General features: G+C 38.1%; 1 protein-coding gene across 4 annotated transcripts; it reads left to right on the forward strand.

Annotated features, from left to right (window-relative positions):
• The first annotated feature begins 6,794 nt into the window (after positions 1–6,794).
• IBTK (inhibitor of Bruton tyrosine kinase) lies at positions 6,795–59,779 on the forward strand. Of its 4 annotated transcripts, XM_038176660.2 has the most exons (29): positions 6,795–6,933; positions 14,635–15,289; positions 17,090–17,186; positions 18,562–18,686; positions 20,338–20,448; positions 21,649–21,819; positions 23,015–23,132; positions 24,875–25,055; positions 26,278–26,401; positions 29,180–29,357; positions 30,509–30,683; positions 31,497–32,093; positions 33,298–33,384; positions 34,313–34,395; positions 34,487–34,524; positions 36,210–36,306; positions 36,685–36,786; positions 37,845–37,962; positions 38,780–38,840; positions 39,514–39,641; positions 40,425–40,537; positions 40,913–41,061; positions 41,443–41,606; positions 43,374–43,466; positions 44,757–44,912; positions 49,982–50,134; positions 56,694–56,762; positions 56,856–56,988; positions 58,381–59,779. In XM_038176660.2, exons 2-29 carry the CDS (start codon positions 14,966–14,968, stop codon positions 58,504–58,506), a joined length of 4,071 nt encoding a protein of 1,356 aa, XP_038032588.2. In that variant the 5' UTR covers positions 6,795–6,933; positions 14,635–14,965; the 3' UTR covers positions 58,507–59,779. The 4 variants fall into 4 exon arrangements, with proteins under 4 accessions (XP_038032588.2, XP_071892348.1, XP_038032586.2 ...); XM_072036247.1 differs by lacking the exon at positions 6,795–6,933 and having other exon boundaries at positions 14,801–15,289; positions 43,374–43,465; positions 44,753–44,912; XM_038176658.2 differs by lacking the exon at positions 6,795–6,933 and having other exon boundaries at positions 14,826–15,289; positions 30,506–30,683.
• Positions 59,780–72,089: the final 12,310 nt, after the last annotated feature.

Raw genomic sequence — 72,089 nt, forward strand, 5'->3', positions numbered from 1 at the left:
TTCCTACTGCTTCCTACTGTCCCTTCCTTGAGATAAAGCAAGTGTCAGGACCCAGCGGGGCCAGGCAGTGGGAGCCGCAGGCACTCCCTAGGAGCAGGGCAGGTCCCTGAGGTTTTCTTCTGCCTCTACACCCTGTCCTCTGCCCGAGATGCTCACTCCCGTGTCCGTGCTGCAGTTTGCTCTGCTGTGCTAAATTAGGTTTGTGAGGCTCTGGTGAAAACAAGATTTGGTCTACTTTGGGTTGAAAAGGAGAGTGCTTTTGAAATCCACATCACTTCAGGATGCAGTGTAGGTCTTGCGATGTGGGTCTACAACATCTCCACTGACCTGAGCAAGTGCTTACTGGTTTGGTAAAAACTTAATTTGATCGTGCATGTAATCTGCCCTCCCAGGTTTATTCTGTTTAAAAAAGGTTTTAAAAAGCAACAAGCTGATTAGACTGTTTTCAAGAAGTAGCAGCCTCATGTTCTGGAAGCAATTTGCTCCTGACCAATCTCGTGAGCAGCAACAGGGAGGATATATGCACAGATATATTTAAAAGTCTTTAAAAAAAATAAAGGAAAAAAGAAAAAAAAAAGAAAGAAAAAATAGAGAGAAAGACTTTTAAAATGAAGAATGAATGAATGCCTCTGCATTTTTAGCATCTTTTAAAATTTGAATTACTACAGCTTTTATTTCACTCTTTGAAGTAACTTTCATTAAACTGCTACTTAGAGATTTTGAGCACAAGTCCTTTTATTTGCCTCATTAAAACAGCACTGTGCTTGCTCAGAATGGGATCAGAATTACAGCACGGGGTTGCTGTTTCCCTGTCTGCACTTCAGGTCAGCCTCCTGCTCTGCCAGACCTCCTGAGGCTAGAAATGATCCTGCTTCCTGCAGTGCACCTCGTCAAGAGCTGAATAATATTTAGCACGAGGCTAGTGTTCAGATAACCACTAGACCAAACAAATGTGGGAATGTGTTGACACATCTTCATTCAGAACTGCACATGACTAAGGGGCATTTGCAGTTTCCAAGGTCTAGAAATAGGATTGCAGGTTTGCGTTAGATAATCTAGACGCATTTAGATGCATCAGATAGCTGATGGAGTCCTTCTACTCCATGCAAAACCTGCAGGATAATGGGAAATTTCTTATTTTCTTCCCTGTTGGGAAAAGCAGGGGGAAGAATGGTCCAGTTTATGGGCTCCTTTCCTTTTCCCCTGGCTGCTGGTTATGAGCTCTCTGTCTTATGAGAAGGAATGGGGGTTTCTCACCCAAGCAAGGAAGGCATATATTCCCAGACGAGTGGACCTTGGCAAAAACTAGGGAAGAACTAACATTAAACAGAAATCTCACTTTCTCTTTCCAATTTTGTATCTGTAATATTTGGATAGGTAGTGAGTGATTAGGTGAAATGAATTCACTGGCTCTAAATAGTATCACAACTATTTAAAATGGCTAAATACAAAATGAAATCATTTACTTGCAGTAGTCTGAAAAGAATATTCCTTTGTTTTTGTTCTTGTTCAGTACACTATACCATATTCACTAGAAAAAATATTTTATTTTGGTTTTCTTGACTAACTTTGGAGAAGCAGGATGAAAAGAAAGCAAATGTGTCTCGACAGTGGCATCTAGTGGCTAACCCCTGTACCAAACACAATGAACATTCAGTAGTATATGAAAATGAATTTTTCATGATGAATACTCATAAATTTTCAGTAACCTTGAAGACTGTAGCCACGGTTCTGTGGTGATAAAAAATATACAGTGTATATTTATGCACTGTGAAGCAGTGGTTCATAAATACGCTGCTGCTTGGTTTTGTAGTTAGAACCTGCAGCAGAAAAATCAGACAGATGCATCAAAATTGCTACAATCAAACTTGAAATCCATAACAAAAAAATCAATAATGCATTTGTTTTTAAAATGTATATGTATATATTCTATATATTTCCTGATATATTGTCTGGAATATAAATGTGCATATGCATGACCTTTTTAAAGTGGTCCTAGATGATAGCTGGGTAAGTTGGAATTACTTGAGAGTGGAATTACTTTTTAACACCCCCCTTTCCTCTGCTCTCCTCCATTTTGGCACAGCTTTGTTTTAAAAACTGTATAAAAAGAAACTTATCTCCTGCCTTTTATATTTTTGCCTGCATCTTCATTTGTACTTTCATCACACACTAGAGCAAAAGTGAATCTCAAATTTTAAGTAATGAAACGTTTATTATTTCATATACAGCCTTTTGTTCACAGATTTCAGCACAATTTTGGACAAACAAAGTCATATTCCACCCTGTTTTGCACTGAGTCAGTGGTCAGAAACTGGCTCATACGAGGGACGATTTAAAGCAGGTAAGTTAAATTCCTGTTTTGAGCAGTCCTGGCTGAGGAGCCTACTCTCTCTCTGATTTTGTATGGAGACAGATCATGCTGGGAATGAGGAAATATGAACATGCCCCCAGTATCTGACACAATACTCAGTGTGCCACTGGCACAGCTGAGATTAGCTCAAGAAAAGTGCCTTAAGTCCTCGGACACTCAATGAGCTCCAAGTATGAAAACAGCAGGGCTCTAAAGTTTTGTTGCAGAATAACTGCTAACTCTGAGCTGCTAACCAAATAGTACTGTGGTGTCATCTGTGTGTCACACGAGTTTTTAGACTGTAGATGGCACTGCAAGGTAAGTGCAAGGTGTGTCTACTGGCTGTGGAGATTTCATTCTCTGTACATTCTCTGCAATTCTGTACAAAGGCAGGACTGCTTTCTTATTGCACATAGTTTGCATTGCTTGTGACTGTTTCTATGTGTCTGGACTAGCATAGTAACATAAGATATACCTTGGATACCAGAAATGCTGTCAAGGTCTAATTTGACACTCTGGAGATCTCACACATTAAAGAAGAGATGTTAAGATGTTAGAGTATCTGACATGCCTTGGCTACATTGGAGTTCCCAGTCTTGCACAGTGAAGAATCTGCTTTGCTGAAACTCGCCCAGTGAAAGCTCCTTGGTACTCACTGCATCTTCATTTCCTACTTTACCTTCACAGGGAAGCTCTGAAGCAGACTGAATAGACTTCAGGGAGTCTCCACACGTCACCATCCTCCTTTCCATGCTATTTTATCCTCAGACTTCTCCACATTTTCTCAGACACTATTGGTATATAGAATTCAGTAAACCTGTCTCTCTGATTTAATAAGGTTTCTTAAAGCAAGATGCACATTTGTTTATGGATTTGGACATCCTTTAGTGGTAATAAAAATAGCTTTTTTTGAATGTGTGGCTATCTGATAAATATTTATTTATTTATTTATTTTTCATTGCAAAGCACAAGCTTTACCTACTAAAGGGTGCTATAGTGAATCTTCCTCTGTTAGCTTTGTAATACAAATTTCCAAATATTTTATATTCTGCTCTTTTCAAGTTCATAAAGCAAAAAGATCGCTGGAAACTTATTTAGTATCAGCCGTAGATAAGCCTGGAGTTGATTATTTTTTTTTTCAGTGGACAGTATTACTGCTGCCAATAAGAATTATTACTCAAGGCTCCAGAGGACACTGGTAATAATTAGGCCATCTGAGGCACATAAATAGAAATTTGAAGGCAGAAATCCATCACCAGATTCTTAGCGTAGCTGAAAAGGAAAAAGATTAATTATGTTCCTTTTTGATATATAGTCTGAACTTTTGGATTACTGGCTGATAAAAGTAATTACTATCTTTTTTCAACATTCAGAATCAATTTCAATAATCTGTTATGAGATTGTTACAGTGATAGCACAAAGTGCAGAGTACATTTTTTTTTTACTATGACTTACACCTTCTCCCCTAATTCCTCCATTGACCTAAGCCTGGTGCAGCAGAAAAGGCACAGAACATTACCTCAGTATTTCTGCAGACTACACTGGATGGATGGAAAGGATTCATGGATTGCCGGAAAGCTGCCTAATGGGATAATGTCTGCCCTATAGCCTAGGTTAATCTCCCCTTACCTTAAATGAGTATACACATTTGGAGCACAGTCAATCTACAGCTCTCTCAACAGTCAATGAACTGAGATGCATACTAACACAAAAAATACACTCTGGAGGCTAATTAAGACTCTAAACTGTTGTTCCTCAGCAAATTATGGGGATGGGTAAGTATTCTGGTTTTCCTTTTTAAGTATTAATTTTTCCATTTCTGAGGGATTTTTGGCTACAAGTCTATTCCTACTATAAAAGGTAACAGCAATGGTCAGAGACACATTTTTTCCTATACGACAATTACATGTTTATTTGTGATAATTCAGACCTTGCCACCATAGACTGAAACAAAAACAAAAACAAAAACAGTTCCAAACTCTCAGATGTGTACTACACACTTCAAGAATCCCAAAATCTTGATATATTGGATCATCCACTTAGAAAATACTCTTCAGTGTTTTCCTACAGTCTTTTAATATCCACTGTTTGGAGATGAAGCCTTCTGAAAGGCTTAAAATAGTATATTTTCCACAACGATGTTGTAATTTTCCATTGCTGAAAAACAAAAACAAAATGAACAAAAACAGTAATTTAAACAGAGGTTTGAGTTAGCCTTTTTTGTCTAATTACAAGTTATTTTATCGCCTCAAATCAAACTACATCATCCTGATACTGTGAATTGCATTCATTAGTTGTCTGCTCTTGCAGAGGCAATGCAAGATAGAAGGAATTTCTACTGCTGGCCTTTGAGCTGAAAGCAAGTAGAAAAGCCTCAGCAATAAACAATAGGTAAAGTAGTTAATATTCTGCCTTTTTACCAAAATATAAAACTCCTGCAGAGGAGATCAAACTTTTGCTTTGAAACCCGTTGCTAAAAGACTGTTGGTTATTCTGCCAAGGTTTAGCCTGACCCAATGGACTACATCAGGTCCTATTCACTACGCATAATTATTTTCAAAGTTTTCTGTATCCCCCGTAGTCTTCCATTTGTTACAGTTGTATTTTGAGCTGTGTGAAAGAGTACGTACCTAAAAAGCACTCCAGCATGTTAGAAATTATTTTTTTTTCATATAGGATTTACCACTGTTGTCTTGGACCTTGCTCTCTTTTAAGCCCCCTGATCTTTCCACTGTGCTGTTTACCTCTCCAAAGGATGCCTGCCCAAGCTATTCACTTGAATTTATTATTGTACAACAAAGCATTGTTTATGGCTGACTTCAGCTGTATTTGGACCTCTTTATCTCCCCAGATGGTCATTACTGTTTGTAGGCCAGCTGGCAGAATACTTGTAGCAAGGCCACCTCTGAGACATGTTCATGACTGAAGCAGAAAGAAGCTATCACTAGGAAAGTAATGCATAAATAAACCTCACACAGCATGCAGGGATAGTTACGAAGAGGAATGACTGCTGGCAAACTGAACCTTTGTACAGTGAAATTCAAAAGGCAGACTGCAAAGTTCACATTAACTGGGGCAGATGGCCTGAGTAAAAAAATGCCTGTGATTCACCTACACACAATTTATACTCCATTTTCCCCAAATTAAACTGCTGCTGAAGAATACACATAGAAGTTTTTTTTCAACTTCAAATGTTTTGTGGTTAAAAAACAGCTAGGTTGTTTTAAACTCCTTAATGCTTTCACTACTCTGGTGATAAAATTGTGGCTTTAAATAAACATGGAAAAATTCTGGCCATTGGCATAAACATTAATATAGCCTGTCTTTCCTTTCTATTTTGGAAAAAGTGATGTGCATTTTTTTTTTCTATTTTACATTGGGTACTACTTGTCTGGTTCCTTGCTTCCCACCCAAAAAGGTAAAACACAAATCCTATTCCAGATTAAACTGTAATCTGCACCTCCTATTACATCATCCTCCCCCCCAATTAAAAAAAAAAAAAAAGTAGAACAGGAGTTTACTTCAGATACTTTCTAAGTAGGTGATTTAGAGAATTACCTTGCAAGATTGATTTCTGAAATCCTTGTGTACTTAACAGGTTTGCTTATGAGACTGCCCTGTGGGTTGGTGTCAAAAGCCTTACAAAGATCAAGTTGTATCATATAAATTGGACCACTCGCAGTGTCAGAGTGAGAAATTACACAGGTTTGGGAATACCTGTCTCGATAAAACCTTCCGGATGCTTTCTCTTACTTCTTTATTTCCTAGAGATCTGCAGATGGGTTATTTAATGATTTGTATTTGAGACCTCCCAGAGAGGTACTGCCCTGTCAGCAACCTTGCTCACACCCAGGCAAGCTGCATCTCTTCACCTTCCTTTGGGACAGCCTCAGATGTTGGTAATAATTCTCCCAAAATGGTTTTAACATTTTTCTTAGGCAGGGGCCTGCATCCTTTGCCTATTTCATTCCACCAATCGATAGTGCTTCACGACATTGCAGCCAGCACTTCTAGCTGCGTGGCCACAAATTTTCCTTCTCCCATGAAAACTGACAGGAAAAAACCCTAAACCACCTCAAACATCTTTCCTCCAACCTCTCCTTCCCGACGACCCTTCCCCACACTCAGCTCCCGCGGCCGCCATTTTGTTTAACCCTTGCGCGCCCCACCGTGGCAGCACGGCGGCCATCTTGTTTAACCCTTTCCCACCCCCCCCCGCAGCACGGCGGCCATTTTGTTTTAACCCTTTCCCGCCCCACGGCCGCGACGCGCAGGCCCCGCCCCCTTCCCCCTCCCTCCCTGTCACTCAATCCGGGCTCCGCCGCGGGCGGGCCAATCAGCGCGCGAGCCGCGGCGGCGCCTCGGCCAATCGCCTGCTGGCTTCTTCAGGGGTGCGGCGGCTGCCGTCGCTTCGCCGCCCGTTGCTCCGCTGGCACCGGCCGCCGGCGCCGCCTCCTCCCGCTGAGGTGCCGCGGTCCCCGCAGCGGCCTGGCCCTACCCCGCTGTCACTGAGGATGAGCCCCCGCGCTGCCCAGCGCGCCTCCCGCCCCGCCCGGCCGAGCCCATTCATCTAGCGACTGGTAAGGGGCGGGGGCCGCTGTGTCCGGGGGGACCGGGACGGGGACAGCCGGGAGGGGGGGGGGGCTCCGCTGAGGCAGCTGCGTGGCTGGTGAGGCGGCCGCCGGCCCCCCTGCGGGCCCACACAGCCTTAGGTGGAGGTTCCCGGGAAGCCTTTGCTGTGTCTGGCCCTGCCGGGGGTGTTTGTCCGCTGCTTGTGGTAGCAACTCACGGTGTTGCTGCCGAGCCGCAGCGGTGAGCGCCGGGGAGTTGAAATGGCCTGGTTGGGCCACAAAAATGTCAGTGCGTGGCTCTGTTGGGGCCGGCCACCAGATCTCCGGCGTCCGGCCCTTTCCTTGCTGACGTGGTCAATGTGGTTGTCTGTCCGCGGGGACCGCAGCTTGGGGCTTGCAAAAAATAAATATAAAAGTACACAGGAACATCTGGTGGGGGTGCTTTGTAACAACACTTTACTAGAAGTTCTGAGTTCATACAGAAAAGTCTGCTAAGTCTAAGACTTTATTTATTTATTTCATGGGTCTTTAAGTACAGTGGAATTCTAGAAGGCACTTCTGGTTCATTACTCTTCACTTTTACTGAAAGACAGATAAACTTAAGATCTGGAGCAGGATCCCAGTGTATTGTGGAAATGGCTTTAACTGTGCTTCTGTGTTACCACTGTCTCTACGTTTTAGTTTTTTGATAATGTTATTGAGCTATGTAGTTTTCATTGCTTCCAGAAAAGCGAAGCACAGTATTTCACAGTTTCCTGTTTGTGAACTGTTAATGGAGATACCTCATAATTTCTGACAAACTGAACTTCTCTGAGGTGTTGCAGCTGAATTTAGCACTCAGTGTTACTTTGGTGTTTGTTTGACAGTGTCTGCCTCCAATTCAGAGTGTTTGTTAGCAGTCTTAGCAGCAAATGGGCTGGAGTTGTTGGTACTCTTTTAAAGAAGGAAGTTATGTTGAAAGGCTGCATCACTGATTGTCTCATCCATGTAAGGATTGTGCTGTCCGCACTGTGAAGGCAGAAGTTGCAGAAAGCCTGGAGAACATCTAAAAGCCACTAGCTGCAGGGTTTCTAAGTGGTAGCAGAGAGGCCCCAGCCTAGTAAATGCAGCAACTTGGATCTGCCATGGCTGAGGGAACATAGGGAACCTGTTATTTTATAAATGCAATTGGATTTCATCCGTATCTGTACTTCTAGGCAGGTGATATCTATTTAAAACTTGACAGCTTGCTTGTCTAGTCCGTTTTGAGAATACCTGTGGGTAGCCTCATTTGTGCTCGGTGTATCTTTTGAAAGTGATTCCTGACTTAATCTTTTATCAAGTTTGAATGAATGAGTACTTACCCATTGTCAGGGGTAACAGATTGATTTTTGTTCTTTTTGTAAATAACTTTCCTTTTTGAAGACTGTGGTCTGTATGAAACACAGCTGAGGGATAAAACAGATCCTGTTTGTTCAGGCTGTACTCACAGGTTGTTTTGTAAACCTTTTGAATGCTAATTGCTCTTTCACAGTCTTGTGGAAAGTCAAAGAGCTTGCCATGCCCCATTAAAATTATTGAGAAAGATCTATGTTTTTAGGATTATATTTGGGACCATCATATTTCCAAATCACCTGGAGATGGCATATAGCTTAAATTTCTTAATTTCCCCTTTTTTGATACTAAAATGCTTTTCCCCTCTCTGCCCCCTCCCCTCCCCCCCAACATATTCAAATAATATTGTTCAAGGGGTTGAATAATCTTGATTGATGTTCAGACTTCCAGCAAATGTGCAGAGGATTTCCACATGGGTTAAATGCTTTGTGGAGATACAATCTCCTGATAGGAATTAGTAATCTCACTCTTCTTTAAAGCCTTGGTTGATGTGCTGCTTATAGCTGAAGGGTGCGTTTGCTGTTATTTATCTAGGAATTCATCTGTCTTCAGTGGGTTCTTGCTGTGTATCCTGTCTTCAGTGGGTTCTTGCTGTGTGTATCCTGTCTTCAGTGGGTTCTTGCTGTGTGTATCCTGTCTTCAGTGGGTTCTTGCTGTGTATCCTTGGGGATACATTGCTTAATGTCAGTGCTACATTATCACCTAGCTTCAACTTGCTAGTCCCTTTTATCAGATTCTAAACCGCTGCTCTAACATGTATTGGTGTCTTTAAGTAAGACTTCAGTCATCAGAAGACCCTGGAAAATCAGTAACATACTAGCAAACATCCAGTCTTCAATTCTATAAGCTGTAATCTCTTTTTTTTTTTTTTTGATTACTTGATTAGGAAAGTTTTTAGATTTCCCATGCTGTTATGTCTACAGGTCTTCAGTGATGTTATGAAACCACTGTGAATGGACTAACTTGGAGAATATTATTAAATGTCAGCATACAGGTTCAAAAATCAAAACAAAAGCAAAACACCACCCTGGAAATCTTTAAGAACTCACAGTACACGTAGAAGGTTGGATTTACCTTACTGAAGTTTGGTGGTGCCAGTCATAACTCTTCGTTTAAGCTTCTAGCAATTTATCAAAAGTTCAAACTTACCAAATGATCAAAAGGAGTGAATGAATTTTGCATCTTCTTAAAAGCAATGTTATTTACACTAATAAAAGGAGGGATATTAGTCTTAACAAAGGAAACTCTAGTCTTCTTTCTTTTATGAAAAATAGAAACCATTACATGCTTTGGTTGTAGGAGAGCCCAAACTCCGGTAGTTTTTTCACCAAGTGCATCCTGGATGCAGTTGGTAGTTAGAAAAAAATAAATACCGCTTAAAAATAAATTAATAAGAAAAAGAAACAGTGAATGATGAGTGGATGAGGGTAGGTTATGCTAACTTAATGATTAAATAAGGTCTGAAGAAATATGTTCTTTCTAAAGCATCCAGAAGCTGGGTTTCAAAGCCATATCGCTCTTTTAACAGTCGAGTTACTGTAATGCAGTGCACATGGGAGATGCAAGCCCAGCGATCTGTCTTTGTGGAGCATTGAATTCTCCCTGCTGGAATCTCTTCTTGTTTTCTCTTCTGTGCCAGGGCCATTGTCTTTTGTGCTATTGGGAACAAAACAAAAAAATCACCCAACAGTTGGCACTGCCTTGGTATGGTGTCTGCGTCCATGTTAGCCAGATTTTGCTAGATACAACGCTTCTTCTTGTAGACATAATTTCTGATTGTTTGATACAATAGGCTGTCCTCAGGAAGAATCTGAAATGCCATAGACGTGAATTCCAGTATCAAATGTATCCTAGGCTGGCACTTTCAGTGTCTGTTTCTGGCAAATGCTAGGTAGGTGTTGGTTGCTCTTCTGAGAGCACCCCTGTACTTAAAAGCCAGGTGTGTGTGTGGAAACACTTTCTAGAGAAAAAGGAAGTGTTAATGGAGAATAAGATTGACAGACTGCTCATAGCCACTTCTGTACATTCTCCTTCATCCATTAGCTCATGATCTCTCTGTGCTGACTGTCAGTGTTCCAGACATCACAAAAATGTTGTTGGAGATGCTCTGCCATGGCTGGGTTTGGCTTCTGAAGACTGTGACCAGGAAACAGGGAGTTCCGAAGGCTGCTTCTATGCTGGAACCTCTCTTCTGGCTTTATTGTTCTGAGATTTATGTTACCAGAATGTAATTGATTATATATTTTCCTCTCTTCTGGGAAGTTTAGATAATGAAATAGCTCAACAGAACCCTTGGACCAGGAGACCCCTAACCCACCAGCACTCCCTTTTGATACACAGATTTGATACGCTGTGAGATTTCTAGAGCTCCCTAGTGGGAAGCTGCTTCTGCCTGCTTTGTTTATTGTTCCAAAGATTGACCAGAATCTCGATATTTCATCTCTGCACTCTGATGTTTGCGGGAATAGAAATGTACCATTGTCATCGTTAGTTGTTACAGGATTTCTTAGCTTATTCTGACAGATGGGTAGAATCTTACTTTCGTACTTGGAGAGAGAAGTGACAGTCTTGATCTCAGACTTCTTAAGAGAGATACATTTCTGCCTATTTGTAGCAACTCCTTGAAAGAAACAGAAATTTGGGACAGCATGTAAGGTAGAAACTTTTCCAGCTGGAGGAGTTCTGACTCCATAAAGTCAGAGGGCTCCTCTCTGTCTATAGCCCTTACACTGGGAAGTGTGTAAAGAGAAATAATTCCTTTAAAGCTGCTCTGCTTGGAGGGAGGCTGGCAGCTGAAGGTGTGGTGGTGCTTGGCCCTCTGTAGGGGAGGAGCCGAGTGGGAAGGCTCTTCCAGGAGGCCAGATACTGCCAAGGCTTTGTTCCTGCTTTCCAACTGCCTACAGCTTGACTGTAATCTTTTTAAGTTTTCTTGGGCTGTGAATACATGTATTATACTAAGTAGCTCATGTCTCTTGGGGGAAAATGCAGAAAACCACTTGATGCTGAAATAAAGACGTCTTCGAGATAGTCTGTGTGTTTTTCTAATTCCTCCATTTTGTGTCAACTTTTTTTCTCTAATGAAAATGATAATTAAGAAGAATTTGAATTCCAACCCATTGTATCATACATAAAAACGTTTAAAAGGTGTTAATCTTACTTACATGTTTGCCTTTCGATAACTGCAGTGTTAGGAAGATACTAGTGTTATTACACGGATTTAGATAATGGTGAAAAGTCTATAGAAGCATCTGCAAATATCTGCTGGTACTGTACCCGTTTTGAGCTTGTTTTAGGTACTGGTTGTTCAGCTGAGACATCATATAGCAGAACTAAGCATTTTGACAGCAATAACAAGATTTTCACGCAGACATGAGCGTCACTTCACAATTTTAAAGTTGAAAGGTTTCATTTAAAGACCTACTTCATATTTCAAGATAGCTGGATCCGACTGTTAACTCCTTTCAGGTATTGCAATAACGTGACTGTTATTGGTGTGTCATTGTTGTGGAGGGTTGAAGCCGTGATTGACAGCCATCTGTCTTGAAACGCAAGGTGCATGTATCAATGTACTAATATAGTATCTAGTGTTGTAATGTTTATAGAAAAGGAGGGCTGGGTTATGATGACTTACAAAGAAGTAATTCAGTAGTCACATTTCACATAGCTGCAGTAAGTATCACCCTAGTGGCATTCATGTCAGGGTTGTGTCTGTTTGCAGACTTTTTATTCTTTTGATAATTGGTTTGTTGTCCACAGTGTTTTGGTGTTTGGTCTCTTAGGCTAGAGCTCAGATGCTTTAAAGGAGCAATTTTTCTCTTGCCCCTCTGTTCCTTTCTTGTAGTGGCACATGTGTTTTTGGAGCCAGGATGTATGTTCTCTTGAACCATTTACCTGTGCAGTTCAGTGCTGTAAATAGATGAGTACTGAAAGGGTTGTTAGACATTGGAATGGGCTGCCCAGGGAAGTGGTGGAGTCACCATCCCTGGGAGTCTTTAAAAGACGTTTAGATGTAGAGCTTAGGGATATGGTTTAGTGGGGACTGTTAGTGTTAGGTCAGAGGTTGGACTCGATGATCTTGAGGTCTCTTCCAACCTAGAAATTCTGTGATTCTGTGAGTATTTGCTGAGGGAAGGCACGCCATGGGGCACGGCGGGGCTGCTGCCTTGGGTGGCGTTGCTGTTTCATTCCACTGGGCCTAACAGATTAGTCAGCTTTATTTATGACTTCCCTGAGGATTTTTTCTTTGTGCTTTTTATGTTTATTTTTCTTCGTAGCACTACTAGCAATGTCTTAAAAAATATGTAAAATGTACTTCACAAGGCATGAAGTAAAATTCCTACTTCTTCCACAGCATGATCTTATTGCCTAGTAGAGTATTGATGAAATGTGACAAATTGGTTTGAAGGTAATAATAGCACTTGTTTTTCCTACAGATGTCAAACTAAGTTTTAGAATGATTGCTGTTTAGAAGAGTGTGTGATGCACTGGCAATCTAAGTCTGAAACATTTCTAAATGTTGCTCCCAGACAGAGATGAGGGACTGAACTATAGGGAATAAAGACTATTTTTTTCCACTGCTCTGAGAAATTGTTTTGAAAGTACCTAGTGAACAACTGTGATCTGTAGATATCCTATCCAAGTATTTAATCCCTTCCAAATGAAGAGGAAAAATAATCGTTGGAGGCTTTGTCATGAGATGTTTAAATACCCTTGGATTAGAACTGTGGGTTATTTTTGTTTTTGTTCTCTCGAAAGTTTAGATTCCATCACTAGCATTTGTTTTAAACTGTGATGCAATCCATGATCATTCTTAAAACAGGAGGAGGACTGAGATTTCTGATTTTTCCTCCTAAGTCATTTTTCCTTGACATATCTTTTCAGATAGAGGCAGTAGCAAAATGCTGTTATATGTTCAGTGCCTGAGAAAAATGGAAGCTGAGATCGACAGGCTTTTGGGGAGAGGGCAAGGAGTGGGGTATGCATGGCTATACCTATGCAGGTCTACATTGACTGCTGAGCTGGAATGATGGCAGATTTTTTTTGGGGGGAGGGAGGGGGGGGAAGGGAGGTTGTTAACACTTTCATTTATCCATCTTTCATGGTAGCATTCTCTGGCTTCTTTTGGAATATTTTACTCATTGGTAGAATGATTTTAAACTGCGGTTTGAATAGCGAGCAAAACCATCAAGGAGTTTGGTGTGATTTAACACTCCTTGACTCATTTTGATGCTTATGCTTGAAATGCTAGTGTGAAGTCTTTTGGGACTGAATAGCAGTTTGCTTTATGCAGTGCGCTGGTGATGCATGTACTTCACTTTTTCTATTGTAGATGGTTTTATGTGTAACTTTTATTCTCTCAAGTTTGTGTGCTGTGACACTTAAATTTAACTGCATGTTTTTAATAGGCTAGATGAGTACTTCTGTCAGGCTTTGCTTACCGTTCTTAAAGTATATGCCAAAGAAGGATGGTAAAAAAACATGTAATACATATGTAATAATGAACATGTAATACATACAATATGCTAAAATAAAGCAAGCATATCCGTAATATCTGCATATGAAAGTATACATAAATAAGTGTGCAGATGTGCTCCATTCCTATCCAACCTAGACCAGGATTTCTTCCTGCCAGTTCCAGGAGCTTTCAACCTTTGCTTTGCATGACTGCAGCAGTCTGAATTCACGTCTCTTGTACTAGTTGCTTTTCTTCGCTTTGTTGCTATCCTCCCTCTCACCTTTGTTAGTAGCTCTGGGAGTGGTGGAGAGAAGCCTGCTTTGTGGGGAGATGGGTGGATGTTCAAGCCAGGGAAGACAACCTGAGGATAATACTTCATTGAAGTTGCCAAAGGAAACTGTGGTGGTCCCTCCCTTTGGCTGGGTGGGACTGAAAGCTTGTGTCAGCCAAGATGTACTCAACACCTGTGTGGGTTTTTTGTTTCATTGTTTTCCCCATCTGTCTTTGCTTTCTGATCACAAAGTAATAATATAATTAGTAAACTGTTAGGGTCCTAAGGAGGCTGGGAAGGAAAGGGTTATTTTTTTTGTTGTTGTTCTTTAGGTTACTTTTTGCAGCAGTTCACTGAGTAGCCTCAGACTTCTGTCAAAGGAAGGGAGGAGGTATTTTCTGAGGAGGTATTTTCTGGGGTGGGGAAAGGAGTCATGCATGGCTTTTCAGACTGGCTGAATGCCTTATTTAAGCTTAGATGGCATGAGGAGTCAGTTAACCCTTGCCACATTGCTCTTGTATTTGTAAGCTCTAGTTATGCATTTAAGTTGGTATAGTTGATGAGGAAAAAATTTCTGTTTACTGATCTTTTCTGTTTTGTTCTCTTTCAGGTCTCCCTTGCAATTATGGAGTTTTAGAAGAATAAGGGTGTGTGGAGGGGGAATCCCCCTCCCCACATGTGAGGCAGTTCTCTTTGGAATTTTTTATGGACAATATTTGTTATATATGATGGTGAAATAAGACTTCTTAAAATATATATTTATAAATATTTATTTGGATCAAGTGCCAAACATAAGTTTTCTAATGGCAGCTCAATAAAACTGGATTTATGTCCTTGGAGTTACAACTTTTTGAAGGCACTGTGTTGTATACTGAATTGGAGTGCCTTGATATACTTGATGGTTGTTCCCCTTAAGGAGAGGAGCAGCCTCCGAAGTGAAGATGAATTCTCTCATGCCAGACTGCACGTCAAAGTGTCGATCTCTACAGCATGCTCTGGATGTTATTTCTGTAGTAACCAGAGGAAGTGAAGGCCAGATCAAGGCCTTTCTCTCTTCTTACTGCTACAATGCTGCAACTATAAAGGATGCCTTTGGTAGAAACGTTCTACATCTTGCTTCGTCTTGTGGCAAAAAAGGTGTGCTAGACTGGTTGGCTGAGACCAAAGGAGTAGATCTCTCGGCGAAAGACAAGGAGTCTGGATGGACAGCTTTGCACAGAAGTATATTCTATGGGTACATCGACTGTGTTTTGTCATTACTGAAGGTGCGTAATTTGCAGCTGCTGTTTTCCTTGGTAGCTATAATTTTTAGATTTGTATCACTTCTAGAAATGTAGATCTTTAAACTTGATGGAAAGCCTCTTGAGACTTAGTCTTAGTGCACTGTGATCTCAACATAAACTGATTTACTTGAAACTTGTCTTTGTATTTACCAAAGGCGTCTGTCTTTGCCCATACAGAAATTAGCACTGAGTCAGGCTCCTTGATCAATCGTAGACTTCCTTAAAGACTGGTTTGTATGAACAGTATCGGCACTAGCATCTGAAAAGTGCAGAATGAACGTGACGTCAGACTACAGATGTTGCAAAAATAGACCCGTCAGTAATTATACCAATTAGTATTTTTAGAGAGCGTGAAATAATGAGCTTGAAAGGGGTAGTAATTAGCAGTGGATCTCATGTTTGGGAGAGAAGCAGTTCAAGACGCACAGCATTTTATTAAGTGAATCCCCATTTCATTTATATGTTAACCAGGGCTTTCGCTCAGTCCCCTTCCTTCCTTTCTTGCATTGCTGTTTTTTCCCTGCTTCTTAACAAGAATAAATACATATTTCACATGCTGTATTCCTACATAGAGAAGATGTTTTCTTTTCAAAATAAGTGTTCTTAGGAGAATTGTGATTCTGTTCTTTAGAAAACTCAAAGCTGTATGTGAAGTTTGGAAATGTATTGTATCCTCTAACACGTGTCTTTGTCTGTATCTTTGATACTTGCTTATATGTGATCTATGCTGTTTTCCCCAAACGTATTCTTCTTTTCTGTCAGTTGCATAAGGGAGTGAGGTTTTCATGATAGGTGGCTCTGTTGATATTCCTCTAAGAAGCAGAACAATTCATGGAGAGCGCTCTACCTTCCAGTTCCTTAGCCAAAGTCTCTCTGCTGTACTGTGTTAAGAGCGAGTGTTCTTAAGGTATTATAGCAATGACAGGAAGGGATTATAGAATATAATTATAAAATAGCTGAGCTAGAAAGGGTGATAGTCTTGTCCAAACATCTGCATTCTGGTGTTCTAACACCAGGCCAATAAAAATATTTTTATACGTTTAAATGGAATTTCTTATTTCAATTTGTGCACATTGCCACGTGGTTTATCACTGGGTACCACTGATAATACCTCTTCCCCTATCTCCTATCAGGTATTTTTTACACCTGTTGATAAGATTTCACCTCTCCCTCCCCCCAGTAAATCTTCTCTAGATTAATCATCTTGTCTATCTTGTCTAGCTATTTGCATCCTCTTGCTTTTTTTTCTCAGCAAATGTGAAGTACTGTTCTCTGCTTGTTTTCAAATTCATAGTAGTTTTTTTCAAAATTTTCACTTCTCTAGTGTATCAAAACTTTTAAAACAAAAAACAAACAAACAAAAACAAACAAAAACTTGACAGTAAAAGAAAATGTATTTTTCAAAGATGATAAAGGCATTTTTGGTAAATAGTTGGCCTCTTGCCTTTTCTAGATGGCAGTGCTTTACTTTCATTCAGGTGAGTTTCCTCTGTGTGTCCCTGATTCTTATTGCTCAATCAGTTTTCATGCAGTAATTTCTCAGTTAATGAATCACCACAAAATGTATGCAGCTGAACAGAATTAAACTGTTGGTGTTTTGTTGTGTTATTTTTTCCCCAGATCTACTTAAAATTAACCATAAATTTTCTGAAGATTTTCTTTTATCAATATTGAAGTTCAATTAAAGATTTGTCTAGCTTTGTAAATGTTTACGTGGTTTACTTCAAGCTGTGGAGTTAACCTTAGCTTTTCTTCTCTTCCCTGTCTCTGCTTCTATTTCAGCATGGTGTTAGTCTGTATGTTCAGGATAAAGAAGGCTTATCAGCCTTGGATCTTGTGATGAAAGACAGGCCAATCCATGTGGTGTTCAAGAAAACCGGTAGGAAATCAAGTAACTTACATATCCTTGCAAAATACAATTTATGTCTACAGCATATTAACGTATATACCAGCACAGACGGTATTTTCAGTTTCTGACTAGGACCTTATAAGTTATCAAATACCTGAAGGCATAGTGTCCCTGATGTCACAAGACAGCAAGTGCAGAATGTAGATACTGAATGCACATATGTACCGTGCCTGAATGGACAAAAGATGACTGGCTTAGTGTTTTGTTTTTTTTTTTTAAGGGAGAGGGGCCTGGGGGAGAGCAAGTGATTTAATAGGTTGCCCAGAGACATTGTGGAGACTGACCGTGGAGATACTCAAAACCTGAGAAGGATGTGGTCCTGGGCAGACTAGATGGTTTGGTCCTGGGTGGACTAGATGGTTTCCAGAGGTATCTTCTAACCTCTGCTATTCCACAATTTTTCTCTTTATCTCAATTCAAGTTACCAGAGAGGCTATCAAGTTACCAAAGACAATGTCTTTGAATTCATCAGGGTAGTTTACATCACTTCTATATCTTTTGTGAAAAGAGAGGGACTATGTTCTTGAATCTTCAGAATACATTTAAGGTAAGATAACTTGGTACATTAGCTACAGTCACTCTAAATACAGTAACTTGAAATAGGAAATGATTGTGTAAGAATAACTCATATCACACAAGCTTTTGGACAGGAAACAAATTCTTCCGGTGTTTTTTTACTTTTATGCTGTTTTATTATTTTTGTACCCCTCTTCTAGGTCCTTTTCTCCATGTCTCCAATGGTTTTCTCCATGTCTCCAATGGTCTAGTATGGTTGTACATAGAAAGTCCTTTTCAGCTTTTTTTCCAGTCAATTGAAGTGGTTTTGGTTCTGCAAATCCTGAATTTCATGTATTAATTTTACATTGCAATGTATTGTGAAATTCTTTAGTTCTTATAATAGTAGTGCAACATGATCGAATGTGCGTTGGTTTCCTGGATGTCCCTGTAACTGAGAGGTTATTTAAAAAATAATAAAAGATAATGAAGGTGCTTATGGCTTCTGTGCATAAGAGTTTCTGGGAAAGGCTTTTTGCTAAATTGAAAAAGAAAAGTGGATGTAACCTAAGGTGGTCGTAATGATCTTCTGAAAACATCTACAGTAAATCTGCTGCTGTGGAATGCTTGCATTTTATGCAGCTGGAAAATAAATGTGAGTAGTGGTGGTTGTTTTCTGTACGTTGTGGTCAAAGTATTTTGTTGTAGCATCTTACTTCTCATAAGAATATCTTTTTAAACAACTTTTCTCTTCAAATCTTAAATAGAAACAGCAGGAGTTATTTTTCAAATTCAGTATGCATGACACTGCTATGTTGACAAGCTGCAGAGATGATATTTTTCATTGCAGATCCCACAGAAGTTTACACCTGGGGAAACAATATAAATTTTACTTTGGGTCATGGCGGTCAACAGAGTAAACATCATCCTGAACTGGTGGACCTCTTTCCTCGGAACAGCATTTATATCAAGCAGGTATTCTAGAAGTCTTATGTAGGCATCTTACTCACTGAACCTGGAGGGGTGTGTTGGGGGAAGCAACTATCAAAAATGTCATCAACTTTTGAAAGTATACAGAGGAATAAAATGTTGGGTCTGATTTTCATTTTATTTATTACATTTTTTCTTCCTAGTTATTTTTCAGCAAGCAGTCTCCATTGATCTGGCAAGCAGCTTAGAACAGCCAGGAAATGCTTGACTTGGCCTGCTGTATTATGTTTTTGCTGCTCTACATCCCCATATCCCCCAATGGGAATTATGGTTCTCTGTGTTTGGTGGGGAGAATATTTTTTGATAGATATTGATGATTTGCCTTGGATGTATGGCTTGTAGAGGACTAAAATAATTCAGAAGCGTGATGCTTCTGTAAATGTTTTATGTTTCTCACTTCTAATGCAGCTCCCGTAGTGAACTGAAGTGGGACAGTGAACTTGTTTGGTATGTGTGGAATTAGAAGTTGTCTTGTGTTGGAAGCAGCTTGTGCTGTTACAGCACTTCTATTAATGTAGTTTGTTCCTAATAACTTGTGACTTCAGTTTAAGAATAGTTTACAGTACAGATTGAACAAGCATTTAGTGCAAAATGCAAAATCTACAGCAGTTTTAATGTGTTTCTTTCAGCAAATCTGAGTTGGTATTGTTGCCCTTAAAACTGCATCTTTTGGGCTTCTGCTAGCCTGCAGGGCGATGCTTGAACAGATTTTGATAAATACAAACTCTTGAAATAAGTTAAAGCAATATATACTAAATTTAAAGCAAGTGTTTTGTGTTTCTTGTGACTTGATTTGGTACTGCCTGTGCTGTAATACTGGAATCTTACCCATATTTTCATGAAAAGGTAAATCATAACCTTAGAGAGTATTTGTTGTATCATTTAAATCTCAGCTTTTAAAGAGGTTTACTACACAGGTAAAGCAGTGAAATAACGAGAAGTGTGCCTAGATCTTGTTTTCTGTACCTGAGTAACAGAAAATCCTGGCAATAGTTTTATAAATTGGCCTACTTTCCTATACTGTGGCCTACACCGTAGTTTAATCTGTTCTGGGGACTCTGTGTGCTGTGGCCAGCCTAGTCATCAGATTCGTATGGAAAGCTGCAGTAAATTCACTATCTAAGCAGAGGTCAGGGAAATGCATGCAATAGATGCATTTCACTTTCAATTGAATTTTCCCTTTCTTTGTGAGGTTGTTTGTTGTGGTTATAGTGGTAATAGAAAGAACTAATGTTGGTTAACTGAACTAACTTCAGGGCAGGTTTTGCAATTGAGGCTGTAATCATGCCTCTTCACTGTGTTTTTACCTATTCAGTAGCAACAATTTCTCTTTTTTAGTTTGTTAGCGTTCACATGAGCAATTATAAAAGCATGCTAGAAAGGATATCGTAGTAACAGCTTGGATTATTTGCATTTTTGAAAACACTGCCTAGGTTATTTAAGCCTTGGGTTGAAGATTCTGTATTGCAGCATTGGATACGGATTTATGAGTTCAGTTTGTATTATGATAAGTTACCTTTATTAAAGTTGGACTTGTTCATGTGGTAGTTTTCACAGGTGTTTTGGGACTATCTAAGAAAACTAATGTGTCCTGTATTCCCCCTGCCCTGCTCTTTTTTTGTACCTTTTCTTTCAGGTGGTACTCTGCAAATTCCACTCGGTGTTCCTTTCCCACAAAGGCCAAATTTATACTTGTGGACATGGACAAGGAGGACGTTTGGGTCATGGTGATGAACAGACATGCCTGGTATCTTAATCCTGTCTTGTGTGTAGTCTAGCATGATATTTCTTTGATATCAAACAGGAAGTCTAAATTAGAGTTTCTGTGAGTGTACTCTTAATTTTTTTTTAAGTCAATTTACTGTTGATTTTAAATAAAAAAACCCATCCCCTTTCCCTACCAAAATAACAGAAGAAAACTGCTACAGTACTAGAAGTGATGTGACAAAGAGTAGAAGAACATATATTTAAATATCTTATAATTTAAGATAACTTTATACTAAGGTGAAACTTTTGGGTTAGGGTTAAGTTGGTCCAAAAAGTAGAGAATGCCAGATAAGTGGAAGCAAATGGTTTTCTGCTGGGCTGGTTTCTTAAATAGATTTAAGATACTGTCAGATAAGTGTCAAGACTGGCAGAAGCAGTTCTGTGGAGTTGGTAGTGATGGTAGGGTTGCTTCTTCTTAGACTTGCACAGCTATTAAGTGAACTCATTTGAATAGTAGTATTGCAGTATGCAAACCAAAATTTGAGAAGACAGATATGATGGCAATATAACTCAGATTTCAGTATCTTATCCTGTGTACCTAGTAGTGTGTATTTAGTTTACAGCACGATACTTCTAATTTTTAAGAATTACTAATATTGAGTATCTGGTAGAACTTGATACTCTGTTGCTGGATACTATGGTGAAGATTGGAGATCTCTTTTGAATGTTTTTTTAAAGAACACAGTTCTAGAAAATGAGATTTTCTTTTCAAAGGGGATACAAACTGTTTACAAAATGGGATGCTGCACAGTCAAATAAAAGAAAATTCCAGGTAGAGGGTATAAAGCGTCAAAGATACAGAACTGCTTCCTTATTCTGTGTAGTTTTCTTTGGATTATCCTGTATTTGGGTGGAAGGGAGAAACCATTATTGCTCACTGTAATTTAAAAACAAAAGATCTAACAGTTAATACACTTCTACCTTCCTCAAGATATAGTTCCCACCCTGATTTCAGGGCAGGTAGTTTAAAATCTCTCCCTTGATAGCAAAGGATGTGTTTCACATACCTCATGGAAAGTAATTTGTCTCATTGCATTGGATGTGGTAACTTTGTTAATGAGTATATTGTATTCTCACATCGATTTTCATCTGTATTTGAATATTTTGTGATGTTCTGTTTGTGTCATTGTAGTTAATTATGTGGCCAATGACTAATATAAAACTTTTTTTTCTTGTTTAGGTTCCAAGACTTGTGGAAGGCTTAGTTGGCCACCAGTGCTCCCAGATAGCAGCAGCTAAGGATCATACTGTTGTTTTAACAGAAGATGGATGCGTTTACACGTTTGGTCTAAATACTTTCCATCAGCTGGGTATTCTTCCTCCTCCTGCTAACTGCAATGTTCCCAGACAGGTAAAAATAAAATAACATCAGCCAAAAACTTGTGGCGTGGTTTAGTGTTGTTTTTTTTTTCTTTTCTTTTAACAGAAAGTGAAATAGAAGATGATATAAATAACTTTTAAAGTTTTTCAGGACAGTAGAATGGAATCTGAGTTCAGATAAAATCTGTAACTATACATCTCAATCTTAAATACTTACTTACCTATGTCCTGATTTACATCTCAGTTTGTAACCTGGAAAATGCTAAAGTTTTTAGTAGCAAGTACAATACGAGCTCCACTTTACGAAAACCTTTCCCCCCAAATAGTTTTGTAGCTGAAATGGACTAAGAATAATGAGTATGTATTACTTGAGACTAATAATCCTAAAACTTTTTGGATTACTGAATGATGGATCTAAGAGTTTAACATTAGTGTACTTTGCTGGAAGCGCTGATTCTGGAATTGTAGTACTTTGGGAAGAATAGAAACGGGGAGGAGAAATAACCAAAGAGAGCCCATGAGGCTTCAGGAGAGGTTAAATACTTGCAACTTCACTATATTTCTGTGCTTGATCTATATATATTTCTACAGGAAATAAGAATTATTTTACCTTTTATTGAAAAGAAGTTTGATCTGGAGTAAAAAAAAGTAAAATAAAATTGTACTGCTAGTATTATAAAAGTAGGGAATAATATTTGGCAAAACTGCAACCAGGTAGTGTTTTGGGGTACAGTGGGATGCCCTTCAGTTGTGTAATAATAGCTGCTTATCCACAGTATTTACTTTAATCTCCATCATCAAGAATTATCTGGAATACCAAATTAAGTTTGACATGTGGAATTAGTATTACAGTGTTCTGCAGTGTGTTTAGGACATTATGGCTTACAAGCTGAAACTTTTTTAATTGACACTTTAGCAGCACCTGAGTTGTCTTTGCCTGTCTTACACGTGTGCTGTGCAGTCCTGTTTGGCATCTTACATATGAAGACAGCCTAAGAAGATTAGATTCTAGTTCTGATGAGATACTGAAAAGAAAGATTTTTTTGGTCTCAAGTGTCCCACTTGACAAACTTCTGAAATAATCCTGACTTATTAGACTGTACATGGATACTGTACCAATACTGTATTCTTTATGACTTTGGGAGTTAAATGTCGTCAGAAGTTTGTACATGTGAAATTCACCCGTTGCTGCTTAATATTAAGATGTACTTTGGATTTGTGCTTAGGTTCAGGCAAAAAACCTGAAAGGTAGAATGGTGATTGGAGTGGCTGCAGGGAGATTCCATACAGTGCTATGGACTAAGGAAGCAGTGTATACCATGGGGCTGAATGGCGGCCAACTAGGTAAGGTAGAAGTGTTCTGAAAGTAAAACCCAGCCATTAAAAGATGTTACTCATACTAAAGCTGTTGTTTGCTTCTTACAACAGAAGCTTGGTTAAAGCTTTCTCTCTTTATTTTTTTTTTCCTCTTCCAATCTGGTGATTTCAAGCTTCCACACTTCTTTTGGAGAATATTTTTCATTACTGGCAATCACTTGCATTTTGAGATGATGGGAGCTAGTCTGACTCTAGCTCTGGTATTTGAGTTCTTTATAATTCGTTTTCTTCCTATGTATCTTGAGTGGTTCTGCTACTGAAGCCACTCAGGAAACAATGTTACTGTTTGTGTTGCAAATTACCCCAAGTCTCACTGATACTGTCCTTAATAAATCATAAACTAGCATTTATCAATCCTGCCTATGTCCTTTTTTTCCCTGTGCGCTGTAAACAAGCTACTGATAGCTTTTTGTATACTATCTTTTTGAAATAAAATGCTTTCCCGTATGTAGATTTTTTTTGAACATCATTACCAGAATCTTCACTTAATTCAATATAAGTCCGAAAGAAAGAAAACGTTTAAAAAAAAAATATTTTGCCAACTAGTGAACTTCCTAATTTATTGTACGAATGGGATATTTTAATTGCATTTGTCTCTTCTAATAAACAGATGTTGCAGTTTTGGTTTAGATTTTGCACTTCCACATTTCTGTATCTTTGTGCATACAAAACTTAGCTAGCTTGGTACTTAGTTAATGGTACTTAGTTAATCATTGTCGCTTCTGACATCAGGTTCAGACACTTTTGTATTCCTATTTAAGATTGAAAAGGCATGTGAAAAAACATGTCTGTCTGAGAAGTATCTTACTATTGCATATTTGTTCTATTTTTTTTTTTGATGCGTTTTTGTATATGCATCTATCACATTTCTTTGTGGTTGCGTGTGCTGTTGAGATTCTTCTGATATGCACATGGCCCAGTGCAGGACCATACGGAGACAGTAACTTGTATCATAAGTGGTATAGTTTTATCAGCTGGGAACCGTGATGGATCTGTGGTAATAAACTTTGTCCCTCTATAGGAAGTTTGGGCATAGCACTACCCTGTCAGAACAGGGCTGCTTTCATCTTTAGAGGTAGATCTGCTGCATATTCCTGGATTTTTGTACCCCAGTCCACTCTGTGGTGCAGACATAAGTGCATGCAAAGCAGGATTATGCTGTGTACCTTTTCATAGATTATTTGTTTTCGGATTCTTAATGCAGCAGAGCAGCAATGACCTGATTTTTTTTTTTTATGTTTTCGGAGTTCTTACATTACAACTCCAACCTTGTCTTTTCTTTCACATTAACTCCCAGCCTTTGTGCACTTAACAGCAATTTGTATTACAAGCTTGCTTAGTTTATTCCAATGGCTTTAATAACCTGTAATTTATGCCAGTGTGATAGTACTTCTAGTGTCATGAACTGTAATGTGATCAAACAAACTGTCTTTCTTTGGAATGAAAGGCAGTATGACTGTAGAGTCTAACCATATTAAATAGCTGGCCCTGTAGAATATGTCTTACTTTATTATTTGTATCAGATCTTGAATATTTTCTAGTATGTGTGGTGCATCTGATACCTGTCTTACTTTGAAGACAAATTATCTAACTACCGAGAAAGTCTTACAGAACTTAAAAAGTTCTTCAAAGTAGCGTGACAATGTCCTCTGAATGAACAATGTGTGGAATGTGAAATGATGCTTTTTGGGGTGGGTTGTATTTTCTAGGTTATCTGCTGGATCCTAATGGTGAAAAATGTGTAACTGCGCCTCGCCAAGTTTCTGCTCTGCACCATAAAGATACCTCTGTGTCCCTGGTGTCTGCAAGTGATGGTGCTACAGTATGCGTCACTGAAAGAGGAGATATATATCTGCTTGCAGACTACCAGTGCAAAAAGATGGCTTCAAAGTATGTGTAACTTATCTAACTTGTCGTGAATTATGAGGTGAAGATTTCACTGTAGTCTTATGCTTGCAACTATTTTAAAGACTTTTGTGTATAAAGTAGTGCTAATACAATGTTTCACCAAGTTTTCTTCATTTGCAGTTCTTACATATGAACTGGAGCCATCTTTTTTTTTTTTTGTTATTAGATGAGCCTAAGATCCACTCGTAGTACACCGAGGAAGTTTAGAAAAGCATATTAACAAGAAATATTCCATGCCGTGGGTTTTAAAATTTTGAAACTGGTATTTCTTGTTCATCTGTTGACCTCAGTTTGTATATATTTGTCTTGGCAGAGGCACTGAAGGTGTGCTGTTGTATTTAGTTATATTGTTATGATTTTGAGTCAGTAAGCTCTGTATTTAATAAAGAACATGTGGATGTATCACGCTACGCGGAGTAATTTTGGTTTGAAAGGGTGACCTTGTGAAGTCATCTGGTCCATGTGCTAAAACTGGAATGTAAAACCTGTTGAAGAAACTAGGCCTATGACTCATAAATTACTATTATTAAATCATAATGTCCCATTCCCTCTGACTTAGTTTACATTCACAATTCAGAAGAGGTGATTAACAAATTTTGACAGCTCCCAGTTATATCTTTTCAGCTACGATTAAAATTGTACCAATATTCATATACATGTGTTAGCTTAAGGGTTATTTTATACTTTATTTTTTACATGTTAAATAACAGTGCTGATACTTGGAAAAAACTTAACTCCATTTACTACAGTCTTGTATTAGGAAACTGAGAAGTGTTATCTTGCATGGTTCTGATCAGTTAAAAACAATGTCCCCAAAGAAAATGAGAAACAGCTTACTGGGATAGACTAGGTCTTTTAATAAAAACTGCTAAATAAAACTCTTAAGACTGTAGTCTTTGTAATGCTTAAAATCAAAGCTAAACCATACAGTGGTTTTTACTCATGGAATTTTGTGAAGAATGTGTGGATAAGATGCAACTTACTAAAAAAAAAAAAAAAAAGGCAAAAAATGCAGTCTACTAATGGTATTTTATTAGCAATTGTTAGCTATACCAGCAGGGGATAAGTAAACTTAAGTAGCTGTTCAGTGTCACTTCTTCAGCTTTTTTAAACTGTTTCTCTAAATGAGCGAACACATTTTATCATAGGAACAATATCTGTACATGAAGAAGAAATACTACTTTAATATTTTGTGTTCTTGCAGACAGCTAAACCTGAAAAAAGTTCTGGTTAATGGGGGCTGCTTGGAATACAAGGTAGATACCCAGCATCTTAAAGAAAATGGGGGTCAGAAGATTTGCATTTTAGCACTGGATGAAGCTGGAAGAGTAAGTTGTGTGCCTAAAATCGTAATTATATAGTAAGCTGCATAAATAAGCTGATTAATAAGGGTGAAACCATTTGGGCTCCCTTGGTGAGTCTGTGTTTTGATTTGAGAATTGAAGTGAAACTTACCTTGGGTAGGAATTTAAAATGCATGCTGAAATAATAACCAGATAACTGTATCTTTACTGTTCTACTTTAAACATAAGTTTGTGGTACAAAATCATTCATAGAGAATATGCAATTCATTAAAAAAAAAAGACTGTGGTATGAACTGTGAAAGTAATGTACAGTAGTTTATTTTTAAATCTGTAAACATCTGATGTCTTTTCATTGGAGGTTGAAGCTCTTTTACTTCTGCCTGCAGAAGTGGTTATAACATGCATGGTCTTTTTTCTTTCCTGTCTCCTTTTATCCTTCATCTCTGGTCACTTTTATACCTGCCAGAAACAGTTTTTGGATTACTTAGAAATAGCCTCTGACATGTTTGCTGAAAAGCAGCAGTTCTGTAGATATTGTCCCTTGTATTGCAGAGAGGTTACAGCTAAACCCAGTGAATAGCTTAGGATTTACAGCTAAATGTAGACACTGTGTTTTCTTAAAACTGCAGTAATATGGAAGATTTATTGTTTTCTTTCCTTGTTCTCTCACAGAGGAGTAGTTCATGGGGTACTTCAGTAGCCTTTTCTAGCATAGGTCTGTTCACTGGGAGACCTAAGCCTTCAGTGCCATCTAGTGGCATTTGAGAAAACATGTTGTTACTGAAGTGCTGCCTTCAAGAATGTTAAAAAGTGACTTTGTGTATCAAAATAGAGATCAGTGTGTGTATTTTCCTTTCTCTCATTGCATTTATTTGAATAGATCTTATCAGTTTATTAGGTCATTAGTTGTATCAGAGATGATAAACTGCCAGTTCAGTATTTGCTCATATGAGGCTTAGCATCTCTAGCATCTGTACTATTGGTAGTGCCCTTTTGACGTTTTTGTGATACTACTTTGACAGGGAGAAACTACTTATCTTCCTGCATCAGTGGAACTGTGCCAACCTACCTGGCATACTTCCCATGCTAAATGCTGGCAAATGCTAGGATTTGTGATTTAGTGATGTAGGCGTTACGGAGTAAAGAGAGGGATGGGATCTTAGTACTTCTTTTTCCTTAATCAACACTTCCTAGTCTAGTACTTTCTTCAGGAGAGTGCTTCTTAGCCAAGAGAAGAGAGGCCTTGGAGGGAATCTCAAGGAGGTTCCCTCTGAACATCAGGAAGGTTTTTTACTGTTAGGGTGACTGAGCATGGATGTAGGTTGTCCAGACAGATCGTGGAGTCTCACACCTTAAATATGGTCAAGCCATCTGGCCGTGGTTCTGGGCAGCCTGCTGTGGTTGGCACTGCTTGAGCAGAGCAGTTGGACCACTCTGATTCTGCAAGGCACAAGAGAGGGAAACAGGTCAGATTCCTTTGTCCCTTCCTTAGGTAGGTGTTGACAGACCTTTGCACCTCCTTCAATGGGATGTGAAGAAAGCCCAACTTTAGCACCACTGACGTCACATCTGGGCTTACTTTCCACAGGATTGTTGCTGTGTGTGTACTTCTTACATACATCCACAGCACACCTGTGTATGGGGTCCTGCTGCGCATGAAATCATGGAGTGGTTCGGGTTGGAAGGGACCTTAAAGATCATCCAGACCTGACCCCTTGCTGGGGGCAGGGACACCTCCCACCAGCCCAGGTTGCTCAAAGCCCCATGCAGCCTGGCCTTGAACACATACAGGGATGGGGCATCCACAGCTTCTCTGGGCAGCCTGTGCCAGGGCCTTGCCACCCTCTGAGTAAAGAATTTCTTCCTTATATCTAATCTGAAATTACCCTCTTTTAGTTTAAAGCCATTACTCCTTGTCCTATCCCTGCACTCCCTGACAAAGAGTCTCTCCCCAGCTTTCCTGTCAGACAATTTTAGCTATTGGAAGGTTGTTCTAAGCTCTCCCCAGAGCCTTCTCTTCTCTAGGCTGAACAACCCCAACTCCCTTAGCCTGTCTTTATAGGAGAGGCGCTCCAGCCCCTTGATCATCTTTTAGGCCCTTGTCTGTACTCATTGTAATAGGTCCATGTCCTTCTTGTTCTGGGTGCCCCAGAGCTGAATGCAGGACTCCAGGTGGGGTCTCATGGGAGCAGAGCAAAGGGAGCTCAGTGTACTGGCCATGATTCTTTTCATGCCTGTAATCCTTCATGTTTGTATTGAATGTTTTCTTGTTTATATTTAATTATAGCCTCCACTGCAGAACCTTGGATGCTACAGAGAAACTTAAGATTTTTGTCAAATAATTAGCAAGAAATGTTTTATGTTTTTGCTCTGTTAGCTTTGAATTTGACCTGATTTCTAAGCAAACCAGGGGAAAGAACTTGTAAATCAAGAACTGGATTAAGCTTGTTGCTTAACTCGACTTGTTACCTTTTGCTGTCCATACTGAAATAGCAGTAAAAACTGTCCTGTAAATAAATGATACAAAAATGTTTAAATATTCAGAGCAGCTTTTCAAATGCCCTTTGTGGGCAAATGGATTAGATATCATAATAGGGTTTTCCAATTTTACTTGTAGGTTCTTTGTAATAGATGCTTATAATGTTTTAGGATAAGATTTTAGAGGACATTGTTCTCTTTTTATATGTGACTTTGAGGTGGCACATTCTTTTGTTTAAAAAATACTGTGTTGTATAATATTAACTGTCTTTATATTGTATGGGTGTTTTCCCGTTCTCTGAAAAAATGGTACTGATGTTACAGGTTTTTTGCTGGAAGTCGTCTAACAATTCCATGAAGCAATGTCGTTGGGTGTATGGCCGGCAAGTCTTCATGTCTGATGTTGCTTTAAATAAGAATGAAATGATGTTTGTCACCCAGGATGGTGAAGCCTTTACTGGCAAGTGGCTGGAAGAAGGGAAAAAAACATCAGAAAAGAAAGGTTAGTTACGACTTGCTAATTTGAAGTACTTAAAATCAATAAAAATGTTTGATTAAACTTTTACAGTCTGTTTCCTGCTGCTTGATCTAATGGTACTGTGTGTCAAGTTCTTTCTTTTCTCCATGGTTGGTACACTGACCACTACTGTTTTCTTTCATCAGTAATCCTAAGGCTTACGCTTTGGTTAACCTTCAGGTGGAGATTTCCAGGAAGAAGAGTACTTCTAAAAAAATCAGTGATAGTACAAGTGTCCAGCATAACAATTTTGTCACACATTAAATGACCAGTCCTAGAAAACTGGCATTGAATTAAAAGAGGAGCATGTACTTGCTTGTCACTGCTCAGCTGGTGAAACCTTACTTTGCTTCACAGACCCTTATCTGAAAGTAGTATGGTCTCCAGAGCAGTTTCTTCCTTATTCACTTGGCTCATATTGCTGAGAAGAGGTCCTAATGGATAGTTTTTCTGTGAAGAACATACCCCTCTGCTACAGGACAGGATTTTAATTGAAACTGTGGTCTCTATTTATTTAGATGTCTTAAAAACCTGTAGATAACAATGAATCTACTCCCAACCTGGGATGTATTTGAGCTTTACAGATTTATTTTGTAGTTCTGCCTTGTTTGATACCTAGATTCCGTCTTTAGTTTTATGCAGAAATGGGCTTATTTTTTGACAGCAAGAAAATCCTCTTGCTCATTGCAGAGTTGCGTACTAGTTTTGTTCTGTCATTACTTTCCTTTATTCTACATCATACAGTGATTCCCAAACACACCTTTTTGCATTCTTTGTCCTGGTGCTGCTATATATCTGTAGGCGCTCTGTTCTTTCTGCTTATTGATGTTCGTTTTGTAGCTTTAGTATCTTTAAGGAAGCTTCAGAATCAGATCTGTTGACTGGGTGAATGCTTAGGTGACGTTCTGACTGCTTTGCAGTAAAGGAGAGCTTTCTATGTATTACTGTTTTTTGAAAGTTTTAATAAACATGTTGATATGTGAGCTGAAATCTTCAGCGTAGTCCAGACTTTATCAGTGACTGCATCAGTGGACTTGAAGGCAAGATTTATGACTTCTGTAGCAGTTGCACATTTTAATTAGCTTGACCATTTTGTGTTCTTCTTCACATCTTTTTTTTTTTTTTTTTTTAAGCAGAACTTGTATCAAGCCCTCAGAATGCTTCTTGTGAAACACCTTCTTCATCCGAAACAAACAGTGTGTATGAAAGAATTCGACTTCAGAAACTTACTTTTGTCCACCGGGCAGTTAGTGTTGCTACAGATCCTAATGGATGCAACTTTGCTGTTTTACAGTCAGATCCTAAAACCAGGTATATTTAAAATACCAATGAATGTATTTCTTCCTCTGTGTGTCTGTGCATGTGATAACAATTAAATTGTTCTGCTTTTCAAAAAAGCCTAATTTTCAGCTCATAAAGAAGTCACAGTATGTGCAGTTATCTATACTGCCAGAGAATAGCACTTGTTAGTGATCAGCTATGTTATACAAATGAATAAGCTGAGTTCTTTGAGTAATTAAGATAGGTAGCATTGATATCTTATCTGAAGAGTTTAAGGCGAGCATTTACAATGTAGTTCTTAAGTTCTTAATACACTCTGAGAGCTAAGCACTGTAAAAATTCATCCATTCATCAACTTCTAAATGAAAGCGAAAAGTGGATCTCTGTTTGGAAAAATGAATAGACTACTGAATTATGTTCCTTGCACTCCTGTAATAGTTTCTAATATATCTGACACAGGAGTAGATATTAGCTTTTTTCCTATTGCTTTGAACTGTAATGTGAAATACAGCAAATATTTGTGTCCTGTTGTTGGAAAATTGAGAGAGATCTGAAAATACATGAATACAGGCTTAATTATGAAGATGAAATGCTGGTTTTGATATTCTGAAACGATGGATTTTACGTACGTGGTTTAATAGTCTAAGTAGCATATTATTGGTTCTTCTAGTAAAGAATAAGACATGAAATTGATTAGTCTAGCAATGTAAGAAAATAATAATAAAAAATGATAAAAAAAAAAAAAAAATGAGAACACCCTCACAGCTCTTCACTAACTGTACTGTGTAAAATTTTATGGGATTGTAAAAGGTAGATTTTCTTATGGGATTAATTTTTTTCTAGTCTCTATGAAATTCCAAGCGTGTCATTATCAAGTTTTGGAGAGGATTTTGGCAAGCTGTTAAATGAAACAGATGAAATGGACAGCATCCATGATGTGACTTTTCAGATTGGCACAAGAACTTACCCTCTGCACAAATACATCTTGGCTGTACGCTCTGACTTCTTCAAGAAGCTGTTTGTTTCCAGTGATGATCAACTAGACACTCCAGATGTCTACCGTAAAGATGAAGATGCTGTTGGATGTGACCTTTATGTAATTGAAAAAGTTCATCCAGATCTGTTCGCATACCTTCTGCAGTTCATTTACACTGATACTTGTGATCTTTTGACTAATGGTTATAAACCAAAAATCCTGCATAAAGAAAAATCAGAAGAATATGAGAATACTTTAATTTCTAACCTGAACAAAATGAGCTTCGAAGAAGATATTAACAGAAAGTCTGCATTTGAAATTTACAGAAATAATCAAGTGCAAGTTCTAAATGAAAAACAGAAGAACAAGTCTAAAAAAGGCAAAATTGTTCGTGAGGAATCTAACCTCATAAAAATGCTGCAAAGTACTGCAAAAAAATTTGGACTCAGCAATTTAAGTGGAAGGTAGGTGAAAGGAAATATGTTTATATTCTGGCAAACGCTTCGTGGCGTATTATTTAAGCTGATTTAACTTGTTATTAAAGTTGAAGACTAGTTAGGGTTGCTGAGTCTGCCTTTTTTGCTTTATGTTTTTAAGTCTAAAAGCTTACAGCATAGGCTATGTCACCTCTTTGAAGCACTGTCAGTTTGTTCTGATCTTCTTTCGTAAGACAAAGCATACATGACTTCTTCGAATAATGTCAGAAGCAGACTTAGTGCAGTCCTGTACTTAAAGCAACATTTTCCAGTAAGCTTCTACATGCTGTGAATGTACTGTTGGCCCTAATTCTAAAGGCCAAGACTCAACATCTGATGCAAATGACCTGACTTTCCAAAATGACTATCGTAAAACATCTCTTTTGTAAGAGTCAGCTGATCTGATTGAGTTTTGGATTGATGGATTTCTATGCTGTGGTCCATAGTCTACCACTTTTTTCCACAGACAATTTTGCCTTGTTTTATTTATTTACTTTGTCCAAATTCCTGTTTAACTGATGCACTCTTAGTGTTGAAACTAATGGAAATGATTTCAAGTATCTCTGTAGAATTACGTTACTCATTTTTTTTCCTGCATTTGTCTTTCTGTTTTGGAGGAGGTAATGAGGTGTTTTATGGCAGTTGTCTTCACTGTATGTTTCACAAACACTGGAATTAATCAGCAAAGATGTAAAGCTGCTGCTAAATCTGAGTTTCCAAGTAAAATTGCCGTGATAAAACACTTTCTCATTAAAAGTATATTGCTGCGTAATCCACCAGCAACACTCTTGCATCTTCCCCATTCCAACTCAAAATCTTTTTTATAAATTAGGATGTTAAAAAGCCTATGCTGAAACATACATCTCTTCCACACCACTGTCTTTGCTCAGATAACTGACTGGTAGTAGAATATATAACTCTTAGATTTTTGGCTGTGTGATATTGGACTTTGGCCTTAAGTATAGCTTAAGTATAGTGTTCACTAAAGATAAATAATAGTGCTGAGGTGTAGAAAGGTCAGTTATATTTTACAACTGGTCCTTTGCAGTTTTCTGTGAAAAATGGTTTTAATTCTTTTTCATGTTTACAATAGTAGCCCACTGAAGTGCTATTAATTCTTGAAACTGTTTTTCTTAATAGTTTAGACTGTATAGTAATCATATTACTTATAACTGATATTAATGGTTTGCAGATTGGATGGAGTCAGATTAGAAAATGGAAAAATTAATGTTATCAACAGGAAGAATGGGAACAAACTGAAGTTTAATCAGAAGAAATGGTAAACATTTAAAATTAAGTTTTCCTCAGCTCTGCCATCTTCTTCTTCTGTTGTCTCATTACCTGTTAAGTGTATGCTAAAGTTGATTAGCCATGTTTTTAGCTTCTGGTGTAGCCTTGTCCGCTTCACGGTGATGGGTATTTAGAAGTTCTCTGTAGATACCCTGATCTGTGATTTGGTAATCTGGGATTGGTTATATATAGTATATTTTGGCTTCTTTCTCCTGTATGTAATTATGTTCTGTTGATTAACTGTCATAGAATACTATTGCCAGGAGAAATTTTGTGGGTAGTTTGACTTCTTGCAAATATGCTTGCTATGACACTGAGATTACATGGATTTGGAAATAAGCAAATGTGTGATGTCCTTTTCTAAGGAGAAAAATCTCTGGAATATCTTTCAGTAGAAGAAATTCATTACCCTTATAAAAGGGCTCATTGTTCTTTAATTCCCTTGGTATGATTGGCTTGAATAGCCTGCTTAGGTAATTAATAAAAACTATGTTGTGCAAAAGTAACTTTTTTTTTTAAAGAAGTAGGGTTACTTTACTTTCAAAATGCTTTGCCAAAGCTTGTAGTAGGTATTAATTTAACAGAAATAACTAACTTAATATAGACCACTTGAGATTAACTAAAATTAGCCATAATTAATTTGGTTGTAGCTGTTTGGAATAGTAATTGGCAAAGTTCTGAAGGGAAAAACCTGAGATGGGATTACTGCCTTTTGTGAACCTTTTCTTTGCCCAAAAAACCCTTCTCCCTTGAAACTATCATATCTTTACTGTTAGGTTCATTTTATTTAATGTTATTAAAATTCAGATGTATTTTATGTGAAGTTCTAGCTTGCTCAAGTAAGAATGTATTTGTATAGTATACAATTGACAGTCTCCTGAACAGTCACAGTTGTGATCCTGTTAAATCTCTTCTAGCTCATACGTCTGTGATGTGACCCTGAAATCTTCAGATGGAAAGGAATTCCCATGCCATAAGTGTGTACTTTGTGCAAGACTTGGTATGTGTCTCTCTTTTTGTTAAATATATATTTTTTTATTATTTTAAACTGAACTTTTATTGCATCTTCAACTGAAATCCTTTCTTTACAGATTATTTTCACAGCATGTTAAGCAGCTCATGGATTGAGGTAAGCTTGCCAATAAATGTGTGTGGTAGTATGTTTTGTAACAGCAAATAAGTGACAGCTTTTCAGTTTTTTCTAGACTAATGTGTCTTCAATAATGGGGAAAGGGAAGGTCTGGATTCTTAGCTTCTGTTTACAAGGAAAAAAACATGTTTGGTTAATTGACGTTTGTACTGTTGATTTTGTGTTATATGAGAATAATAAATGTAAGAATATATATCAAAGGAGATCAAATTATTACTTTGTTTGCAGTTTATTTTGAGCTAGTTCATAGGTTGATGCTGGCCTGTTCTTACAAGATACTGATGCCTTTGGTTGTATTATCATATCTTTTTTGTGAAAGATCTTACAATATAAGTAGTATGCATTATTGAATAGCTTTTCGTAAATAGTGAGTGAAAGGTACAGTAAAACTGAAAGTCACTGTGTAGAATCTCTATTTGACTTCTACTGTTAATAGAATAGAGCATATCAAAGGCTATTCCACTAAAGTCACCAGATGCTGATTCAAAAGGTGTTGGTATTCTATATGTCTTAGTTTCTATTTGCTAGTTGTCTGTCAGTGTCTTTCTGTTCATGAACATTAGGATTTTACTAGATGCTTCTGTTTAAGCGTCTGAATACTATTGATAATTTTTAGTGGATGAGTGGAAAGATGTAGATGGATGAGCGTTTTTCAGAGACTGAAAGCTGAAGGAATGTTCAAGACTTTTCTCAACTTTCTGTAGCTTTTTGCCAATACTTGAATCTAAAAACCTGGTGAAATACTGGCAGCTTTTTGCTGAGTAACAGAACTTTACAAATCATTTAAGTTGCTGTGCTGCCTCAGTCATCCGTGAGAAAACTTATCTGAAACACTGGGAGATAAGTGATTAAAAAAAGTGTTGAGCGTCTGTGTTGGTGATGGCTGTATCAGCTGTATGTAGATTGTCAGTTGTCTATTATTTCATAAGCAAATCTAAATCATACTATATTCATAAGTAAATCTTTTGTGAATCAAGTGCTCTAGTTGTTGCATAAAAATCTTAATGTCTGTATGAGTTTTTTAAACCTAAGGTGGGAAATATGTCAGTACCCGTAGCGCATTCTTAAGCAAAAGAAATCTTTTAGTATCAAACTTTGTTTCAGCACTGACTGAAATAAAGAAGTTGTTAAGCAGTGACATTGAATAAACTTGAACGGTGACAGTTACATGATTTAATGGCTAATGTTTGCTCATACAAAAGCTTTGCCTATGTGGTTAGAATGGTTCTTCAAATGAACAGTTTGATGAAGACCTTATTTTCTGTGGGATTAACAGTAAAAGCTAAATTAACCTTACAATTCTTTTCTTAAGTGGCAACTTGTGATTTCACTAGATCTCCTACCTTGAAAGGAAGGGAGTTCAGTTCTTTACTTTTAAACAGTTGTGGGTAAAATAATTAGTTATAAGAGGATTGTTAGAGAAGACCCTCGAACTGACAGAAAGCACTGAGCAATTTCCTGGTTATGCAGAAGTCTGGGCCGACTTAATTGTTCTGCTTCAATTAGTTCTTAAAGAACTTGAAGAGATTTTGTCCAAATGCTTAAATAATTGTTTAACATGGAAAATGTGAACCTCTGCTAAATATAATTAGTCTTACTTCTTTATTTTATTCTAAGTAGTCAACTTATTTTACCCTTTTTTTCCCTCTCCTTTTGCATTTTAGGCTTCCTGTTGTTCTGCTCTGGAAATGCCAATCCATTCTGACATACTGCAGATAATTATAGATTACCTGTATACAGATGAAGCTCTTGCAATAAAAGGTGCCAGTAACATATTTTCAACTCAACTGCAGTTCCTGTATGTTTTATATTTTTAAAATAGAAATTCCATTCTTGCATTGAAGGTTTATGTAGAAAATCCAAATTGGTATGTCTTTATTTTGAGACTGTTTACCCCGAGCTTTGTTGTACCTTTTTTTCCCAGTTTGTCAGACACTCCAGTTTCCCTTTTCCCTTCTTCTTTAGCTTTAAAAAATAAATAAATCACTTTATGCTTTCCGATTTAATTCCTTGTGTTGTTAAAATCCCCAACAGAATTGGCAGAGCCAGTACATTTGTCTCCAGCTAAAATCTTGCTGAAGCTCTGTGTGTTAGTTGTTCATGACTTGCCCCCATTGTCTGTGATGCTTTGTTTTCCAGATTCTCAAAATGTGGAATTCATATGTAATGTTCTTGTGGTAGCAGACCAGCTACTTATATCCAGACTAAAAGAAATGTGTGAAGTAGCCATTGCAGAAAAACGTGAGTTCTTCCACTTCTGCTATAATGTTCAGAGATGAAAATACACTTTTTTTTTTTTTTAGATATTAAAGTTCTTGCCTTTTCTTCTTTATCTCAGCATAGAATTCCTTGCTTATATTTCTTTGCTGTGGTTACCTTCTGCCGTTAATTGCACAGTGCTAACTGTTGCTTCTTTAGTTTGGGTGAGGTTCAGGATTAGCATAATCAGTATTTATTTAAGCTTCCTTTTCTTCATTTCACCATCTTCAATTATTTAAAAAAAAAAAAAAGGAAAAAAAATCATAACAAAAACCAAACTTTCATCAGAGCTTTACTTCTGCCAATTTCTGTTTTCATTAAATTCAAATTTCTTGTCTTTAAAACATTACAAAATTTATTTTATTTCTATTTCTGTCCTTGCATTGAGTTCTCCTAGGTCTTCTGTTTAGTTGATGCAATAGTGTTCCTACATAGCTATGAAGATCTGTCTCTTCTAGAAAACATTAGATGTTGCTCAGCTTCATATGCAAAGTCAGCATACAATTTTTGCTTGTCATTTCTTGATGACTTCCCTTTTCCCCCCAGCTTTTTTTTCCTTTCTCCCACCTAAAGGGAGATATGGAGATTAATGAAGAGTTCTATGCTCTGTATATGAAACTTGCAGTTTTTAACTTTTTTTCCCCTTTATAGTGATCCACTGAATTTCAATATACTGAAATTAATTTATAGGTAGGACCTCTATATTTCTGTGAAGTAGCCTTTGCATTCAAGCTGCTATGAAGTTATGTGGAGCTTGCTGTAGTTTATGACTATTTGAGCATTAGTGTTTTTTCTAGGAAGGAAAAATATTTCTTTTCTTGATGTTTAATTAACTTGTTTTTGCTGTGCAACAAGTCTGAGAAAATGCTACATGAGATAGCAATGTTTTCCTGTTTGCTGTGATTCTATTTAGGGTTGTGGTGTAGTGGGGGATATTGGTGGTAGGGGAGCGGTTGGACCAGATATCTTGGAGGTCTTTTCCAATCTTATCCAGCCTCCATGATTCTATGAGTTTAGTTTGTTGTGTTTTCTCTTTGCAGTTACTTTAAAGAATGCTGCTGAGCTGCTGGAGTTCTCAGCAATGTATAATGCTGAACAGTTAAAACTGTCCTGCCTGCAGTTCATAGGACTCAATATGGCAGCTTTGCTTGAAGCAAGGTAAGGAGAGACGCATACATGTTTGTGTACTAGCTGTGTAATTCAGATATTGCAAAAAGGCAGCTTTTGAAAGAACTAGAAGGAACAGTTACATGTTGATGTGCAACTGAATGCTGCTCGTGTAAAGGAAGGCTCATTTTTGCCAAACAGAGACAGAAACTAATTACATATCTGTATGTACTCTACAAGTACAAAAAACTCTTACAATCTTGCATGAAAAGCCTGAATTAGGGGGAGAAACTTCTCTTTACATCTTCATACATATGAAATCATACCCAGTCATTAATAGGTAGCAAGAATTCTGATCTGGTTGACCTGAGACAAAATTTAGCCATTATAGCCTTGGGCAAGGAGAGCCGTTCATGCAGGCAAGACAGAATTTTGCTGCAGAACTTGTTGTAGTATTACTTTCTGGCATAAATGTCAGAGGATATTGTGGCTGAGTTTTACAGAAGAATTTGCTTAGACTGGGATGTTAGATATGTGTCTTTCTGCCACAGATCTATGCAGAAACAGGTAAGGCAATAATCAGTTCATAGTAATCCAACTACGTAGGTCTGTGTTGGCTGTGGCTTTAAGGAAATGCAGACTGTCTGGAAAGGTTAGGGTTTTAATCCTGCCTTATAACAAGAGCATTAACTAGTTTATACTTCTATTTGTGTGACTACTATGGATGTGTAATAATGCATCTAAGTGAGATTTATTTAGGACATGCATTTGAGCTTTTCATTAATGTAATTTTTATTTTTATCTTTTTCAAGCTAAACCTACCTTAAAAGCTTGAAAAAGCAGTATTTGTTTTTTGCTTATTTTTAAGGACTCTGGATGTCTTAAGTGATGAAGTTGTAAAGGATCTTTCTATTTATTACAGGAAAATGGTAAGTTGAACAACTTGAGTGTAAGGTGCTCAGGTTTAAAGTGAGAACAGGTAATGGGTAATACATACCTGCAGGGTCTATAGGTGACAGGTTGCAAGTGGAACATATGACTCAAAAAATGAAGGCTAGCTGCTGCTATTACCACTCTCATGGAGCTCATTGCCTTATTTATTAGCCATCGCTACAACAGTATAGTCCTATAAATCCTTTAAAATATACCTTAAATGTATGAAATGTTCTTTAACAGTTGTTGTGTGGGGAAAAATTAAGGAAGATTTGTGGAAAAAGACATCCCTTAGAAGAAACAAAATCAGTGAAAAGTACAGTGTTCTCATTAGATCTTAAGGGTAATGAGAAAAATAATGTGAAAATTGAACTTCCATACGTAAGGGTCTAAGCAAATTCTAATTTGTTCATACAAACCTGAAGCATCATTTGTCAGGAGTTATAGGTTGTTTAAACATGTATACATTCTGAGTCTATCACTTAAATGAAAGAATTCTTCTGTTCTACTTAGAGAAGTAACTCAAGTTTATAAGCTGGTTAAATAACCAGTTACTTAATCTATAAAAATGTTCTAAATAACTGTCATTTTTGGTCCTTCCACAAGAGATCAATTATTTACTAGCAAGCAATTTAAGAGCAACGATTTTAACAGCTTTTACAACTACAGATTCCAGCTATGGTCAGGAGGGTAATTACTCCATATCCAGATGGACCTGATTTGAGTTCTTTTGAGCCTGAAGATGGAGAGAACTTTGTTTTTTTAAAGGAAGAAATGAATACAGAACAAAATTCTCAGTAAGTATCTGTTTTACATCAACATTAGTAACTAAGTGAGGTACATATGGTATTTATACCCCTTTGTATGGTGCCTGACTGACTCCCTGGGTAGGGAAATTTTCTTTTAAAAAGAAAAATATTTTAAGGTTACAGTATTGATGCAGGAATGAATAGGTTTATATATATATTTATCCCCCCAAAGTAGAGAAGAAGTTGGGGTACTGTAGCTGTGGTTCATTTAATTGTGAATTTCTAGTAGTATTGTTAAAATAAAGAGTCCTTTCATTTGATTCTGTTGTCCCTAATATTGTAGGATACGTTGGAACGACTGACATTCTGGTTACATGACCACATACCTACTCTGTTGTAGTGGTAGTGCTAACATGGTGTCAGTATCTGTGCTGGGCATAAAGAGTTACTTCGCTTTCTGCCAGTTGTTGTGATGTGTAGCAAACTTAATCTGACCTAGGTGGCAGTGCCAGCCTATGCAGCTGCTGTATCTTCCACTGTCTCAGCAGAAGTGTTTGTGCAGTGGAACATATCAGAGACTAGATCCACATAAGAGAATTTTTCTTTTCCTCCTATTTTTTTTCCCCATGAATCATTTAGTAAATATTTATGCCAACACATGAACAAGGGTAATGCCGGAGGAGGAGGAAGCAGCTAGTGACAGCTGATGGGAGCAACTATTACTGCTTAAAGTATAAGCACGGCTGTTGCCTGAAAAGCTTGACATTGATTCTTCTGAGGCTAGACTTCCTTGATGGTTTAATCCATCTTGTATTTTTCTGTTTTTAACAGGGAAGCCCTTTTCAAAAGAGCAAAAACTAAGGCAAAAAAGAAGCCACGGAAACGCTCTGACAGTTCTGGGGGATATAATCTATCAGATATTATTCAGAGCCCAGCCTCCACAGGTCAGTAGGAAAGAGTTTCCTTTCAGGTATAAAAACAGAGCATAAAGTTTAACATCCAATGCAATTTTTATACTTCAACCATTAAAACTTGCAAAGATCATTTGTCTTCTAGTAAACACCACAGCTGAATTTGAATAGTGAATTCCTAAGACTAAGTTATTTAAAGGGATGGTTGTCATCTTAAGCTTGTTTTCTGTAAGTTTTCTGTAAAAGCATGGGTTTTGTAAAAACAGCGCTAACGGACGCTTTAATGTAACAAATTATTTATTTTTTACCCATGCTATGTAGTTAATAATTTTTGCTTTGCCTTTTTTAAGCATTGTTTAGTCCTGCTTTCATGATATAATAGTTTTACTTCCTGTTCTTATTTCTTAGGCTCCATAAAGCTGGATAAAACTAACTCTGTAGAATCGCTTCCAGAACTCCTAACCTCTGACTCTGAAGGTAGTTATGCAGGAGTGGGTAGCCCCAGAGACTTGCAGTCCCCTGACTTCACAAAAGGATTTCATCCAGAGAGGACTGAGGTTGGATCTATTTGTTCCTAGCAATTTATTTTTATGTTTATCTAATCCATCAAAAGCAGGGCTTGCATCTTTGGAGTGTTTCTGAGAAACTGTCATCCTTGAGACGGAGAGACTTGCTTAACTGGCAAAGAAAAATCATTTTAAGTTAATTCTGCCTACATTAAGTGTTAGAGCTTTAGAAATGAACATCTCAGTAAATATTCCGTTAACAAGATGGACTTAGCTTGATTCAGGGTGAAGTGCGAAGTAAAAAAAAAAAAAAGGGGGGGGGGGAGAGGGGTACAAATAATAGCCTGAGCAAGGATTCACTTTTTTCTGAGGGGGAAAAAAAGTGAGAATATTTGGAGAATATTCATGCAACATTTTTTGGTCTTTTTTTAGATGAAAGACAAAGCATGTAGTCAGCCCATGAAAGCCTCTCAACCTAACAAGGAGATGAAGTCATACAGGGGATCGTCAGCAGTGGTACAGTCTGTTCCACAGTTCATTCCCAGTACCAAAAACAACTCTGCAACCTCTCCCAATTGGGTAGCAACCAGTTTCAGGTGGAGTAATAGTTGTAACCTGTAACCTATGTAGTTGTAACCTAAGTTACAGTCAGTAGTCTTCATTTGCTGGTGAATGCTATTGCCTGCAAAGTTAATTGATCTCAAAATGATCATAAGTTACTTGGCACATGTATTAAAAATGTTGGTAGCTTTATTGAACTGATATTTATTCTTCGAGAATTTTTCTTTGAGAAAAGCTAACTTTGAGTTTTACCAGTCTAGACTTGTGCAATCCTATTTTAAAGAGGCCAGCTTCATTAACCTCTTGTATAATACTTGGCAGTTTTCTGTCAGATGATGCTTGAAGCCGTTGAAAGCATTATTGTACTTTGGCATTTTTAAGCCATTCCTTTAAACTTAAACGGTCTGTGAAAATCAACACCTCAGCTTTAACTGGTACAGTAATGAAATAATTGAATATGAATTTTTTTAATCTGTAGTAGTATCTACAGAGCAGCAGTACTCTAATGGGCTGAAGTTCTGTCCTGCTTTATGTCCTGGCTCTGACAGTTGTCAATAAAGGCTGATGAGGGAAGAGGTCAAGGATTTAGGGAGAATCATATAGCAATAACTTCCCAGAGTTTTCCCAGTCTCTGATGGTTTGTGTCTGATGGGCTTTGTGAATGCAGGTGATAAAGCTATAGGAATTAAAAATCCCAGCTCTGAAGTACATGATTCAGCGTGCAGGGTCCATTAGGTCTTGACTTTTGTCTTGTCATGTAGTCTGTGCAGAGAGGGTGACACATCCCCCAACTGAATCTTTATTGTTCAGACTAGTTGGAAGAAGTACCCCCTTCATTTTCTGCCTTACAATTCTTCTGGGATATTTTTTTTTCTTAGAGTTACATGGAAAGGGAACAAATAAAGCCAAGGGGCTTTGTTTTAATATCCCTGTACCCTTATGGGTTTCCCTTGTACTCGTTTGCTTTTTCTTGTATTGCTAGCACATGGTGTCCAAAAAAGGCAGGCAGCATTGTTCTGTTGAGCGTTTTAAGCATTAATAGTGTAGCGTATTTGGTTGAAGTACTACTAAGTAGCAGTGATTACAGGGTTTGGTTTGACTTCCTACAGATTAATTCACTACTTAGTCCATGGCAGTTGGTTTTATGTAGAGAGAGAAAGTGCTGCTTATGTCTGATTTCAGGGTCTGTCTTTAAATGTAGTTAATTTATAAAATCTTCAAATACATAGGTTTTAATTTATAGTTTTACATAAATATTGGAAATGTCTGGATTCAATTCATGTTTGTTTCTCTGGAAGTTTAAAAGTAGGTAATTTACAAGAAAAAAAAGATTCCTAAAGTTTGACAGTGTAGCTAGTATTTGTACAGAGCTTTAACTGGCAAAGAAGGTTCTGCGCCATGTGAAATATTTTTTTATACAAGTTCTTCAAAGAAAGATATTTCAGCCTGCATGAAGAAGCTATGAACAATGCTCCTCTAATACTTAACACGAACAGTTGGCTACTAAATAAGTATCCTGGATTTAGGTTCCTAATTTTTGAAAGTAATCACAGTTCACATCTTTTTGTTTCATAGCATAATGAGTTTGAGAATATTTTTATAGTACGTTCTTAAATATGTATATATTTATAACAATTTTGTCAGGAACATTGTGTTTGAGGTTTGCCATAATTGAGGAAACAGACATAAATTATACATCCAGTTACCAATCTTACGTATTATTTAGATTTCAGTGAGATTGGAACTGTGGAATGTAAGTAAAAATGAGTGCCTTGTAAGGTAATTTTTTATTTTTCATTTAGTCCTGCCAGCCCTCCTGCTATGGATCTAAGAACTATCATGGAAATTGAAGAAAATATGCAGAAATGTGGAACCATGCCAAAGACAAATTCAAGGTTGGTAAAAAAAAAAAACAAAAAACAAAAAACAAAATCTATAAAAGAAAAGTGTGATAGACTAGGCCATTATGAATTTACTTACTGGTTATGGCAATCCAGAGCTGAAAACGAGGAGGAGAAAAGATGTCCTCTTTCTTTTTTGAAAAACTTTGTTTACTCACATTACAGTTCGTTATAGTGTTTTTTTTTTTTGTTTGTGTTTTTATCATTCAAAATGTATCCCCTTATTTTCACTGTAGTCTTGCTTGGTCAACTACTGTGAAAACATGTCCTAGCTTTTGAAATGAAAAGCAAGGAAGTGCTAGGAAGCTGCTGTCTTAAATAATTGGTTTGCTCTGCTGAACTTTACTATTTTCAACCAAAAAGCATTAACTGTTGTACAGAGCACTTAAGAAATTACTTGGACTATATTGTAACTGATTCTGAAGTTTTATCTTGTCTCACATTCTTTCTGTTACATTCTATCCCCTATCACCTCATCATATCAATATGTTGATACTGACAAATCTTAGTCAAGGGTGGTTCTTGCTCTGAGAAGCACCTCAAAGACATAGTGAGAGAATTAACCCACGCATTTATTACATGGTAATGTATGGAAGAGAACTGGAAATGACTTGCATGGCCTTTGAAGTGTGACATTCTTGTAAAGGATAGCTAGGAAAAGAGTCCTAGAGCCCTTTTATCAAGTTCTTTCTCTCACAGGAGAGAAATTTATTATTCAGTCAATAATATATGCTTATGGTAAATTGGAAGAAACTATTTGTTGTGGTCTTGTTTTGTTGTTCTTTGAGCCAAGTAAAGGATTGCTGTGTAGGTTGATTTAGAAGCTGTGAACCAAACATCTGAGAATGAAGAATCCAAATAATTTAGAAAACAAATTTACTACACATAGGAAAAAATGGCTATATTCTGTTGTGTTCTTTTTTTTTTAAAAAAATAATATTTTTGGTTTAAGGGAGCTAAATTTGTCGGTCTAAAAAGTCACAAAAATTGTCTTAATCTGGTGGAGGATCTCTCAGAATTATTCCTACCCTATATTTTCTTCTATAGGAATTGGAATGAGGAGTCATTTTATGGTGCTTTTCTTTCTGTCACTCTTGATACTGATCCTCCTTTTGCTCCCCAGCCAACTAACCCCCCTGCCCACCCTCTGCCCATTGTCACCCCACTGGATAAAGTATTTTGGTCTAGTAAAGAAATTTCTCAGTTCAGTATGCAGTTTTAAAGGCAAGTCATCTGAAAGGACACTGATCTTATGTCTTTCTTTGCAATATCAATTCACGGCAGAATGGCTTCTCATGGAATCAAGCTTTCTCAGAAGCAAAGGAAAATGATTGCCTTGGCAGCAAAAGATAATGGTTCAGTAACTACCAGCACGGAGCCTACTCCACTAATAACTGCACCACCCACACCTACAAAAGTTGCAAGACTGGGGAACGCATGGTATGTTACAAGTCAAATATCACTTACGTGTTTTGGAGGGTTTTTACATTAGTGTCTTAAAAGCAGTTTCTTAAATAAAAATGACCTAGATTCCGTTCATTAAAAAGATTTAATGTTATTTGTATCTACATTTGGTAGTAATCTAGAAACTTGAAGGGGGAAGGGAAATGCAGTGGTTGCTATAGTGAGTCAGAGGGCTGCATCCCATCTGGCTCTTGCCTGCGTGTGATGTGGTATTTGCAGATGTTATCAAAGTGACGTATAGAAAAAGAAGGTAGAACACAAGCTCTGAAACTTAGTCAGGAAGAGGTTATTAGTAACCATTAGCAATGCTGTTTTTCTTTGTCAGGAAAGAAAAAAGTAAGCTTGTTCTTCCTGGGGGAAAAGGCTAAAATGATTTTGGAGTAGAGCAAGGGAGTGATGGATGCTGCTATTAAGGATCCCTTAAAGTGGGAGGAGGTATAATGTGTGTAATCAGTATTAAAAGTCATTTTAAACACAATTTAAATGTTCAAGTAAATTTCAGTATATCAAACAGGAATGGTTTATAGTCTGCTCAACAAACTGAGTTTACAGCAGTGAGCAATTACAGCTAGCCTGATTCACAATTTCTTTTTCACAATTAGAATTGGTGTTGTATGATGCGTAGAGACATAACTGAACAAGTAGCCATAAGCTTTGTGAATTTGGTGTGTTGAATTACTACAGAATAAATGCTTGTGTGCATGCTTTCATGTGGAGGCAAGTGTTGAACGGTTCTCCTGCTTTCCCCATTCAAGGAGGTTTTTCATTACAATTTGCTTCTGTACTACTTATACAGAATACCTAGGAGAATTTAAGGTCTTTTGCTTTCTCTGTAGTTTACCTTTTTGTGCCTCAGTAGGAACAAAGCTTGCTGCATACCCACTGCAGTAACCTTTTTTGTTCTTAAATGAATCGTTCCCTAGACAGTTTAGCTGTTTTAAAAACTTATGTTGTAGTTTCATATTGAATAGATAATCAAAGTAAAATTGGAGTATGTCTTTCAAAGGACAGGCATGCTTTCCACAGGTAGGGCCACGTCCCTCTTGTATCTTCGGACTCTTTTCTTTGATCCTCTGTATATACTGCTTTCTCCTTTCAGAAATAAGAGTAGTGTGCATCTGCTGGAATCTTTGCCTGTTTCCTATGTAAGTTGAAAACAGACGTGTAGCCTGTTAGCTATTTAATGAGTGTAAAGAGAAGAAAAAAAATCACATGAAGAGCTGGCTGAGGAGAAGATAGTGCCAGAAAGCAGCCTAGTTGCTTACTGAGAGTTATCCTGTGTCAAGAGATTTACAGTAACATCTAGAACTTCGTGCTTGCTCTGTTCCATTTCATGTACTTATCTCATCTTTCTTGCACGGATATTAATATGATAACCACCTTGATTTTGGAGTGCCCTTAGATTTATTAGAGATTCCACTTAGGTTTATTGGTATGCTGTTACCGTAGTTTTAGACCACAGTAAAAATAAAAATATTCCTGAACATAAATAGCAGTAGAGTAGAGCTGGGGTTACAAAATATTTATCAGTAACTCATGGGAAAAATTTGAGAGCATGTTGTAATCATCTCAAAACCATGCGCTTTAAATCAGATAACAAGTGGTTCTAGAAATAGTATCCTACTTCCAGTTATGGCACCAGAACAAGCTTTGCTTCTCTAGTGACACCATGTAGTACATTCAGCCTTATGGTGAAAGGGCATTAGTATTTTATAGGGCCTTTCAAGGATCATGTCAGTCTGATCTGAAATGGAGTATTGCATAGTAGATCAAGGTATTGTGGCATGAAGTGTGACGCATCCTTCGAGTAGTAATTCTAACAAAAAGTCTCCTCTGTAGGCATCTGTTTATCATGTGTTGATTATAACTAAAAACATAAATTGTGGCGTATTATTTCTGGTGTCCAATGTACAGAGGTATGTTACGACAATAATTTTTACCTACTCTTTTTAATCTGGCTGCTGGTGTTACAACTACTCATAAACAGTGTGTGTAACCCAACATATACAGTTATGATGTATGCAGTCTTAGAAACACAAATCACTCGGGCTCACTTACACGTCAGTTTACGTGTTCTTAGAAACCCACCACATTTGTACCCATCAGTGACTCAGTGTGGCAGCACCAGGGAAATGATGCTCTTGTGCACCAGCCGATGGGTGACTTGGGGGATGTCCGTGCTGCCATCTGTATGGGCATCTGTCTGTCTCTTCTTCCCTTCGTACACAGCTTTTTAGATACAAAACCTGAAGTAGGCTTTGGAAGACATACATGTAGAGCAACTTAGAGAGTTACGTGAATTTCTTCGGAAGTTTGTGTTACTGAAGTCCTATCCGCAGTGTAAGATAAATAACTAGAAGCATTTGAGTCAATGAACTTAAGCATGAAATGGGTGGCTTCTAATTAAATTATTTACTTCCGAATACAGGCAATGAGTATCAGAGAAGCACTGATAAAAGGTGTATCAAAATATACAATGTAACTTCATTTGTTTGACATCTGAGTAAGCTATTATCACTATTCATTTACTCTCCTGTAGATAATTCTTTACTTACTGGGTGGTGGTCAGTTTTAAGCTACCAACTGCCCATGAACTGTTCCTTGCATTTAAAAAGCAACTATGGACTGATTTTTGAGTATGTCGGATAACTCTCTCCAGAAAACATATTGCATTCTTAAGGTTCTGATGTAGCAGGTTTTGAAAGTAGATGGGCTCTACTGTGTTACACACAGAATCCGAAGAGGAAAGGCCAGCGTCTACTTCAGGAGGATGGAATCCAGTCTAACGCTCACCACACACGATTCTGTATGTTCCTCAGCAACGTTCCACTGGCTTCTGAGCTGGAAAATGCTGCTAGCTCAAGCAAAGAACCAGTGGGAGGTATATGAATATTTAAATGTATGCCTAGCTGCGAAAAAGAGCATTTGTTGAAGAAACTTTAAGCAGCTTCAGGCAAGCCAGCAATTATTTGATTGCCCCTGCTAGTTGTTCAAAGTGTTTTTTGTATGTGAAATAGAAGGGTGTTACTGATCTGCGCTAACACCATATTTGCAAAGTTCTATTCTGTAAATTCACAATGGACTGTTAGAGTGTGTCTGGCAATGGAGTGAGATTTCCATGCATGCAGTATAGTCAAAGCCATAGAACTCGTGTTCCAATGAAATGAGATACTCATCTTGGATGCGCAGCGAGAGCGCTTGCCAGAAGGGTGTGGGACCTTCCGGCTCTTTTTTCGTTGACTAAAAGGCACAGTATATCTTCTACCATGCCCTACCTTTTCTGCCAAAAGTAACCTACAGTTTCATAGTTTTGGGGGGGAGTGAAGCTATGCTACCTTCCCCAAAGAATGGTGGAAATCTAGGGGAAGATGAGGTGTAAGAAAAAAAAAAAAACACTACTAAATTACTTTGATCATGATCATGGGTGGTTATTTTTTGTTTGTTTGGTTTTTAAATTCAGGAGAGCCAATGGCTTTTCAAGAATGGAAGCATAGAGAAATTTAAACTTTCTCTTCAGAATTAATTTATATGATACTTGTCTATTTTAATGTCTAGGTGTTCAGCTTGTCAGAATTTCAGCTTACTCTGAAACATCAGCTGTCTTGGAATTCCGTGCTTTGATGTTTTGCAGTTACAACTTAGAGAAGCTTTTTTTAAAGGATGATGTTTAAATTATTTTTTAATGTTATACTGTCATTTCTAGCTAATTTGTATAAGGAAGAGCAAGCTTAAACTTAGAAACTTTCCCAACAGTATCACCTCTAAGAGTTTAAGCCAAACCATTTTAAGCTATCTGCATTGTTTTGGATAGGATCACAACTGGAGAATGACACAGTTGGGTTGTGGGTTTTTTTGGTGGTGGTGATGTGTTTTTGTTTTTTTTTTTTTTTGGTGCAGTATTGCAAATGGATCTGATTGCAGTACAGAATTTTCATGAAGATAGGTAGGCTATTTAGATGGTATCAGAGGAGGCTTCTGTGATGGCATATCCTAAGAAAACCATTTGCCTACTCAGTAAGTTTTGGGAACTTCTGGTCAAACACTTGCCCAGACTCTTAGATGCCAGCTGTTAGCACAAACAGAGGATGTGGGGAATGGCTCTGAGTCCTATTTGGTGGTTCCCATTCAGCTTTATGTGTCTACGTATAAAGTGTATGGCATATGTGCTGCTGATGCAATAGGGGAGAGAAAAAAAAAAAAGCAAATAACGCTGGGTAGTCTAGCGTGGTTTAGATATCATATATTGCATTCAGATGCTTTTGTTGTAACATTTTAATTGCCTAATGTTTGTTTTCTTAATTTATATACCACATTGATGTAGTTCAAACATCTTTGACATCAAGTGCTTCCCTTCTTACAGTAGTTGCACAATTAATTAGCATCGTATAGGTAGCTTGTTCTACTTCAATGGTATTTATAACTAATCTTATAATTAATCTGTTATTTCTTTGAGTAGATGATGAGCAGATGGGTTCTAAAATGTATTTCATGTTTTTGATGTCAATATGAATATTTGTTTGAAACGAATGGGACTTCTCTGGTTAGTAAGGTTAAATGTAAGCACATTTATGTAGAGTTAAGTCTAAAGCCTTAATGGGGAGGGGTGAAACTGAGGGTGAGTACCTTAATTTCTGTAAATAAATCTTTGGATCAGAAAGCGTTAAGAGTAGCTATAACTTTAAATTGGTGTGTTTTCATAAAGCTTTATTTTTTAACGATGATATGCAGGGTCTAGTTCGGTAGCAGTGTATGTTATGCTTATGCAAGTAAAAGAAAATGAAGCGCGTGAATTTTATGAATTTCTTTTTAGGTTAAAGGATTTTTACAAGTAACTCGTTCAGTATCTTGGTTCTGTTTGACAGCTGTGTCTGTTAATTCTGCGAAAGTCCAAAATGCTTAAGTACCTTAGAGTAATGAACTTATCTGATGTTTACCTGTTTGATCCAAAGTGACATTTTAGTGGATGGGGTCTAGCAGGCATAAGGGTTAGATGCAGAAGCTAAGATCTATTACTTTATATGTGTGTGTATGTATTTATTTAAAAGGTCATCTTCATCACGTTCTGCTTTGCCGAAGTCATTCCGTGATCTTGTAATGGAAGAAGAAAAATGTCTGAGTGTGAATAATTCATCTGGTACTGGTATCAAAAAGGCTGGATATAAAGGAACTGAGGATTCACCGGTCCAAAACACCATAAAGTAAGTCTTTTCCTAATTGAGAACTCTTTTTACAAGAACCACAATAACCTGTTTAAATTTTTGCTGGAATGTGAAAGGATGAAATTGCCATTTTTTTTTTTTTTAATCCTGTAAGCATTCTTCTAATGATTCTAATGGCTTTAAATGTCGATAGGATTTCATGAAGGAAATATTATGAATTGGAAACTTAAAATAGACTAAAGGAATTTAATGCTGCTGCTAATATTTTGTTTGAAGTGTTTGTACATATACACATTCTGGACTACAAACAAAATACATGCACATCTGTATGTAAATAAGTACTGGTGGGAGAGAGATGGTTTTTTTTTTTTTTTTTGGAGAGTGTGTGTGATGGAGTGATGTCCTTCAAAAACAGGAATAAAGCTGAAGTTACTGTGGTGAGTGGAGATGCAGGAAATAATTGAAACACAAATCTGAAGAAATAACAGATGTCAAAAGTTTCATTGCTAGCAAAATAGCAAAGGTTTTCATCCCATGGGAGACGGCATGGCTGGTGATAAGGGAACTTGCACAGGATGCCATTGCTAGTTTTGTCACATGTGGTCTGTGATCTCCATAAAGTCACTTAATTTCCTTTTGCTTTGCTCTGTCTAGTCTGTGCAGTCTGGCCTGTCTGCAGGCTTGCAAACTGGATTCTTTGAGCTGAATCCAGGCATGATACGTTAGTTGTCTGAAAATGATACGTTAAGCTAGTGGGAGCCTAGATGACCGACTATCATCAATCGGAAAAGAGGGCACTTCCAGAGCTATTTCAGGTTGTTTTTAAATCGTCTCTGAAGATGCTTATTTCTCTCTATTAGGTATAAAAAGCCTAGGTGACTAGTTCATCCATCTGAAAGTTAGGAATTGCATTTCTACTTTGAGGTAATTTTATTCGTTGATTGTACAGTTCTTGTCACAGCAGGCTCTGACTTCTGCCAGCGGCATTCAAGAACTATTTCACTGAAGATTAATTATCCGCATCCTTTCCTCTTCCTTTTTAAGAAAAGGAAATCGAATGTGTGTAGAGCATAAGTAATTCTCATCTCTCTCTTGATGTCAGCCTTACTGATACTACACAGCTACTGTTTCTGCTTTTTCTTTTTTTTTTTCTCCCCTGGGTAAGCTGTGTAGTAATTAAACTAAAACTTATTAAATCTTAAATCTAAGAGATTTTGGGGGGTTGTATAAATGTGCTTCCATGCACTGTCTCCTTCCAGTTTCTGCAATCCAAAAATTTTCTGTAGATGAACAATGTCATGAATGTGAAGATGTGAACTGGATGGGGTCCAGAGGCAGATCAGTGTTGTTTCCAGGGACAGCTCAGTCTTGGGAGTTATGCTGTGCAGCTGTGTGTATGTAGCTCATAATGCAAGCTAAAAACATAGGCCTGACATGACTTAACTTTGTTGTGGCAGCCTGGGTTGTCTTCACTGTGTTACTCCAGGGAGCAGTGAAGAGTCTTAGTGGAAACATGTCTCTTTGGCTTCGCATGGGAATGGCCTACTTTTGGCTTGGCTAATATTGAGCTAATAACTAGTGCATGAGTGATACGGTACAGCAAAACCCAAGAGGTTCTGCAGGAGACCAGCCTCTGTGTTCTTTTTCTGAGAGCAATCATTAGGTCACGGAGGCACCAGACCTGACATGGCTTCAAGTGAACAAATCCTCAAGAAACACTGGGAAGTCAAGTGTTGGGACATGTCGTTGGCTGTGCAGGAGTCATGGCAAGTTCAGCCAGCTGGGTTAATCAGGCTGGTTCAGTACTGATATTTGGCTGCTTTGTTTCCATGCAGAGCCACTTACATCTCTGCATCAGTCTTTAATTTTCGAGACTTCCAGGTTTCCAAGTTTGATGTTTTTAGGGCTTTTTTCCATTTTTCTATATATCCTCACTTCCCGTTTCCCCTCTGTTCCTTTTCTCCTAGTCATTTTGGTGCCAGCTAAGGAATTAATCTAGCATGTTGAAATATCTGCAGTTGATTTAATATCTGGAATAAGTGTCTTGCTAGCAAGAAACACAGATGTACATATGTATAAACAGCTTCAAAATATCTGGACTTCTTCCTACATTTTAAAGCCCTACTTATATTGAGGTAGATGACACAGGTACTTAAACTTGTCATTTAATTGATCACTAGAGTGTGCTGTGACACTGGAACTGTGACTGGCAGTTAGTGGAAGTTTGCGTGTGTTTTATTTTTCTTCCTCCAGAGAAAAACTCTTTAACAGACTGGTTAAGTACAGCAGTCTATCTTGACTTGTTTATGGTAGTGCTGTGACTTCTTTGGATTTTGAGTGGAAAAGAGAATGTCTTTCAAATGGACTGGATAGGTGCAGATTATTGTCAATGTGCAGGAAGGTGAGCATTATTAGAGCGGGTGGAAAAAGGGAAAGTAGAGATGACACCAGAATAAAGGCATTCAGTAAGCTGTACAAACATGCTCTTAATTAAATGAACTAGCAAGTTCTAAATTAACTAAATGAACTAGAAAATCATCTTTTCCTGTTCTCTGCCCTTCCTTTTTTTTTGATTCTTTCATGGTTTTTATTCTTGCTTTATTTTTATGATCTGTAGTAAGATCTGGAAGCTGATTTATCTAGACTTCAGACAAAAGTAGTCCCCCTGTATTGAAATCATAGAATAACTTGTAGAATAATTTAGAACCTGTAGTCCAGCCTCCTGCTCAAAAGAGGTCTAACTAGATAACGTTGCTCAGGGCCTGGCCTAGTTGACTTGTGGTATTTCCAAGGATGTAGATACCCCAACCTTTCTAGGCAACATGTTCAGGATCATCTCCATGGTGTGTTTTTTTTTCCTTACATCTTACTGGGACTTCCTATTTTGCAGCCTGTATCTATAGTCTCTTGTTCTACCTCTGCACCTCTAAGAAGATTCTTCTTGCATATTTCTTCAGCCCTCCAGTGAGGTAGTTGAAGGCAGCAATGAGATCTCCCCTTTGCTGCCTTCTAGGACTGAGCAAACAGTTCTTTCAGCGTTTCCTGCCATGTGTCCCTAATCTTGGTAGCCCTCCACTGGACTTTTTCCAGCATGCCAACATCTGTCTTGTACTGAGGAGCCCCAGAATAGGTGAGATACTCTGTAGCCACATGAATACAGCACAGAGAGGAAGAATCATTTCCTTTGACTGTATGGCTATTTTTGCTAGCCCAGTATGCCATTGGTCGTCTTTGCTGCAAGAGCATGTACTGGTTCATCTTTACCTTGCTGCCTGCTCAGACCTTTTCAGCAGAGCTGCTTTCTAGTCAGTTAGCCCCTGTCCTGTACTGCTCTATGGGAATGTTCTCTTCCAAGTACATAACTTTACATTTGCCTTTGAATTTCATCAGTCCTCATTTGCCCATTTCTTCAGCCTCTTGAGGCCCTTCTGAAGGGCAGCCTGGCATTCAGCACGTGGACTGCTGCATGCACCCCCAGCCTGGCCCCATCCATCTCTTATTAGGAGCTGAGAGTGCACACCATCCTTCCTTCCAGATAACCGAAGACGTGAAACAGTATTGGTTCCAGTATCAGTCCCTGTGGACCACTACTAGTAACTGGTTTCCAGTTGGACTTCATATATCTGATCCTGCACCCTTTGAGCTTTGCAGTCCAGCCCATTTTCCACATATCTCATAGTATGTTTACCCAGTCCATATTTTTCAAACTGATGGCAAGGGTGCAAATTATGTGAAGGCTGTGTATAACTATTTGGTTTGCAAAAGCAAAAAAGAAAGATAATGATATCATCTGCTTTCTGGTTGTGTCTAGAGCCAGTGACTCTTTCATAGAAAGCAGGTTTCCAGATAATTTGCAGTTGGTGATAAAATTCATGTGGGCTCTTCCCACTCACCATCTGGTCTCATGTGCTCAGAAATGACTTGAGGAACAATTTACTCTACAACGTTCCTGGAGATAGAGGTGAGACTGATCAGTCTGTAGTTCCCCACATCCGTCTTTGTGAAAAGTGGGTATTAGAACATTTAGCTGTTTGTAGTCATCATGAAACCTCTGTGGTTGATTGGTTGTTTTTTCTTCCTGTTATTGTAGAAGCACTTCTTTGCCCCATACATCTACTGGTTGCTTCAGCTCCATCTGAGCTTTTGGCTCTTACAACTCTGTCCCTATACAGTGAGGTAATGTTTCCATTTTCCTCCTGTGTAGTCTGTCCCCGTTTTGACCGTTGTCCCATTTGTATCTGAGCTCAGTCTAGAGTTGCCTGCTCATTCATGCCAACCTCTGCCATACTTGCTTGCCCTCAGGCATATTGGAATGATTGGTTTTGTGTCTGGAGGAGGCTGTTCTGAAGATCAGCAATCAGTCCAGATCTTGTCTGCAAAGTACAGTTGTATTCCCTCTTTTTTTTTTTTTTGCAAGGTTAGAGATTATAGGCTCTCAGAAAATGATCAGTGGAAAACTCAATGCCAGTTTTTCCTTCTCTGCATTTATGACAATTTAGATTGTTCTTCATGGAATCTAGGAGGCAAAAACTGAAAGCTCTGCCAAATAATACTCGTCCTGTGTGGTATATGGTGGCAGAAAGATTTATTTCAAATGGAAACTTGTCCAACATATTTCTGAGTCAAGATTTTTCTCCCAGCCACATACTTCTGATTCGTGATCAGTACACCCTGGATTCTCCTTTTTCTCTTCAAGCTGAAAAATTCCCATCTTAAATAGCTGCACTTCACACAGTCTCTTTTGTTTGTACTTCTGAATTTTCTTTCCAGCTGCTTTGTTTCGCAGGCACTCCGTTAATATTAATTTAGGAAAGGATAATGTAAACTACTAAATTGGTTTATCACACTTACCTGGTGTGACCTGATACCTTTGTTCAATAAAGTAGGATTGTCTATCCTGCCATTAGTTTTCTTTAACCAAAGATAAAACAGAAGAAAAAAAGTTACTGCTTTTCTACTTCTTTTCCCCCATCTATTCTTCAATCCTTGTGGAAAAAGAATTAAAATTAGTAACATCACTTATTATAACTGTGGCTCTATAGATACTCGGTGTGGAGACTGATAAAGCAGATTTGACCTCTTTTGCCATGCAGCTCTTATTTCTTGTGTCAGTTCCTCCAAAGTTCTGGAACAGTGGTTATTCAGAAACACTCAGTTTGGAAAGTACCACACCTTTTTGGCTTCCTCTCCATACAGTGTCTCACTGGCTGTCTTGCTAGAGTCTGATATGATCAGCATTACTGAAAATGGAGGCAAGCGATCATCTTGGCTCATATGAACTGTACTTTTCCAGTGGAAACACAGAAGCAATATGAGCTGGCAGAAGGTAGATCTGTTGGGTTTGATTCATGGGAGTGACACTGCAGAGATCCTCTTTCGAAGTCCAGTGTTGTGCCTTGGCATATGTTAATGTTTGTGTTCATTCTGTTTATTGAGTATTTGGCTGTTTGGTGGGCAAAATTAGCTTTTGTGACGAAAAGCTGGGCATGATTCATTTAAATGTCACTTTTGGTGATGGATGTTTCAGCTTTTTTGACATCCTGCTCTCATTGCTTAGCAGTAGGAATCGTGCTTCTTGTTGTCCTTGGAGTTTTGTTCTGGGGAAAAAATTCCAGGCAGAGAACTTAGCAGTTACTGGAATTCTCTTAATAGATAGCATTCTATAGATGTTTCCTCTTTTCCAAGAGTTTGTGGCCACTTACGAAGGATTACCAAAGCCTTGAAGAAAATTGAGACTGATTTATTGAAATACCAACACCATTAGAGTACTTCAGTGCCATAGAATAATTCAGAAAAAGTCTGCTAGCATTTCATATAATGCTATAACACTTTATTAGAGTTCTGGAAATTGCACATGTTGCCAAAGATTTTAAATAACAAGAATAGGTTTCTCTCATCTCACTGATGTAGGATTTTTCTGACACACATACTTGTCTCTTATGGCATAAAATATACCAAATGTGATTTCTTTTTGTAGACAGGTTAACATTTTACAAAGCAATAAAATGTCTTCTTGTTGGGAACTCTTTATTGGTATTTCAGGATAGGATTTGTTTTTTCAATTCCATTAAATCTAGTTGTATGCTGTCCTCAATGAATATAGGAGGTGTTTGCAGGATACATACTGAAAGTCCATAATTTCTTGTATTACACTTCAGGAAATAATTTGCTAGTGCTTTTATAGTACTGACTCTCTTAATGTTTTGATTTGAATACAGGGTTTTTTTATATCTTAAAGACATACTCTTCCACATGAATTGCAAACAGATCTATACTAAATGCTGTTACTGTATAATTCAGTTGACTATTTTCCACGTTAAAAAATAAAAACAAAACATGTTCAAATACTCAAAAGTTGGGAAATGCCAGTTAATGCTCAAGCTGAAAATCTGAAGTTCTGGTAGTCAGAAATGAGTATCAAAGTGTCCCCACTAGCCACAATGTCACACTTAGAGACAAACTCAGCATTACTTCGCAATGACTATCTTATGGAGGAAATAAATAAATAAAAATTTGTAACTGGCTACTCTGAATTTGTAATTCATTATGATTTAGGAGAATGCTTTGTCAGTGACTTTTCTTTCCTGCCTTTTTCCAGGTGGACAGCTAGAAGTAGCCCAAGTCTGGAAGACCATGTTCTGGATTCTCCGCCGCTAGAAAATCATAAGTAAGGCATAAACTCTGGTGTTTGCTTTCTGTGTTTTGTGCTGACCATGTTTCTGATGTTGCCTCATAATCATTAGCTTTTTTTTCTTTGCAGTCCTTGGTTAGCAACATCACCAACTAACTCTCCTGTGATGCCACCTGTCATGTTTGCATCTATTGTAGAGGAAGAGCTCCAGCAAGAAGCTGCTCTTATTCGGAGCAGAGAGAAACCTTTGGCTTTGATCCAGGTAAAGTGCTAAGTTACTGTGGGTGGGTACACAAGGATTTTCCACTGGTTGTTTCAGAGATAAGTTTTTAGGACTAATTATGTATTGATACACTCAGTATCATGTATATAATAGTAAATATAATTTAATAGCTTCACATTGCTGTTTGATGAGGCAGGCGTATATTAAAGTCAAATTGGCTATTGAGTCCACAACTGATAAATTCACAGAATCACAAAATGATTGAGGCTGGAGTCTCCGTAAATTGTCTAGTCCATGTCCCTGCTCATAGCAGGATCAGCTAGAGAAGGTTACTCAAGACTTTTCCCTGACAGCTTTTGAATATCTCCAAGAATGGATGGAGACTCCACAGCCTTACTGGGAAGCCTGTTCCAGTATCCAACCACTCTCAGTTTAAAAAAAAAAAAAAAAAAAAAAAAAAACCTTGAATGCAATTTTCTGTATTTCAGACTGTCACTGGACACCACTGAAATGTCTTGCTCAGTCTTCTTTACTCTCCCATCAGCTGTTTATACACATTGCTTAGATCTGAGTTTTCTCCATGCTTAGCAACTGTAACTGTCTTAGTTTCTCTCCCATGTCAGATGCTCCCATCTTTTTGCTGCTTTATTGTTGCCTTTCATGTCGCTTGCCAGACTCAACTCCATCTGGGCTTTTGCTTTACTAAATCTGTTGTGCATGCTCAGACAGTGTCTGTGTTTTTCTTCTGGGCCATCTGTCTCTGCTTCCACCTTGTATATTATGCTTCCTTTTTGTGTTTGAGTTTTGTAAGGAGCTCTGTTATTGATGCAGCCATCCTTCCATTCTTGCTTGACTTTCTGTTCATTGACATAGACCATTCTTGAGTTTAGAAGCAGAGATCTTAAAATCAAACAGCTTTTCTGGACTCTTCTTTCAAGGGCCACGTTCTATGATTTTTTTTTCCAAGCAGATCCTTCATCAAATTGTCTGTTCTCCTGAGGGTCTAGGGTGTTGTGATTCTGCTATTTGTCTTGGTCCCTTCTCTTGAGATCCTGAAGTCTGCTGTCTCAGGTTCAGCAAGGCTGCCCTTGACCTTACCATTCCTGAACAGTCCTTCCTTGTTTGTGAGTCTGAGATCCACCAGTGTGATAAACATCAGCTGCCTGATCACCTGTATTAGGAAGTTGTCACCAATGCAAATGCCCTAAGAGCAGATATTAGGGTGGCTTAAGTTTCCCATGATGATCAGGGCTTGCAGACATGAGGCTTCTTCCAGTTGCATGAAGAAGGCCTCATCTACTGTTACTTCCTCTTGAAGAGGTGTGTAGCAGACATTCTCAGGGCCCCAAAATCCTGTTTGTAACTGTGGTGTAATTACTGGTGTAAATGTAGATCTGGCACTGAAATACATATTCTTTTTTTTCCTTCCAGATTGAGGAATGTGCTATTCAAGATCTATTAATGCACTATGAAGCTTTTGACAACCCTGATGAATTTGTGACTGTTGAAAGGGCTCCGCAGGGACCTATGGCAACACCTATGTGGAACAAGCACTAATTTGTACTGTTCACAGTCCATATTATATGTGCACTTCTGAAATCCTAACTCTTTTACAATTAGAATGGGACTGGAAGAACACAAATCATGTAACTTTTAACATCAGCATTAAAAATTGCACATAATCAGTAGGTATTTGGTAGAGAAAATGGAAATAATTTGTTCACTGTGTCCTTTACCCACAGTATATATTGTATGTATGTTTTGAGAGAATTTCTTTAACAAGGCCTATTATTAGTAGTGTCACATGAAGCTGTAGATTGGAAATGCGTTTGCTAATTTAAATTGTAAGGGTTTTTTGTTAAATTCACAGGTGGCTGAAAAGCGAGTGCTTATTTTGTGATTTAATGTGGAATTGATTGTGCAGAATTATACATCTTTAAAGTTTTTTGGGGGGGTTTTGTTCTTCAGAGCATTCTGGCAAATTGGGAATATGATAAAAAGTTTGTGCTTGACCTTAATGTAAAAGTACAGTTTGATAATGCAGTTTTTCCTTAACTTATGTATGTAAGCACTGGTTCTCTTACTGCTGTGACCAGTACTCTTTACTGTTATGCTCCACAACGAACCTCTATGCTGTACCTAAGTGCCCAACCATTGCCTGCTCTCAGTTCAGTTGTGCATGTTTTTTTTCACTTCTTGTGAGACTGGCCTTAGAGCAGTCAGTTCTGTTGTGAAGTAAAGTACACAGTTGAATGCAACATGGTGGCACTTAATTAGCTCATCTATAGTCTTATTCTGGTGAATATGGTACAGTTTTAGCACCACTGTGTTTAAGGTACAATTCACTTGAAGTGCTGAGGAAGTACAAGACCTGTTTGTTCATTGTTAAAGCTATGGGGATGAATGCTTGATTGTGGAATTTGCAAACTCCTAACCTGCAAAGAGTATCATAGGTGGCTTTCAGTATTGTGTTTTCTGAAGTTCTCTGTGCCTGGTTTAAACAAATTTATATATATATAAAGAAAAATGGAAAAAAAAAAAAGATAGCCTTATCTACAATATTCTGTCTAGTTTGTTTGTATAGGTGTGTTTGAACTTCCACTTTTGAAAAAGTGTCGGTACTCATGAACTCTGGAAAACTGGAATTGAGAGAGCTACAGAAGATGAACGTAGAGAAATGATCACTGTGTGATAAGAGTTGAATCTTGGAAAAAAACAAAAACTGTGTAGATATGTCTAATGGTTTCAGGTTAAGCTACACCAAAAATCCCCCCATGGAAGTTGTAAACAAATGCAATAAACCATAAATTCTTGATTTACACAAAGTTAATATATTTTTTTGTGCTGTTTATGTATAATCAATGCTTTAGGTAACTACAGAGTAACATAAAAGTTTCTATGTGTGAAACAAGAACTATAGTTATTGTGCAGCTACACAGAGAACAGAAGATGCAGATGTTAGTTCTGTTTTAAATTCTACTGCTGATTCATCGATATACTGATGAGGATACTTTCATTAAGTGCTCTGCTTGATGAAGTGCTGTGCCTTAGGGCCTGCTGAAACTATCCTGAACTAAAAGAAAGCTTATGTACTGTGAGAAATAGCTATAAAAGCACCAGCCTTTTCCAGATACGAACCCAATTTGTTCTCAAGTATAAAGTAGTCACTGTGTAAAGAACTCACTGGTTCACTTTGGGGATAGCTTATACGGTACACATGAAAGCCCAAACAAAAATCTGTTACGTCAACAGATAAAAATGTCTTTCTGTGGAAGTGGTAGAACTTTAAATTCTCAGTTGCATACTTTGCTTTCATTTAAAGCCAATGCCATTTCCAGGGATTAATGTGATATAGTTGTATATATTTTATATAGACATTACAATCACATCATCAAGACTGAGTGGAACCTCTGGAGATTGCCCAGTCCGAATGGAGACTCCACAGACTCTCTGGGTAATCTTATGTTTGACCATCTTTACAGTAAAAAGGCACTTTCCCGTTTCAACAGAATTTCCTGTATTGCAGTCTGTGCTTTTTGTCTCTTCTTATGTCACTGGGCACCTTTGAGTAGAGTCTCTCCATTTTCTTCCCTGTCCCTCCCCATCAGTTATTTATACACATTAAGATCCCTTTGAACTTTCTCTTCTCTGGGCTAAACAGTCCCTGCTCTTTCAGTCTCTCCTCATATGTTGGATATTAGGTTGGATATTAGGAAAAGCTTTACTGAAAGAGTTGTTAGGCATTGGAATGGGCTGCCCAGGGAAGTGGTGGAGTCACCATTCCTGGAGGTCTTTAAAAGACATTTAGATGTAGATAGTGCTTAGTGATATGGTTTAGTGGAGGACTTGTTAGTGTTAGGTCAGAGGTTGGACTCGGTGATCTTGGAGGTCTCTTCCAACCTAGATGATTCTGTGATATCAGATGCCCCAGTCATCTTTGCGGTCCTTTGCTGGGCTCTCTCCAGCTTATGCAAGCTCATCACGAGAGTTATTTTACCAGATGTCTTCTGAAAAAATATTCAGGGGGTATTTTAGGACTTCTAAAACTCGATTCTATTTATACCTGTTTGATATATAGCACTGGATCTGTATTCATCTAGTGAAATGTGCTGAGATGTGCTGCTCACTTCATTCAATAGGTAGGTGGCTGTCTGATTTTAATGGTCTATGTAAATGTGCCTGTGGACATTATGCTACCTTCTTCTCTAAATGGATTTTCTTATGACCTTTGAAAATTTGATATCGCAATCTTTTTTGGCAATCTTATTTTTTTTGTTCTAGTCTATCAGAATTCTTAAGGCCAAAGAAATAAGTACATTGTATATAAGGAGGAGATAAAAGCAGAACCATTGAACTGGCTAGAGATTTTATACATGTCAGACAAACATTCACAGTTTAATTTGTTCTAGTTATTTTTCCTAGACAAATTAAAAATCCCACAGGGACATTTTCCTGGGTGTTTTACCTTGATAAAACTGTTTTTACACGAAGCAGAAAGTGACAAGCTGAAGTCATAGTTGAAGTCATTGACAGGCATCCATACCCAAAGCTTGCATGTAAAGAAACATCACAGTTGTCTGTGCAACTGCTCTCTTGCATCCAGTCTACACAAGGAAAATGCTTAGGTTTGAGGGAGTAGTGACCAGAAATTAAATGACCTAGTGCATGTGCTAGATTTTCAGCAACAAAATCTCGCGTTTTCTAGCTCAGATGCCTATGTTGCGTTTTCTAGCTCAGATGCCTATGTTTGTGTTTTTTTTTTTTTTTCTTGTAATGTTAAAGATGAACTCCATCTTTGATGAGCTCTAACAACATCTAGTCATTTCTGAGCATGTTAACTCCTTTAGCTTGCATCAGAACAGCATCTCTATCAAAACTTGTTGCTAAGTCAAGGGTGGAATTCCCAGGTCCTAATGAACATAAGGCACCATGTGAAAGGGTGAAAGGTTATCGTGAGAATTGTGTGTGTATATAGATAGCATGTTGGTGTATAAATTTCCAGGAGATACCTTATAGCTACTCAAGAAAAATGAAGTTGGCAAAAGCTTTCTTACAAAATAGTTGCTATATTTCAAAAACAAACCTTCAAAACTTTGAGCACAGGTAAATGCTTTTTTTTTCTCCTTAATTCATTATCTCAAACTTCAGTTGCTTTAAAAAAAAAAAAAAAAAGTAAGGATACGTAGAACTTCAAAATACTTTAAAATTGAGACAAAATTGCATCTCAAATTCTAATACTGCTTCAGTGTCTTCAGCGCTTATTAAAGTCTGTGTCAAGGCATTTTTGAAATGTATAACTTTTCTCCATTGTGTATTGAAATGAAAATGCAGGAAAAGTAGGTGACTTAGTCAATTAAAGAACCCTTTTGAGCCTTTAGGAAGAGAGGATATTTCTAGAGAATAAATGGACTAGAGTTTTGTTGAATAGAATCTCTGTGTAAAGAGTGATTTTGCAATTTTTCAAAGAAGAGCATTAAGAGAAAATTACTTATCTCACTTGTGTTACAAGTCTGGATAATACCTTCTTAACATAAGCATTTTAACCAAATTTTTACACAACCCTTCAGCCCACAAGATGGGTAAATCTTATTTACAAGTGACAACAGGAAATTTTAGCTACAAATTGCTAAATTTCTGTACAAAGGCTCTAGCACAGCTTTCTGCTGGAAAAGTGAAATTATGGTGCTTCTTTAAATATGTTGGGACTTTAAATGGTTTTGGTTCCCCCCCCCATTTTTTTAAACACTTGGAATAGAAAAATGATACAAAAAGTGACTTCGTGCTCAACTTGAAAAGTTCATTTTTTGTTCCATTATTGCAAAGGGATTGGAGAATGTCATTTCAAACTGAACCTTTTCCAATGCCTGAAGAAATGCTTACTCCAATGCTTACAATTTGCTCTAACGCATACAATTTAAGTCAGGATAGATCACTGGATTACTAGATCTTGTTCTAAACATACAAGATTTATACTGGAATTAAGCAACTTCAACCCTGAATATTTGACTTGGGTGATACCATCTGAGGATGGGCAAGATTGAGGTGCTACCATTACAAAGACCTTTGTAGTAACAGGGAACTGGTTAGCAAAGGTAAAGCTCCACCAAAGAGCCTGTTAGGTTACCTAAGGGAAAATTATTTCCTTTACAAAATCCAATGCCTGTGACCCTGGCCAAGTGAGTTGTGGATGAGGTATCCAAAAAGTGAGTCCCTCCTGCCTGGGGTCTAGCTGTGGCAAACCTCAGAAATGCTGAGAGGGAAGGGACCCAGCATAGCTGGCCAGTTGTGCGCTGGAAGACAGAAGTCTTTCTGACCATGGAGCAGTATGGTGAAACACAGAAGTTCATTGTTAGTGAATTTCTATGCCTGCAAATGCATAATCCCAATGATAGCGATGTAGATATATTTCTGTGTATGCTCTTGAAGGGATGTTAACAGGCAGGATCTGTTGATACATACTAGTTAGTTTTTGGTCTTTCATAGTAAGCTGCCTTAGAAAAGCATCTTTGAGTGTCGCAGTGGTGATTCCCATAGGAAGCTGGGTGCCTGCACCTGTACTTGGTGTAGATGGTGGAACAGCCTGTCTGTTCTCTGATGTAAAACTGGAAGATTAGATTTGAAGTAGTAATTACCATCGATTCTTGAATGGCTCCTTTTGGCTCTTACTCATCATGTTATCTAGAAGCAGCAGCTTTTCCTACAGCAGCTGCAAGAAACTGTGCCTGGCAAAAAACACATTCCACTGTCATCTTGTGTGTGTATATATTTTATGTATATACGCACATATTATTTATACATATATATATATTTATATATACACACACACACGCATATATTTCCCCCTTGTTACCTGCTTCCTAGGTTAAAGTAGCCTGGAATGCTTATGATCCTTCTGGAATTGTTCTTGTAGTGTCGTTTCAGGTATCTAGTAACTGCTTTCACAAGGTTAATTGTAGAAGGCTGATAAATTCACGACTGCAATATATGTTTTATACATGTATGATAATGTTTTGATAAAGCAAAGGAATTCTCTTTGAGTAAAGTCTTGATTTAAATGAACTCTTTATTGGTCTGTAGAATTTCTTTAAAATGCATACCTTTAAAAAAAAAAAAAAAGATGCAGGCTAATTTTCCCAGTTCTTATGTAAGCTTTTCAAATAGCAATGGGAATAACACTGTTAGAAGTCAGTCTTTGGTTATAATTTTGTTATAACAGTTTTTTATAACAGTTTATAACAGTCTTTTTTGTTACAATTTTGATTACATGGTCCATCACATATCAAAAACTGATCAAAACCAGCAAGCACACAAAAAGCAAGTTTATGTACGAGCACACTTTAGCAGGTCCACAGGGTTTTCTCTGAAATAATGTAATGTACATTATTTCTCTGAAATAATAATATACAGCTAGGAGGAAACCAAGAGTTGGCTAATGTTCTCTTCTTATACAAAAAATAATAATGAAATGTTTTCAAATAAAGTAGCAAGCAAGGAAAATTGACACAAAAGTGACTTTTATGGTTCTCTGTGCTTCCTGCCATTTTCTTTCTTCCTATTCCTTGAAAGTTTATTCTAGGAAGATAGGGGGGATGCAACAACCCAGAATGCCCTGAATTCTCAATCATTTTCTTTGGTGCTAAGCCATTTACAGATCTATGTCTCCTCCGACTGAAGGGGCATTTAAGTAGATGAGCCTTAACCTAATCATTTCACCATCCTGTAATTCCACAGAAATATGTCACATCCACTCTTCAGCCGGTAAACCCTGACCCCAGGGAAACAGCTGCCTGATTTGTGGGTTATGCTGTTCTAGGTGGGAGAATGCCGGGTGCTCTTTGCTTTACGCACAGGAGCTGTATCTGCTCTGTGAGTCTGTCCGTGATCTCTGTACGCAAGGTGAAGAGTTCATGAGAACTGCACTGCGAATACGAGCAACTTGCTGCGGCTCAGTGCTCTACAGACATAGCTGATAAATCATTGTTGCTGCCTTGCAGGATGACCAAGGTTTTAGGGTTATTCCTGTCTATAGGTTTGTTGTGAAGCAGGCGCTACCTCTCTTCTGCTAAATGTCACCGACTGTGGCACAGTTCATTGAGAGAACTGTGTTCGTGCCATCTGCTGACACGATGCCTGGAATAACCTGGCAAAAAAACAGACAAAATCAACAAAGAAAAACAAACACAAAGACTATTAAGCACAAAGGTGTCTCATTTTCCTTATGGAAATTTCCTTAATCTATGGATTTTGTTTTGTTTATCCTGCCTTTTAAATGCTATCTTTATTGAAATGGAAGGGGAAATTTATATATATATACATTATATATATATACATTTTATATATATATATATATATATATATATATATAAAATCCTAGTCCTTTTCCAACTGTATATTTTAAGATGTTTTCAAGACACTCTGCCCACATTCAAGCATGCTGTGAAGATGAAATGAAGCTGTAAGGCTGTGAACACAGCAGGGTTTTCAGGATCCCATCTTTGTCAATGTATTGCACAAATAGCTGATAGCATCGGGGCTGACAGAGGATGTGTGTGCATAACCAGAGCTCTTTGTCTGATTTGTTTGCACTTGTAAAATCAAATTATTGCACCGCTTCAGCAAATGGTTAGAACGTTATCTGTTATCTCCATCTTTATGTACCAAGTAATCTTTTCATTTGATAGTGCAGGCACTGAAACAGCAGACTTTATTTTTCTTAATATACATAAATTGGTAGCGAACCTTTTCATCTGAGCATTATCTCTGCACTTCACAAACATCTCAGCACTTCACAAAGCAAGGGGATCTGCTGCCAGAAAGTGCTTGTCTGGGCTGCCTGGCCTGGGCAGCACCTGACAGCCACGTGTCCTTCGCAAGCTTGTCGAGCCACAGCTCTCTGATCTTGTAAACTAATATTCTTGTAAAAGAAACATTTGACAAGCCTGTGATGATTGTTATCAGGCAGTTTTGGCGTGGTGGTTTCACTTTAAGCAGAGAAGCACAACTGGAGGGACCGGTGGGGATGATTTCCTGGGAGGAAGGCACCAAGATGTGAGGCCCGTGCTGCCTGCTCGGAGGGGCTGCTCATGGCATGACTGAGGGTGAGCTGCAGGGACAAAAACCGAGTTTGTGTCCTCTGTGGCTTCCTGGTGACCATATAGAAGAATCTAGTGGAGAAACACCTTGTGAATCAATGAGTTTTTTTTAGCAATAAAATCAAAATGATTACTAAATACTTAAGTTGGGCTTGAGGACACTAATAGGGGAGGGGGAATGGCAAAACAATACAAATGTAAAATCATAAGCCTGATTTCATTATTTAAGAAAAAAAAATAGTATTTTGTTACTTTTCAAAGCATGTGTTGTCACTGGATCTGTGTGAAGTTTCAGAGCAACCTCAAGGGCTGGGCGTTGATGCGAGCAGACAGGGGTGGAAACCACTCCCAGGGCTCTCCTCTGGCTGATGGCATCAAAAAGGAGGTTTTGGCTGGGTTTCTGAAAACTCAATGTGAATTGCAAGCTGCAATTGTTTATGCTGTCCCATGTTGATTCTCATCTTACAAACTCCAACCTCTCCTTTCCTAGAAACACTAATTCTAGGATTTACTCAGTCCTTTTCTCCCTCTTTTGCAGCTTTATAATGAGCAGCAATAACTAAATCACAGTTTTCATAAAGCTTTGGTGGAAAAGCAGATGTGATGATTTATGTGACACTATGCAGAGCAAACTTGTTCTGTGGAGCCTGCTGGATATGTTAAATATGCACTAGTTGCTGCGGGAGTTGCAAGGCTTTGATGGCAATGATGAAATGTGTATGTGATTTGTTATTTTTATTGTAATTAAAAAGTGGACATAAACAGTTCCCAAAGATTCCTGATGTTCCAGTAGGAAAGTCCTCCCTGCATACCTGTTGTTAAACTGTGCAAATTTTACATTGTTCAGAAACTGGAGCTACCACTTTAATTTCAGTAATGTCCAAGTACATACGGCTCTGAAGCTGGATTTAATTTCTCCTGGGATGTGCTTTCATTCATCATATACTTAAAGCATTATAAAGTCTCCTTCTTTGATGATCAAAAATTCAGATCAGTAAGGGGATGAGATTAAAAAAATAAAAATAAAAAATAAAGAAGGAGCTATAGAGTGCCATTCACACTAAGCAGAGGAAAGCCTTTATGAAAACAAAGTAGCAAAAACCTGCTGGATCAGAGGCAGAGTAACTACCTCCTGGCTCTCAAAGGTGCCTTTCTCCTTGTCACTCTAGAGCCGATAGCCTTGGCGTGGTGTCTGTAGTGCTGGATATTTCAAATTAGCTCTGTCAATTTGTGGCTGTCCTAGTAGTTTTCTTCTGAAAGCTCTGGTGCTTTCAGTCCGAAATACAGGAGGTGCTTGCTGATTCTCACTGGATGGAGGCAAAGAAATTGAAAGGCACACTGATGTAGCAAGGGGCAGCTCCTGCCCTGGGTGCAGTGGAGTCTATCTCCATCACAACGTCATAAATCTAATGGTTTTTGTTGTTGTTTTGTTTAGTGGTGTGCAGTGGTGGTGTAACACGATAGAGTTTTTATGTTTCCATGAATAAATTTGTGCTGATGCTCTCAAACCTTGCAGAATGCTGAAGTGTTTCTGCACTTGTGCAGTGGCCGTCGGTGCTTGGGCTGAGCATAAACAGGGGGCTTGGAAGTGGAAATTACACAGCCTTCATGAGGTAACGTGCTTCTTTTCTGTTCTTAAATGGATAACAACCAAGTATTTCCCTCTCGCTAGCGTTACCTTCATAATGAATGAACTTTTTGGTCCTTGTTTGTATGATGCTGTGTTCCTGTAGCTCAGCTGCATTATTTTCATGCATGACCATATGTGTGGGTGTGCATACACACAGAAATCTACCAGGAAATTTCTAGTTAAGATCTCTACCTGCTGCAAGCTGAACCACTACTAGAAATGCCATTGGAGTGTAGTGGGCATCCTTAGAGCCATTACAGATAGTATCAAAATGCTTTTTCAGTTTGTGAGATGCTGAAAGCTGTTAGTCAGCCTTCTCACCCCAAATGAAATTACAGGTGAGAAATGAGTGAGAGATGTCCGCTCTGGTTAGTGGTTGTGTAACGGCATATAAAGAGTCTCTTCCCACTTAAGCTGAAGGAAAAATTTGGCTAGTTTAAGTAGGAATGGGATTGAGTTATGCTTTGCATTGTTACTCGTATGCTTATTCTCAGGGAGGATAATGGGACCAGGTGTAAACCACTAGTGATGTCACTCTGTTTCATTTTTGTCAGTTCTGACATTTGGTAAGAGAAAGGAACTGCTGCATGTTTTCATTCTGCAGACGCTACTGAGAGCTCAGAGTAGCTAGAGGGGATGCAGTGGGTAGCAGAGGAGACTGTGAACTCATTGCAGTTAAAAGATTTGTCATAGAATAAAAGCTGATGATCTTTTGTTTATTGAAAACTAATTAATCAAAGCCCATTCTGGAAGGAGGAAGATTTTTTGAATAGATATTAAATATTTCTTTAATTAACTCATTAAAAGTCACAGCGCTATGCTCGGGGTTGGATGTTTGTAATGCAGTATGCTCACATCCAAGAGACTGCAGAATTAACATTTTGGTTCTCACTCTTGTCTAAATATTTCTAATTTTTAATAGCATCTCTTTGGACTTTACTGATCATAGTGTCATGGTGATTAATTTCAGCTGCTGGATGTTAAATTCCTTTTAGCCTTGTTGAACAGTTCATGGGGAGAGAAGCTAAAGTTTAAGTTTTGTGAAGTTCAAATGTCAGACACAGACAGAAAATGAATCCATAATGCTGTAAAATCCCACTTCCTTTTTTATTTTATTTTATTTTATTTTTTTAATTTCCCCTGACCTCTGCTGCTGGTGCTGTGAGTTGTCAGTCTCTCTTTGCCACTCAGCCTGACTTCTGTGAGTACTATGTGCACTCCATCTCCATGGCCTCATTAGAATTTGGTAATTCTGGCTTTTCAGGACAATGTCTCTTTTTATGATGCTTCTGTTCTCGATGAGCTACTCTACCTTTTACGTAATGCTTTCAGGTTGGCTCAGTTTGTCCCTACAGTTTCACATCTTTAAGGGAACAGACAAGGCTTCCTTCCTCTGCAGGGTCAGCCAGACAGAGCGATGAATACAAGCACATGGATACCTCTGCTTTATTTTCCTGTTTTGTTCTGGCACCAGCTTTAAAACTGTTATTTAAACTGTTGTTTTATGCTGCTTTCTATTTGATTGAGAGCTTCACGTTCTGCTCAGGTGATGCATTCTCATATAGCAGGGCCGCTCAGTCTCAGCAGTCAGCTACTTACCTCTCAGTTCCTTTACTGAAGTACTTGTGTTGTTTGTGGTATTTTTGATAAAATCAACTAAAAACCCACAACAAACAAATAACCCTTCCTACCACCCCCTCCTGCACTTCCGCCCAAACCCAGTAATCGACTAAATGAGAAAACAATGAAAATAACAGCACAAAAACAACAAAACCCTCCCTTTCTTCCACTGGCTATGCTCCTTCTCTGGCAGTTTTTAAAATTCTGGCAAAGCTTTTCTCAAGCAGGCAGTTGTTTCAAGAGGTTCAAGTATTTCTTGATCATCAGTTGAGAAGGAAACTGAGGTGCAAGCCGGCAAGTCTCTACCTCTCAGTGGCGCGCTGCTTCTGCTCTGCCGGGCTGACTTCACGCTGCGTGCTCACGGCCTTTTCACTCACCGCTTTATTTTTCAGGATGTGGTAGCTGGCCTCCATCTCCTTTCAATACACAAGTTGCAGCACGCTGAGGTAGTATCTTGTAGAGGATTACTCCATTTGTTGTCACAGGTGGAGAATGTGCTTGGAGGTCTTTGAGTATCAGACAGCTTGAAAACCCCGGTGATTATTGCTCTGATAACGCTCAGGACGGGTACCCACAGTAGCATTTTTCCTTCTTCAGGGTTGATGAGCAATAAATCTTTCACTTCTGAATTTGTGACTGACTCACCATCTTGCTTCTGTCTTTTATTTGTCTTATATTAAGTTTAGCGCAAGTAAATATATGCACTTTGTTTTTGTTGGAAGCTCTGACTTCTCCTCCACCCTTTAGGAAACTTCAATCTTTTTACCTTTTGGCATGTCTAGTAGTTGTTTGAAGATCCCTTTACCATCTTGTTGTATAATTTTAATGTTCACTAATTGGTACAGGTTTCAGCATGCTGCAAACCTTTCATTTTTCTCTCGTTGGCTTCTGATTCGTTTGCTGCTGTTTTTATTTTTTTTATTTTCTTTGTTTGGGGCCGACAAACCTTTACCTTTTATTTTTGCCGTATCTTACTTGAGGAATTTCTAAGTCACTGACTTTTTTTTGTTTGTTTGTTTGAAACCCTTTACAGAATGACTCTGTGTAAAGATTATTCTCATTAAGGTTTCCACAGAGCAAGAGCATCACTGGTTTTCTTCTTGTGCTCTCTTTGTATCTTGTACATTTGGTACTGAGTGAGTGCCAATTTATTTTCCATGCTAGTTTATTTTCACTTGCTTGCTGCCTCCTCCTCAGTGTATTGTCTCTGCCTCTGATTTGTGGCTTGTGTTTGCATGTAAGCTTGTTTATCAAGTTGGCTTGATACTCTGGTGTAGACTTTGGATGAGCTTTCTGTGCTTTCATTTCAGCTACTGCCTTTTCCATTTCTGTTACTAATGCCATCTGTTCATCTCTGAAAACTGGGTAATTACATGAGTCAGCCATTTCATGTAGCTTGGTGAAATATTATTGTGTGGTTCCTTCAGCTTCTTGATTACACTGTTCAGAAAAGTCTTTCATGCATGCCATTTTTTTGTGGATTTAAACTGCTTTTGGAGAAATCCCAGGGTTCCCCTCCCTTACCCCCTGCTATCTCCTGGTTTATTTAAATGCTCTGGTGTTATGTAGCAGCGTTTTTAAACTGCTGCTCCTTCTTCCACTGTGTTTGCCTCCCCCTCTCTTTTTATCTCCTCTTTCTGCAATTTCATAGTGTCTGCCATTAGCTAGGGAAAACTTACTTATTAAACATTTTCCCTGTAAATTTCATCTGCTTGGAAGCAATTATCAGATCTGCTACCAGATTCTCATTGGTTATATTTTATTTACATATGCTTTTGCAGTATTCATAATGTCTGTTTTCATGCGTGTTTCTGGGACTTCTGCAGTGTTGTATCTAGCTGTATTTCTAGCTTTGATTCGTTGTGAAGCCAAAATCATGTGCCAGCTTTTCTCTAAAGCAATGCTCTCCTCCCCATGCCACCCCCCATTTTAGCCCACGTTAAAGTGTTTTTTTGTTTTTTTTGTGTTTTTTTTTTTTTTTTTTTTAACACAATTTAGAAACTGGATTAAATTTTGCTATCTATTCTGTTCTCCGTAGAAGTCTGTACAATTGCAGTTGGACATGTCTTGGAAACAATATTCTGTTCCCACTGTATTTTGGTGATGACAATCCAGCACACCCACCTGGCAATCCCCCTTGCCTGATACCCTTTACTATACTCTCTCACACACAGGTTTTCAGTAGTTAGTGCTAGTGGTTTTAGTAGCTTAATTAAGTATACCTGAAATGAAATTAAGAGAAGTCAATGACATTTGACTGAGATAATGTGAATCAATAGAGGAACCCTGCCAGCCCAGGAAACTCAAACAATCTTTCAGCAACTTCTATTAGAAAATTGCCAGCACCAAGACTGATTCCTGCATCCTGACTCTTGTACAAACTGACATAATTTTGGAGAAAGGAGATCCAGGTTTTTATGAGCTGATTCTGGAGGAGCATGTGTCAAAATTGTTATTGGAAGCACAACAGTACATTTCTGTCCCAGAAATGATGTCTGGCCATGCTGTGTGCAGAAACAAGTAGTTCAGAAAGTCTCTGCTGTATTGTCTCTCGTTGTGGGCCTGACTGCAAGGTGTAGGGAAGGGCTTTCTCATGTGCTATGGGATACTCTAGAGAAATCAGAGATGATGTTTTTTTTTTTTTTTTTTTTTTTTTTTTCTTTTTTTCCTCTTGATCCAAGAATAAATAGAGGATCACAGCAGACTGCAACAGGGAAATGAAAGGAGCACTAGAGAAGTTTTGTTGGTTATCAGCAAGGCTCATGTTAAGGTTTTGTTTGTGATTTAGGTGGAGGCTG

The sequence above is a fragment of the Anas platyrhynchos genome, chromosome 3 (genome assembly GCF_047663525.1).
Source record: "Anas platyrhynchos isolate ZD024472 breed Pekin duck chromosome 3, IASCAAS_PekinDuck_T2T, whole genome shotgun sequence".
Lineage (NCBI taxonomy): Eukaryota > Metazoa > Chordata > Aves > Anseriformes > Anatidae > Anas > Anas platyrhynchos.

Excerpts from the sequence above, each read along its gene's own strand:
- IBTK (XM_072036246.1), top strand. The coding sequence starts at position 14,966 with ATGAATTCTCTCATGCCAGACTGCACGTCAAAGTGTCGATCTCTACAG. Across the intron at positions 20,449-21,648 it reads GTGATGAACAGACATGCCTG|GTTCCAAGACTTGTGGAAGG; the intron begins GTATCTTAATCC and ends TTTCTTGTTTAG. Across the intron at positions 30,684-31,496 it reads CAGTCAGATCCTAAAACCAG|TCTCTATGAAATTCCAAGCG; the intron begins GTATATTTAAAA and ends ATTTTTTTCTAG.